Here is a 60,948-nt window from a genome sequence, read left to right as displayed (position 1 = left end):
GGGGCTGAAGACGTAAAGTTGAACACAGCACAATAACTTCCATCGGGAAAGTTATTGAGGTTTTGGAAATACATAACTTGACTACACTTCTTAGAATTCGCGTTGCGATGGTTTCACTTTCTCCCACTGCTAAACACAACAGGGCGACAGCCTGCCATCGGCCCCGCCCACAGCCTCAGCGTCCCGCCCTTGGCCCCGCCTTCAACGGCGGCGCCCCGCCCCCGGCCCCGCCCGCCGCCGCGCGGAGCCCCAGGGGCGGGGCCCGCAGCGTCCACTCAGGCTGCCCCACGCGCCGCAGCGGCAGTGACGTGAGAGTGGCGCACGGACTATCGCTGCGGCTGCGGGTCTGCCGACAGGCTTCCCCTTCCCCGCTGCCGGAGCTCCGGCGTCGCTGCGCGGTGGCGCGCGGGGGTCCGTAGCGCGGGTCCTGGCAGCGCGCCATCTACACCGAGCGCCATGGCCGCGGCCGGCGGGCCAGGAGCGGCCGGACGCTGCCCTCTCCTCAGCCTCCTTTTGCTTCTGCTGATCGCAGGCCCTGCCCTGGGCTGGCACGACCCTGGTGAGTGCTGTCGCCACCCGCCCCTTCCTGCCGCCTTCAGCCAGCGCTGAGAGGCCCGGCCGGCGACCGTTTGCGTGCGCCGCCCCTTGAGCCCTTCTGCCCTAATTCCTTAATTCCACCTTCTCCACTCCTCTGCACCTTGCCTGGCCCCTTTGCTCTTCCCAGACGTCCTAAGGGACCAGTGGGGACTGTTGGGGAGTCGGCGGGGCGGGACGACTCTGTGTTCTTAACATCCCCTGTCTCCCTTCCCTGGACTCCCAGAATTTGTCCACTTTCTCCTTTCTCGGGCTACAGCCTTCATCCCTGAGTCTGGCTGGAAAGCTCGACCCTCACCTGCGCATCTTGCTTTGTTGTCATGACCGTCTGATGCCATCGTCGCTGCCTGTTGTCATGGCTGCCTGTTGCTATGGCTGGCAGAGGCCGTGGCTCCGGCAGTTCTGAGTCACAGTGGACAGGGCTGCACACCTTGCAGGCAGGTTAGCAGAATCACAGACTGTGCTGTTTATGTGAGCAGAACTCGTGCTTCTTATTCTGACCATTACAGTGAAGTACATTGCGTTACGCCAGCTTTCCCGTTGTTTTTCTACACTAGAATTTAAAAAGTATTTTCATCTTATTTTTTGTGTCTATGGTGGTACATAATAAGTGATTTCTAGGGAAAAGTTTCTTTTATATCACTATGTTATTAGAATTGTCTAAAGAACTTTTATGGAATCAATAATATTACATGTAACTAGTATGTAAGTATATGTATATATACACATAATGAATGATGGCATGCTGTTAAATTGGAATTATGTGAAAAATGACTTTTAAACAAAACATAATTTTTGGTTTGGGGAGTAAAAATGTTAAGGCATGGAAAGTGTACCAATATTGCATTTGTGATTTGGTGATAGAAAATGCCTATGTTTTTGGACTTAAACAACAGATTTATTTCTGTAATTTCCTATGTTATTCCTAAATGCTGAAATGAGAGAGAAGGTGCTGTTTGCAAGTACTTGACTTTGAGTAATCCATTTGGTGTGGGTGTTTTATATTAATAAATACAAAGCCAAGTTGGATTTATATGTCTGTACATCTTCCTTATGTATTCCTAGAAAGTTGTATTTAAATAGGAGATTTTGGTTAGAATTATAATTTAAAAACTGGAATGAGGGGCCAGCCTGGTGGCGTAGCGGTTAAGTTCCCGAGTTTTGCTCTGCTGCCTGGGGTTCGCTGGTTTGGATCCTGGGCGCGGACCAACTCACCACTCATCAAGCCATGCTGGGGCGCCGTTGCACATGGAGCAACTAGAAGGGTCTGCAACTATGACATACAGCTATCTACTGGGGCTTTGGGGAGGAAAAAAAGGGGAAAAAGGAGGAAGATTGGCAACAGATATTAGCTCAGGGCCAGTCTTCCTCAAAAAAAAAATGTGTGCTGTTTAAAAAAAAAACTGGAATGAAACATTAATTAGTTGAACCCTCAATCAATTCTTAAATAAAAAAAGGAAGTTTGCAGATGAAGAGTCAGGGGAATAAAAAAAATTAAAAAAAAAGGAAGCAAATTTAAATTAATGGTGAACTGCTTCCTGGTAGCTCTTAGTCTACCTACTCTATAAAACTACTGTTCTGGAACAAAAAGCACCAAAATGTTTTGCAGAGTAAACATTTTTTTTAAAAAAAGCAATCAGTTTTTATGAATTCTACTTACCTTAAATTTACTTTGAGGAACTGTGTTATAAAGGTATTTTATTAGGTGAATTTTGTCAGGTCCTTTAGTGAAGCAATAATCACTCCTTAATTTGTCTTTTTTTTTTGACTTTGGATGCACTTACTTTGTCTTTAGAGCAACTTTAACATAGAGCAATAATTTGTCTGGAAAAAACAATAGTGCCAATTCTAAAGGGATTACCTAAGACTTTTCAAAACTCTCTATTGAATTAGTCGTATATTTAAGTCACTCTTTTGGGTCTTGGAAATATAGCAAGAGTGTCTTGCCCCCAAGGAGTTGACGTCTGTTTAGAGGAATAGACAGAGAACAAATAAACGTGTAAAGAGCATGTCTTATTGTGAAAAGTGATATGGACAATGATAAGACAGGCTAAGCAGGACAGAGTGTGCAGGCAGAAGCAGGAACTTTCAGAACATTGGTTAGGAAAGAAGTCACTATTAAGGTGACATTTGCTGAGAAACCTGAAGGGAGAGGAGCAGTCAATGACCTGCTAAGACTTGTATTTTAACAAGCTATAGGAGGTAGCGGGGAAGCTGGGAGGCCAGTGAAGAGGCTGCTTGTACAGTAGGTTCCAAGAGTGGTGCTGCTTGGGTAAGGGGAGAAGCAGTGGAGTTGGTGAGAGTGGTTGGTGTCTCTTCTCACCTGTTTTGAAGGTGGAGCTGACATGATATTCTGATGGATTAGATGTAGGGATGAGAGAAGGAGAGAAGACAAAGATGACTTAAAGGTTTTTGATTTGAGGGGCTAGAAGTGTAGAGTTACCAGTGGACGTGGAAGATTGTGGGAGAATCAGGTCTGGGGGAGTTTGGTTTTGTTCATCTTAGTTTGAGACCTGCAAGTGGATTTTGATTGGTGAGTGTGGACTTCAGGGAACTCCGTGTGTCCCTTGACTGGTATAAATGGGTATGAGCATTCTGTTCTTAGACCTTGACTTAGTTCAGGCTGCTATAACAAGATACCATAGACTAGCCGGCTTAAACAAGCATTTATTTTTCACATTCTGGAAGCTGGGAAGTCCAAGATTAAGGTGCCGGCATATTCGGTGTCTGGTGAGGACCTTCTTCCTGGTTTGCAAATAGCTGCCTTCTCATTTTGTCTTCACATGGCAGAGAGAGAGAGAGAGAGGGCTCTTGTCTCTACCTCTTCTTATGAGGCCACTAAATCCATCATGGCACCTCCATCGTCATGACCTTGTCTAAAAGTAATCACCTCCCAAAGGCCCCTCCTCTCAGTACCATCACATTGGGGATTAGGGCTTCAACATATGAATTTTGAGGGACACAAAACACAGCAGCTGTTTAGGACTGATAGGAAGGAAAGATGCTGTAGGGTTATGGTAAAAATACCCCATGTGTATATAGCTCTTTAAACATTCTCAGTAATATTTATCATACTTGATCACCTATTATGTGTCAAGTACTCTGCTAGATAATTTTAGTAAATCATATCTAAGCTTCATAACCACTTTTAAGGTTGATATTATTGTCTTAATTTTACAGGTGAGGAAACTTCTACACAGATAAATTAAATGACTTGGCCAAAGTCATATAGCAAGTTGGTGATGGAAATTTAGTTCAGTGTTCTTTGCATTATCTCAACCTTGCCACAATAAATTCAAGTTATTGTTATTCCTGTTATTTAGTTTAATAATACTTTCTTATTTTCTAAACCCTTGAACATTTTCATTGTTATAGTTTTTTATGTATGAGGAGGTAGGTTTAATATAGCATATTTTATTTTAATATAGTTCTTGGAAATTTTAGATCTTTAGCCCATGTGAAATTAAGTTTTTATATAGCTTTTGGTGGATTTCTTCCAGCTGTATAGTCAATGATGCCAGTGTCATTTATTAAAGAAGGCATCCTTTTTCTACAAAATTAAAAAGCCCACTTTATCTTATATTGAATTCCCACATATATCTGGATTTATTTCTAGACTTTCTTTTGTTTCACAGTTCCCTTGTCTATTTCTGTTCCAATTCCATACTATTTTGATTACAGTAATTTTACAGTAAGCTTTATTATCTGGTAAAGCAATGCATTCTTTTTAAAAAAAATTTTGGCTATTTATAGACATTAATTTTTCCGTAGGACCTTTAACATAATTTCTTTCCAGTTACAAAAAAAAGCCCAATTGGGTTCCTGGTTGGAAGTGCATTAAATTTATTTAGATCTTATTTTATATATATATATTTTTATGTAGATCACATATTGATCTTTAGTTTATTTCTAGAGATTTTATGTATGTAGTCACTAATTTGAATAGGCTTTCCATTTTCGTTTCTGATTGGATATTACAGGTATAGAAAAAGCTGTTGACTTTTGGTAATTGATAAAATATCTAGCTGTTTTATCAAATTCTCTCACTTAGTATAACAAAGTTGTCTTTTGGCAAGTTCTCTGGGATTTTTTAGGTCCAGAGACTCTAAAGAAAACGTTATTTCCTCTATTCCTTGTACTAAGTGTGACAGACACTATTGGATGATTATTCAGAAGGCATTCTCTACTTTCTTCTCCTTGTCTACCTCCGTGTAAGTACTGGAACAGCAAAATACTCATTTTGTTACCTGACCAAATGTGAGCCTCTTCTTGGCGAGTTAAATCAAACTGCACCTCAGAGAGCAGAAATTTTATTTGCAGCATGCAGCAAAGAAAGTAGAGACCATAGGGAATAATTTCACAAAGCTATGGCTCCCTGAGCATGGGGAGGTGGGTAACTTTATTTGGGGTAGGAAATGAATATTCAGAGGGAAAGTTTTCATCATCACAAGGTGGGCATAAGCTTGCACATGCTTGGTTTGAAATCATGCTTTTACATAGATTGCATGATCTAAAAATGGCTACTTTTACCCTCCTAGAAGAGGAGAATTGAGGATGTTAATGAGGGCGGGTTACTTTAGTACAACTCTCTGTGTGTCTGTGCAGGTGTCATTCTTGGGGTTGGGGTCTGGACTGGTCTGGCCTGATTCAGAGCAGGTGGGTCCAGGGCGGTTGTCGCTTAGAGCTTCTTCCTTGGAACATAGTTGAAACCACATAAGCTCAAAATCCTAAAGAAAGGAACATCTGTACCTTTTAACAAGACAAGAGAATTAGATCAAACACAAAAAAAGGTTAGAGTTTAGGCAATACAAAAGAAGCAGGTTAGGGTCCATGGCTGGTGACAATTTTACTAGAATCCCTTGATGTTAAGTCATTCTAGTCAGTCTACTGGAGGAATTCTGGGAAAGATATTTTAAATTTCGATGAAAATTATGAATCTTTTAATATTCTTTGTTTCATTTCAACTCTCTTTTTAAAAAAACACTGAAACATTTTAATGTAAATCACAGGCATCATGACAGGCCGCTACTAAATCCTTCAGTATTCACCTTTTTTTTTTAAAAAAAAAAAGAAGTTTTCCCCATGTGGTAAAAATAACATTACGCCTAATAAAATTAATTCTAATTTCTTAATATCAGCTAATTACCCATTACATATTCAGATATCACAGTTGTCCCTAATATGTCTAAGCTAGTTTGTTCAAACCAGGACCCAATCCTGGACCATGCATCACATCTGGTTATATTTTCCCTTAAGTCTTTTTAAATGTAGAACAGTTCCTTTTTTTCATGCTACTGCTTTGCTAAAGGGATTGGGCCAGTTGTCCTTTAGAATATCCTACCTTCTGTATATTCTGTTTTCTCATGGTGTTGTTTTAGCTTGTTTTTTTCTTCCTTATATTTCTAGTTAACTGGATGTTACATCCAAAGGATTGATTAGATTCATATTAAGTACTTTCCATCATAGGAGATGCTGTAATATCAACTTGTTCTACCATTAGCTATGCTAAGATTGACCAGTGGATTAAAATGGCCAAATCTCTTCCTTGTGAATTTACATTTTTCTGGTTTGTGACTAGAAAGCAATCTGTGTAATGTTGCTTGGCACCATACCAATATACATTCACTTAATGAATTTAAACCTAATTAACCCTTGCCTGAGTCAGTTTCTTTAGCGGTTGTAAAATTAAAATGATGATTTTTCTAATTCTGTTGTTTATTCTAAATTTATAAGCTGGCATTCCTCTGTAAAGTTGAGATTTCCCTTATCAACTAAGGCTATTTCAGATTACAGTTCCTGCTGGAAAGTCAGGATATTTAATTTTTAATCTTTAATTACCAATTTTCAAAGTAAGGAGGTAATTGGGTAGCCACTTTAACTAGTGACAAGTGAGTTTTTGGTGTTCTCTGAGTATTATTATGGATTCTTGGATTTTCATAGATTGAGCATGATTTGATCAACCACAGTCATTATCTTGCTGGTCAGTCTTTTGCTTTTCAGACCTTCCACATCCTAGGATCATAGTATATTCTTTTGTGCTTTCTTCCAGTATTTTTAATTTGTTGTATGTTTTATGGTAAGTTTTTAACCATCAGGGATTAATTTTTGTACATGGTGTGAGATAGGGATCTAACTCCCCCTGCCTGTCCATGGATAGTCTGTTGTCCCAATATTACTTTTTGACTGATTTGTTCTTTTTTCTCTCTATTGAAATGCCACTCTAGTCATATACTAAATTTTCATACACCCATGAGTCTCTGTTTCTGGGTACTTGTTTCATTGATCAATTTTTCTAATCCTGTGCCAATACTATACTGTTCATACTACTATAGATTTAATTATATGTTTTGATATCTGTAGCCCAAATTTTCTTTCTCTGTTGTTACTGGTTTTTTCAAATGGTCTCAGTTTTTCTACCTTCTCACATTTAAGTTTTGGGCTCAATTGTCAGGATTCAAAGAAGTATTCCAGTGGTATTTTGATCAGGATTTCATTGATTTTATAGATTAATTTGGAGAAAATTGGCCATTAACTATGTGGGGTTCCCATCTATGTATATCATACAAGTTTCCATTTATGAATTTCACATTTTATGTGTTGAAGTAGTTTGTAGTCTTCTACATAGCAGTTTTATGCATTGCTTATCTATTTTACAAAGAACTATCCCTTTTTTTTTAGTTTTTCTACTTTTTTAAATTCTAAGATTTTTATCTCTATTCCCTCTTATTTTGTTTTGATTTTTTTCCTAATTTCTTAGCATGAAAACCTAGTTCATTTATGTCCAACTTAAAAACAGTAAAAACATCTAGTCTGTAAATATTCCTCTGTGCCCTATAGATTTTTTTTTTTAAAACTTATATCAGAACCTGAAGTTTGCAGAAATATTGTAATTGGACTGAATCACTTAAAAATTTTAAAACCTGAATGGCTTTAGTTGGTGTTTGAATTCTCCATTTACCACAAGCCCTACCACTTCCTGCACTTAGCCACCTTTGTCTGGTGACTGTTCATATATTTTAGATATTAGACCGGCTCTTGGAGGCATTTGAGTTTGCAAACCCAATTCTAAATTTGTTTTGATATCCATTTGATACAAAGGTTATATTTCTTATTTTCCAATTAATTTATTTTCAGTCATCATTTTGGTGAGGAAGATTGTCCCTGAGCTAACATCTGTTGCCAATCTTCCTCTTTTTGCTTGAGGAAGATTGTCCTTGAGCTGACAACTGTGCCAGTCTTTCTCTGTTTTGTATGTGGGACACTGCCACAGCATGGCCTCATGAGCAGTGTGTAGGTTTGCACTTGGGCTCCAAACCCGCAAACCCTGGGCTGCCAAAGCGGAGTGCGTGAACTTAACCACTACGCCACGAGGCTGGCCCCTCAGTCATCTTTTTATTATTATTTTATATATTATTACATTATTTTATGTAATTATGTTTCTAATTTTATTGCATTTTGATGAGAGAATGTGGTAAGTTTCAGCTAATCCAAATTTATTGAGTTCTTTTTTGGTAAATAAGTATAAATAAGATCTGTATCTGCTGATATGAGAGAATGTCCATGATATATAATTAAGTGAAGAAGCCATGTGAGGAGTAATGTGCACTGTATGATTCGATTTTTATTAAAATAAACTAACAAAAATCAAGCCTGTATATGTATCTGTTTGGTAAGTAAGAAATAGGTATTAACCAGGCTGTTAATTTTATTTATCACAGAAATGTGAAATTGGAGGAAGAGTGGGTTTTACTTTTCAAAAGGAAAAGGTATTTTAGATTAAAAAAATTGTGAAACATATATTTAAAGATGAATAAATAAAACATATATGTAGAGTTTAAAGAAGTATAATAATGTGAACACCAATGTACTCCTACCCAGTTAAGAGAAAGAAAGAAAAATTCTCTATATTCCTTTCTAAACACATTCCTTTTCCCAGAGGTAATTACTTTCCTGACTTTTGAATGAATAATTTTCTTACTTTAGTTTTTCTACCCACGTATGTGGTAAAACTCGAAAAGTTTTTGGAAAACTAATGAGCTGTTTTTCTAGCAGGGTAAAGAAAGGCTCTCGCTTCGTATTTCCTGAGATTTTAGAGCCCCATCTGAAGAAGTCACTGGGGAAGGACATGGAGATGTAGGGCTCACCATAATTAGGACATCTGTCGAGGGTTCTTGTGGTCTAGGTACCGAACATCTGGCAGAAATATGGTCAGAGGGAGTAGCTTGCTCTGTCTTTTGCTTCTATGCTTACCGTGGTCTATCTGTAGCACCCAGGAATAGGTTAAAGCCAGAATGTTTCTGTGCGGTGACATTTGTCTCCTCAGCTGATCCAAAGTAGCAAGACGTGAAGTTAAGAGGAGGGACTTCATCAACTCCAGGTCAAGGCAAACCAAATACAGAGAAGAACCAAAGCCAGGTTCACCTGGGCATTCTGTCCTCAGGTTTAAAAGAGATGGTACAGTAACAGCAGGGATCTTTTGCTGGCAGCCTTCCTGTCTGTCTTTTGAGCAGTACGTACTCTTCCGGTGTGGACTTGTTGCCCTCTGGCTGTCATCCTGCTACCTTCATTCATCATTCTCCTTGGGGTTCCCTTTGTCCCTCTGTATACCATTACTTTTTCTTTTCTTCTCTGGTTTTCATGTCTTTCTCTTTGTTTATTTGTTTTTTCTGTTGGTGGTGAATATCTTCCAGTATTTTATTGAGAATGGATACCTGGAAGGTAAATATTTTGAAACCTTTCAGATGACTGAAAATTTCTACCCTCCTGCCTGAGTGACAATCTAGAATTCTATACCTAGCCATTTTTTTTTCCTTTAGAGTTTTTGCAGAGGTTTCTCTATTTTCTTCTTCTTTTTGAGATATCGGAAGCTTTTCTAATTCTTTTTCTTTTGTATGTGACCTGGTTTTCCTTTTTTCTTCTGGCAATTTTTGCCTACAGTGTTCTAAGATTTCACAATGATATGCCTTTCTGTGGGTCTCCTTTGAGGCCTGGGTATTTCTTGGGTCTTTCAGTATGACAATTCACATCCTTCAGTTGTGGGAACTTTTCGTGAATTCTATCACTGAGTTAGTCCCATCTGATTTCTTTGCTTTTTCTTTCTGGAATCATTGTTGGATTTTTGGACTTCCTGAACTGGTCCTGTAACTTTTTTTCCCCCCTCCTATTTTCCATCTTTTTGCTCTACTTTCTAGGAGATTTTCTTACTGTTAACTTTGAACATTTCTGTTGAGTTTTTCATCTCAGCTGCCCTGTTTTTAATTTCCAGGAGCTCTTGTTTTGTTCTCTGTGTTACTTTTAAAAATGATTCTTTTATGAATACAATGTTTTCCTTTATCTCTCTGAGGGTATCATAACTTAAATTTTTTTTTTTTTAAGTTTTCTTCTCCGTGTACGGTCTCTTTTTCCTCCAAATTGTTTTTGTTGTGTCCTGGTTGCTATATTCCATGTTAGGGGCTTTCCTAATATTTTTAGTAATCCTTGGCTGTCTGCTCATGGTTAAGGGTATGAACCAAAAAGGTGATTGGAAGCCATCAGTGTGTGGTTGGTGCTTTTGGATTTTGAACTTTACTGCAGGGTGACCTGGTGACTGTAGGGTTACTTGGGTGGTTCTTTTTTGGAGGACACTCTTGATGTCCGTATGTTTAAGCATTTCTTACTGGTTAGGTTACAAAAGGAATAGACTTCTAGTCTCTCATTCAGAGGGCAAGGGAATGGTTGCTAGCATTTTGTGAACCATGCAGGGAAAGAGGTCTATGCTTTCAGCATTCAGAGTGCATACAGTTACTTGGGCTCCCTGTTATGTTTTTATACGCATGGCCTCTAATGTGCCAGATACCCCCCAGTGCAGAGCCCCTCAGTTTTACCCTTGTCAGAGAGTAAGTCTCCAGACATTTTCCTGGATGGAGGAGGGGCAGTTGCAGCAGCATAGAGCTGAAGAGAGGATCTGGGGGTGTAGCTTCTTCTCAAGTAGCTTTCACCTTGTAGTGCTTATTTTAGGCATCTCCAATTCAAGAGCTGCCATTTCCTTTTCCTCCTATTGTATATGTCAGGCCGGTTCTCAGTTTTTCCCCCTGCTGGTCTGGCATTTGACTTTTACTTAGGTCTAGTCACTGACTACTGGTCCATCTGCTTTCACCTTCCAAAGTTGTTGCCGTCTCCTTTTCTGCTTTACTAGATCTTGTTCGTTCACATCATGAAAACAATCCATTTATTGTACTTTTAGTGAAATTTGCGAGGCAGCAAATTCTGCTAATTTGACTGGTTGAATATAGGGAATTGGATGCTATACTGTCAGTAAAACCTGGAGCCCCCATGGCTGTGCTTGCCAGCCAAAGGACAGAGCACTTAAATCTAAGTTTAAGGTCTGCTCTCCAGACCTTGCTTGAGTCCCTGTGGTTGGCAGAACTGAAATCACTTTTGGGAACTGTAGCTGCAAGAGGTTTTGGGGTTCTTTTAGCTTTGCAAGAAGGCATATGAGTTTGAGGGTGAGATGGATGTTGGGTGAACCAGTCTAGAGCATGTTCGATCAGAACCCAAGGGTGATAAGTAGGAAGACTGTTCATTTTCCAGTAATACTTTATATATATCTATTAAGTCCATCTGGTCTAGGTTTTCCTTTAATTCCACTATTTCTTTGTTGACTTTCTGTCTGAATGATCTATCCATTGATGTAAGTGGGGAGTTGAGGTTCCCTACTATTATTGTGTTGCTGTTAATTTCTCCCTTCAGGTCTGTTAATAGTTGCTTTCTGTACTTTGGGGCTCCTGCGTTAGGTGCATATATATTCATAAGTGTTACGTCCTCTTGGTGGAATGTCCCTTTTATCATTATGTACTGTCCCTCTTTGTCTCTCATTGCCTTTTTTTACCTTGAAGTCTGCTTTGTCTGATGTAAGTATGGCAACACCTGCTTTGCTTTCTTTCTTTTTCTTTTGGTGAGGAAAATTGGTCCTAAGCTAACATCTATTGCCAATCTTCTTTTTGCTTGAGGAAGATTGTTGCTGAGCTAACATCTCTGCCCGTCTTCCTCTACTTTGTATGTGGGATGTCACCACAGCATGGCTTGCTGAGTGGTGTGTAGGTCCGTGCTCAGAATCCAAACACATGTACCCTGGGCTGCTGAAGCGGAGTGTGCGAACTTAACCACTTTGCCTCTGGGCCAGCCCCAACACCTGCTTTCTTTTGTTTGCCATTTACTTGGAATATCGTCTTCCATCCGTTCACTGTGAGTCTGTGTTTGTCTTTAGAGCTGAGATGTGTTTCCTGGAGGCAGAATTTGTTGGGTCTTGTTTTTTATTCCATCCAGCCACTCTGTGTCTTTTTGATTGCAGAATTCAATCCATTTACATTTAGAGTGATTATTGATATATAAGGGCTTACTACTGCCATTTTATCTCTTGTTTTCTGGTTCTGTATTTCCCTTGTTTCTCATCTCATGTATTTCTGACTGCCATTTCAATTTGGTGATTTTCTATGTTGGTTTTCTCAGTTTTCTCTTTATTTATAATTTGTGTCTCTGTTCTGATTTTTTGTTTAGTGGTTACTATGAGGTTTGTATAAAAGATCTTGTAGATGAGGTAGTCCATTTTCTGATAGCCTCTTGTCTCCTTAGCCTAAGCAGGTTTCATCCCTTTCCTCTTCCCCATCTGAGTTGTTGTTGTCACAACTTACTCTGTTTTGTGTTGTGAGTTTGTGATTAAAATGAAATGTTTATAGTTATTTTTGATACTTTCCTTCCCTTTATCTTTAATGTTATAATTGTTTGCTAACCTGTTCTGATAGAGAGCTGCAATTTTCTGATTTTGTCTATCTCCTTGCTCAAGGTTTTGTAAACCTTTTTTTTTGTTTCAGGTATGAGGGCCTTCTTGATCATTTCTTGTAGGGAGGAGTCTTGTGGCGATGAACTCCTTCAGCCATTGTTTATCTGGGAAAATTTTTATTTCTCCATCATATCTGAAGGATAGTTTCGCTGGATAGAGTATTCTTGGCTGGAAGTTTTTGTCTTTCAGTATTTTGCATATATCATTCCACTCTCTCCTAGCCTGTAAGATTTCTGCTGAGAAATCCACTGAAAGCCTGATAGGGGTTCCATTGTAGGTTATTTTCTTCTGCTTTGCTGCCTTTAATATTTTTTCTTTGTCATTGACTTTTGCCAATTTTACTACTGTATGCCTTGAAGGTCTTCTTTTGTTGTTGTTGAGGAAGATTCGCCCTGAGCTAACATCTGTTGCCAATTTTCCTCTTTTGCTTGAGGAAGATTAGCCCTGAGCTAACAGCTATGCCAGTCTTCCTCTATTTTGTGTGTGGGTCACCACCACAGCATGGCTCATGAGTGGTGTAGGTCCGTGCGCAGGGTCTGAATCCATGAACCCAGGCTGCTGAAGTGGAGCACGCCAAACTCAACCACTAGGCCACGGGGCTGGTCCCTGAGTCTTTTTGCATTGATAGAATTAGCAGTTCTCTTAGCTTCATTTACTTGTAATTCCAGCTCCTTCCCCAGGTTTGGGAAGTTCTCAACTATTATTTCTTTGAACAAGTGCTCTCCTCCTTTCTACCTCTTTTCTCTCTCTGGAATACTTATAATCCTTATGTTGCATTTCCTGAGTAGGATATTTCTTGGAGACTTTCTTCATTTCTTTTTAGTCTTAGTTCTCTCTCCTCCTCTACCTGAAGCATTTCTATATTTCTGTCCTCTAAATTACTAATTCTGTCCTCCATAATGTCAGCTCTGTTTTTTAAGGATTCTAGATAGTTTTTTGTCTCATTCATTGTGTTTTTCATCTCCAGCATTTCTGTTTGGTTTTTTTTAAGAGTTTCAGTCTCGTTTGTGAAGAATTCCGTCTCATTAATTTTATTCCTTGGTTCATTGAACTGTCTTTCTGTGTTTTCTTGTAACTCCTTGAGTTTCTTTCTGGTAACTATTTTGAATTCTCTGTCATTTGTAAATTTCTGTGACTTAAGGCTTGGTCTTAAGACTTGTCATTTTCCTTCTGCTCTGGAGCATTAATATATTTCTTCATGGTGTTTGATGGAGTAACCCTTTTCTGGTGCATAGTGGTAGTATCTGGTTGCAGATTCCATCTGCCACTGAGGGGGGCAGGAGCTGTGTTTTCTGAACCCACATCTGATGGAAGTTGTACTCGTCTGTTGGAAGCTGTTCCGACAGGGCCCATCTGCATTTGCCCGCTGACTCCTGCTGCTTCACACACACAGGAGTAGGCCCTCTGGCATGGATCTGCTACCCTGGCTGACTGGCTAAGGTGGTGCGCCTGGCGAGAGGTAGGGAGGAGTGCTTTATTTCGTGTGCACGATCCTGCTCTGCACTCACTGGTGGCCCACCTTGCCTGCTCAGCTTGGTGGGGCCGCCTCAGTGTGGAGCATTCCCGTGGTCTGGAAAGCAACTCCAAAAGCAAAAGCGTTCCCACTGAGGCTTGCCTGTCCCCCTGTCTCCTCTCAGAGTCACGCATCAGCCACTGCATGAGGTCCCACATCCTAGATTGCTGGTGCTGGGGGTGGGGAGGAGATCCGCTTACCTCCTTCCACTGCTTCCTGGGGATCCAGTACCCCCACCTTCAGACATAATGGCTGCGTGGATCTCTCAGAAGTCCTGTTGTGCTATATGGATATCCTCTGTTGGTTAATGAATGTCCTTTTCCTTGTGTTTTAGTGGGGAGAGACTAAGGGAACAGCTCACTCCACCATGATGCTGACGTCACTCCCCAATAACACTTTAAAATTCATTTATGTACATGAATGCTAGACATTATTTCATTGTTTTGACTTATTTTTTTTTTTTTTTTTTTTTTTTTTTTTGTGAGGAGATCAGCCCTGAGCTAACATCCGCCAATCCTCCTCTTTTTTTGCTGAGGAAGACGGCCCTGGGCTAACATCGGTGCCCATCTTCCTCCACTTTATATGGGACGCCACCACAGCATGGCTCACCAAGCAGTGCGTCGGTGCGCGCCCGGGATCCGAACCAGCGAACCCCGGGCCGCCGCAGCGGAGCGCGCGCACTTAACCGCTTGCGCCACCGGGCCGGCCCCTGTTTTGACTTATTTTTAAACCTCTTTGTCAATGTGATTTTCAGTTTGTGAGGTAGTTTAAATATATATATATTTTTTTTTTGTGAGGAAGATCAGCCCTGAGCTAACATCCATGCCAGTCCTCCTCTTTTTTTGCTGAGGAAGACTGGCTCTGGGCTAACATCGGTGCCCATCTTCCTCCACTTTATATGGGATGCCGCCACAGCATGGCCTGACAAATGGTGCGTCGGTGTGCGCCTGGGATCTGAACCCCGGGCCACCAGCAGTGGAGCGTGCATTTAACCACTACTCAAGGGGCTGGCCCCAGTTTAAATATTTTTAATTTTTAAAATTGTGAAATATTTTAAATATTTAAACATACAGAAGTGCACAGTGAACAGTAATGCATTCACCACCCAATTTTATTAAATCTTCACATTTTATCATATTTGCAGCAAACTATCCTCTCCCTCCCCCAAAGTAAAAACATTAGTGATAGAGCTAAAGTCTCTTTTCTCTCTCTCCTCAGAGATGCTTATTTGAATTTGGTGTTTAATCATTCCTGTGCATGTTTTCATACTATCATTGTATGTATCTATGTATATGCATATATGTATAGCCATTAACAATATGTTACTGTTTTGCTGGTTTTCACCGTTTATGTAAAGCTATCATACTAAACATTCTGCAGCTTGCGTTTTGCTTAAAATGTTTTTACTATGTCTGGTCTGATACATGAGTTCTAGTTCACTCATTTTAACTGCTGTAGAATATTCCACTGTACAAATAGGCCAAAATTTTATTAATCCATTTGCCTGTTGACAGACATTTCAGTCATTATGTGTGCTTCAGGAAACATTCGTGTATATTTTTTGCCATTTTAATTAACCATAAGTGTTACCATATAATAGTACAATCTTTCAGGTTAATAAAGTTTTTATTCTGATTTTGTAAAAATTATGTAGAACTTGTGATATAGAAGCAGTTTGGGAGGCATCCAGCCTGAAATGGAGGGAAACTTTAAAGGTGTGACCATCTGAATTTTGTGCAAAAGGCCTGGGCATTGTTGGGGTGGCTTTGGGAAACTATTTCATCTTCTCTTTCTTACTCATCTCCTCAAAAGACAAGAAAAACATATTTGAAAGTATTTCCTGTGCCAGGAGTTTTATTAGGATGAATCTTTCTATGTTTGACAAGATATTTACTATCTGTTCATCTGTGTTCTTGCTGTTTCAGACAGAATATTGTTGCGGGATGTAAAAGCTCTTACCCTCCACTATGACCGCTATACCACCTCCCGAAGGCTGGATCCAATCCCACAGTTGAAATGTGTTGGAGGCACAGCTGGATGTGATTCTTATACCCCAAAAGTCATACAGTGTCAGAACAAAGGCTGGGATGGTTATGATGTACAGGTAATATTCATTATGTTGATGGCAGTCTAAATGGAATTTTTATTCAATAAAGTGTTTATGGGGTCAATCATCAGTATTTTTTGGAAGCATATATATAAAATCTCGGGTTAACCTAAAATATATAAATGTAAATTCTCTGGAAGAACATCCTCCAAAAGAAATGAACTGATTTAAAAGCCTAGAAATATTCACTGTAATTTTTGTACCATAAATTTCTTCCAAGAAGTTAGTAAGTTATCATAACTTTTTATATACTTGGGGGTTGGGATAGAGGATCTCTTCTGGTTGTCATTTTCATGTCATTCCTCAAAGAATACCAACCTACCCTTAAGAAATAAAGTTAAGATGATCAGGAATCATAGATTGTAAATAGTGTGAGTACATGTATCCCTATTGTGCTTCAAACACTTGATTTTAAAATTGCTGTAGAACTGAGGGTGATGACTTCTGAATGAAAGCATTTCAGTGGGCTTTATTTGTTGTCTTTTGGACCCTGGCATTTTATACTTAGGGCAGAATGCTTCCTTGAAGTTTAATATGCTTTAGAAATGGAATAGAGTTTATTAAATAAATTCAGTTTAAATCACTATTAATATATTTCTACTTTGTATTCTGCCTGCTTTCAGAAAGGATTTGAGATGTCTGGTCATTAGGCAAGAATGTTGTGTTGATGATTTCCCCTTCCATCAGAATGATATTCTTGTTTAATACAACCTGTATGCATGCTCTATGCAGTTCAGAGAGAGAGTTCATGTTTACTGGATGATACTTATTTCACAACATTTTTCCCCAGTATTGTTAATTGAATCACAGACTCATCAGATTAGAGCAAAAGTCCCACTTTCATTTTACTTTTAAGTTACTTTTACAGTTTTGATAGAAAAAAAGACACTAATGGTGAAGTCATTCATTAAAGGTATATTAAATTTGTAGTATACAAAAATGGTAAGATGGAGTCCCACCCTCAAGAAACTCTCTTCCTAGTAGAAGAGATAAGACAAGCACTCAGATTATGTGTAGATGCCAGCAAAGTGTTGTAAAGTCATGTCCAGTTGGAGAGATTGGGGAAGACTTAAAGGAGAAGATATGTGCTGTGTTAGGATGGCAGGATAAGATTTTTAGAGCTGAAGAGATAGAGAAGAGAGTAGCATGAGCCAAGAACTGTAGAGGATATCATACATTGACTTATGTTTAGTAGCAGGAGAGAGCCTCTTTCAGTTCCAAGAGTTTAAATATAGTAATTAGAAGCCACTTTTAGTATACACTATTAAGGAAATGACAATTAACATGAACTACCAATAGAGATTTAGCTTGTTTTATTTACCTAAATCAGCAAGCTTATAAATCTTCCTCCAAATAAAATTATTTAAAAAATAAAATAGAGTAGCAACAACAATGAAATAAAAAAATTTGTGTATTATCCAAATTAAAAAATTTGAGGGGACCGGCCCGGTGGCGCAAGCGTTTGGGTGTGTGCACTCAGCTGCGTCGGCCTGGGGTTCACCGGTTTGGATCCTGGGCATGCACCGACGCACCGCTTATTAGGCCATGCTGTGGCGGTGTCCCATGTGAAGTGGAGGAAGATGGGCATGGATGTTAGCCCAGGGCCAGTCTTCCTCAGCAAAAAAAAAAAAAAAAAAAAGTGGAGGATTGGCAGATGTTAGCTCAGGGCCGATCTTCACACACACACACACACAAATTGGGGGCTTCAGAGAGCACCATCAAGAAAGTGAAATGACATCCCACACAATAGGAGAAAACTTTTGAAATCATATACCTCATAGGGGACTTGGATTTAGAATATATAAAGAACTGTTACAATTCAGTAAGAGGACAAATAACCAAATTTAAAAATGGGAAAAACATCTGACTAGACATGACTCCAAAGAGGATATGCAAATGACCAATAAACACATGAAAAAACGTTCAGCATCATTAGCCATTAAGGAAATACAGGTCAAACCACAAGATATCAGTCCACACCCAATAGGATGGCTATAATCAAAAAGATAATAACAAATGTTGGTGAGGTTGTGGAGAAGCTCTCATACACTACTGTTAGGCATGTAAAATGGTGCAGCCACTTTGGAAAACTGTCTGGCAGTTCCTCAGAAGGTTAAATATAGAGTTACTATATGCCACAGTCATTCCATTCCTTGGTATATACCCAAGAGAAATGAAAACATATGTCCACACAAAAACTTGTATATAAATGTTTATTTATATTATATTATATTTATTTATATTATTCATAATAGCCCCAAAGTAGAAACAATCCAAATGTCCCTTATTTATGAATGAATGAACAAAATATGGTATATCCATACAATGGAATATTATTCAGCCATAAAAAGGAATGAAGTACTAATACATGTTACAACATGTGTGAACCTTGAAAGCATTGTGCTAAATGAAAGAAGCCAGTCACACAGGACCACATATTGTGTGCTTCTATTTATATGAAGTGTCCAGAATAGGGGAATCCATAGAGACAGACTGGTAGCTGCCTAGGGCTGGGAGATTTAGGGGGAAATAGGGAGTGACTGCTAATGGATGCGAGATTTCTTTTTGGGGTAATGAAAATATTCTAACATTGATTGTGATGATGGTTGCACAACTGTAAATAAACTAAAAACCATTGAAATGGGTGAATGTATGGTATGTGAATTATATCTCAATAAAGCTGTTATAAAAAAATAAAATAATGTATCTGAAGTTTGAGAGAGGAAGATAATTTGTCCAAAACTTACAGAAAGGTAGTAGAACCAATCAAATCTATTTTAGCTTGAGTCTCTTTAAATGTTGTTAAAGAAGCATATTACCATTCAGCTCAAAATATAGTTATAAAAGTTAAACTAAATTTGAGTTTTTTTAAGGTGGAAATTTTTGAAGCTAGTGTGGATTCTTTTTGCATTTTTTTAGTGGTTAAGATTTGGTGTTCTTACCTCTGAGGCCTGAGTTTGTTTCCTGGTAAGGGAACCACCCCACCCATTTGTTAATTGTTATGCTGTGGTGGCTGCATGATGCTGTGATGCTGAAAGCTATGCCACTGGTATTTCAAATACCAGCTGGGTCACCTATGGTGGACACCTTTCAGTGGAACTTCCAGACTAAGAGAGACTAGGTTAGGACCCTGGCAAGTTAGTCCATGGTTTTATAAAATTTGTGTAGACAGTTTTTATCAGAAGGTGATATACTATCTCTGATGCTATATGTAGCTACCAGATCTTCATATATGATGCTGATTTTTGAGCCTTAACATTGAAAAAACCCTCTGTTTTTAAAGACAGCATCTTGAACAGAGGTGGCAAAAAGTTGACATTTAAAAAATTTGCTTAAAATTTATAAGTTATAGAATACTTAATATGTACAAAAGAATTCCTTGCATGTATATATGGAATAAGGAATAGTAGTAAAACAAACACTCGTGTACCCACCACCTAGGTAGAACAGCAACATCACCAGTGTCTTTGAAGCTCCTGATTTGCCTTCCCCTCAACACAGAAACACTCATTGTCCTGAATTTTGTTTGTCATTCTCTTACTTCATTTTGCAGTTTCATGACAGCTATATAGTCCAAATAATAGATTATTAAAGGAAAAAAAATCTTCTGGTTCTAATAACCTATTTCTACTTTTCTTCACAGTGGGAATGTAAGACCGATTTAGATATTGCATACAAATTTGGAAAAACTGTGGTGAGCTGTGAAGGCTATGAATCCTCTGAAGACCAGTATGTGCTAAGAGGTTCCTGTGGCTTGGAGTATCACTTAGATTACACAGAACTTGGCCTGAAGAAATTGAGAGAATCTGGAAAAAACCATGGCTTTAACTCTTTCTCTAATTATTATAATAAGTTGTACTCCCCAGATTCCTGTGGCATCAGTGGATTGATTACCATCGTGGTGCTGCTTGCTATTGCCTTTGGAGTTTATAAGTTGTTCCTTAGTGATGGTCAAGATTCTCCTCCACCATATTCTGAGTATCCTCCATATTCCCATCGTTATCAGAGATTCACCAACTCAGCAGGACCCCCTCCCGCAGGCTTTAAGTCTGAGTTCACAGGTATGTTTCCCAAGGCAATGGCAATAAGTAGGGTAGATGGTGAGGTGGTGAATCCTGTGTTGGTTTCTGAAATAGAAAATAGTTACATTGGGAAACCAAAGCAGATTTGTCTTCTGATTTTTTTTTTTTTTTTTGCTTTCAACTTCTTTTACCTCTTCTGTTCTGTTTCTCTATAAAGATAATTGTGGTTACTGTTTTAAAGATACATCATTAAACTGTAAATCCTCTTAATCAGAAAAACTTGATCAGATTTAGTAATAAGTATTTACCTTGAACTCTATCTCACACCATAAACAAAAATTTATTAAGTATTAAAGATCTCAACATAAAAGGTAAAACAATTAAGCTTCCAGAAGAAAACATAGGAAAATATGTCATGAACATGGGATAGGCAAAAATTTCTTAGAACACAAAAAGTACCAGCCATAAAAGAAACGATGGATAAATTAGACTTTATTTAAATTAAGAATGTCTAGTCATCAAAAGACAACATTAAGAGAGTGAAAAGTCAAGCCACTGACTGGGAGAAAATATTTGTAAAACATATTTCCAATAAAGGACGTGTATCTAGAATATATAAAGAACTCCCACAAATCCGAGCAAAGACAGACAACCCAATTTTAAAAGTGGACAGGGGACTTGAACAGCCATTTTATAATAAAAGAAGATATCCAGGTGTCCAATAAAGATATGAAAAGGTGTTCAGCATCATTAGTCTTCAGGAAAAGGCAGATTAAAATCACACTGAGGGGGCCGGCCCCGTGGCTTAGCGGTTAAGTGCACGTGCTCCATTACTGGCAGCCCGTGTTCGGATCCAGGGCGTGCACCGACGCACCGCTTGTCCGGCCATGCTGAGGCGGCGTCCCACATACAACAACTAGAAGGATGTGCAACTATGACATACAAACTATCTGCTGGGGCTTTGGGGAGAAAAAGGGGAAAAAAAAGGAGGAGGGTTGGCAATAGATGTTAGCTCAGGGCCGGTCTTCCTCAGCAAAAAAAAAAAAAAAAGGATTGGCATGGATGTTAGCTCAGGGCTGATCTTCCTCACAAAAAAAAAATCACACTGAGTTCATTATTAACCACCATGTAACCACCATAATGGCTAATATTAAAAAGACAGAGTACCAAGTAATGGCAAGGATGTAGTTAACTGGAACTTGCTGGTAGGAGTTAAAATACTTGGAAATAATAATAAAATAATAAAATAATAAAAAAAAATAATTAAAATAATAAAATCCTTGGAAAACTGTCAATATCTCCTAAAACTAAACATTCACCTATCCCAAGACCCAGCAATTCCATTCCTAAATATGTACCTCAGAGAAGTGCATGCATGTATGTACAAAAAGACATGCACAAGAATGTTCATAGCCATTTTATTCACAACAGCCCCAAACTGGAAATACAATGTCCATAAACATTAGAAAGAGACTAATCGTGATTGTTTTCACACAATGGAATACTATACATCAGTTTAAGAAAACAAAAACTGATATGTGCAGTAGTAGGGGTTGATTCTCATAGACATAATGATGTACCAGACATAAAAAAGTACCTACTGTATGATTCTATTTATAAAAAGTTCAGGAATGGGTAAAACTAAAGTATGGTGGAGTCAGAATAATGCTTATCTCTGATGTGGGTGAGTATCTGTTGGGAATTGTCATGAGGTAGCCTTCTGGGATGCTAGAAACATTTTATTGGTGTGGGTAGTGGTTACATGCATGGGTACATATGTCCAAATTTATTATGTACACATGAGATTAGCATACTTTCCATTATGTATATTGTATATTTAAAAAAAAACTTCCTCTGAGCAGAAGATACTTTTTGGTCCCTTTAAGACCTGACTTCCCAACTGGTACAAATAACTGGCTGCCTCCACTTGGGTTCCTCCATTAGACCCTCATGTACAGCTGTCACCTGGAGCTTTTAGAGATGTTCACAATGCAGAAAGGAAGTAACTCTGACAAGTAGGGTCATCTTCTAGAAGCTGATCTTGAGCAGGGCAAATGTGACCTTATGGGAAGAAACCATCCTCCCCTGTCCTAAAATATATCCCTCCTTTTCCATGTCTGTGGGAAAGGCACTCCTTAGTTATAAACCAGTATTTAATGAATACAGTTTTTGAATACAACTTGTTTATAAGTTGAGGCTTGAGTATTATTAATAAGTAGTAGAGGTGAAATAATTGAAATGTCATGTTGTCTGTGGTTTTATAGGCTATGTTTTGTTTAAGTGAGGATATGTAATAAACCATTTTTATTTCTAGGACCGCATGGGGCAGCTTCTGGTTTTGGCAGTGCTTTCACAGGGCAACAAGGATATGGAAGTTCAGGACCAGGGTTCTGGACTGGCTTGGGGACTGGAGGAATATTAGGATATTTGTTTGGCAGCAATAGGTAGGTTTTGCATTTATCTCACTTGCTCTTTAATTCAACTTTTCAGTACAGGCTTCTTTGTTTTGCTTACAGTTTCACTGGATTTGGCTTTGTTAAGGAAAATAAATTATGATGACATTACCTCGTTAAGTTAGGTTCTCCGGGGATGAGGAAGGTACACTATATGTGCTTTGATCAATATTATATATGTTATTTTCTTTCGTATGTCATTGTTACAGATATGAGATTGGAAAAATACTGTTGACTTGACCTCAAAGTCAAAGGCAAGAAGGCAGGAAAGAACATGACATTTGGGGAACAGTTAGTCTGGTTTGGAAGGAGAGTGATAGAAGCAAGGCTGGAAAGAGCTTGGGACCAGATTTTGTAATGTCTTCAGTATCAATGGTAGTTTAACAAACTTAAAATCTAAACGATTTTGAGTGTGAATTCAGAAAGAAAGAGCCTTTATTCCCTGTCATTTTCTTCCCTCACAGCAGTGCCCATAACAATGGCAGAAATATAAAACAGTTTTTCATGTTAATTCTAATATACCAGAACATTGAGGAAAAAATACTTGATAAAGATTTTTTTCTGATTGTTTAGGAATAGGAAGGTATTTAAAAATCATAGTCACAGGAAGATGCCTAACGCACTGTTATGTCTTGATAGAGCAACAACACCCTTCTCAGACTCGTGGTACTACCCATCCCATCCTCCCTCATACTCCAGCACGTGGAATAGCCGTGCTTACTCGCCACTTCGCGGAGGCTCAGAGGGCTATTCAGCATATTCAAGCTCAGAGACAAGAACCAGAACAGCATCAGGTAAGAGCAACACTGTGGAAGTTCCTGTTACATAGCAGTAAGTACAGAAATGGTTTGGGAACTTGAGATGATTAACTATATATTTAACAATCATGGTTTTACTTGGTATCCCACCAGAAATATTAATTGCATAATTAACTGATATTATAATTCAGATTTATTCTTTCCTCTCACTTCTATTCTTTAAAAATTAGACAGAGATTTGGTTTAGACTCACGTCTACCACTAACCAAGGTTTTAACTGAAACCTTCCTGGACGTTGGTTTCCACATGTGATCTCTAGGGATCCTTTAAGCTCTAAAACAGAATTTTCTAGGTAGAAGTTTGAACTTCTTAAATTCAGTAAAACTCAATAAAAAATATATTGAGCCATACTTTAAATAATTGTCAAAAATATGATTGTAATGTTTATTGCTATTTGTTATAAGAAAATTTTGTAAAAATAAAAGATATAAAAAACAAATGACTATTTGGAGTTAAACATACAGCTAATTAGCAGAGAGCGGGAGGTGGTGGCTGATGAGCAGTAATAGATTGCTGTGGATTAGATTTGTCGTCTTCAGCAGGCGGAACTTATAGAAGAATGATTTATTCTTGAAATTGATAGAAAAATATATTAAAATATGTTTTGAAATTTAAGAGTGGAATTCTCATAGTGCTGGTGTGAATATAAATTGATACAATCGCTTTGAAAAACTGTTTGGCATTACCTACTGAAATTGAATGCAAGCATACTCCAGCCCCAGCATTGTCACTCTCAGGCATATAGCAACAGAAATGCATACACGTGCACACTGAAAGATAAGTACAAGAATGCTCATAGCATCCTTATTCATAATAGCCTCCAACTGTAGAAACCCATATCTGTCAGCAGTAAAATGGGTGAATAAATTGAGTTCTGTTCCTGCAGTGGAATACTGTGCAACAGTGAGAATGAATCAACAGTTGTATGCAGTAATGTGGGTAGATCTGTCAAATGTAAAGAAAGAAGCCAGACACAAAAGAATATATACAATATGATTCCAACATTCATATTTTATAAATATACATGTTTGAAAACAAGCAAAACTAACCTGTGGTGTTACATGTTAAGAAAGGGATTACTTTTGGGGAGCAAAAGGGAGGTAGTGATTGGGAGGATATAGAAAAATATAACTACATAGGACTCAACATGACTAAAGAAAACTCATTCTTCGTGAAAACAAAAATTATAAAAAAACGCCATAAGTATCAACTAGGACTTATATGAAGAAAATCATAAAATGTTACCAAATAACCTAAAGAAAAACCTGAAAAAATTGACTTTCCAGATGGGAAGACTTGTCATCTTGTAACCTGTCAGCATGTGTGTGTGTGCGTGTCTGCGTGTACACGCATCTGTGTGTTTCTGTGTATGTGTGTGTAGTAACTAAGTAACGTTTACCATTGAAAGACCGTAACCCTCCCCACATTACTTCTCTTCACTGCTGGAGTTGTGAGAGGTAGCAGGGCGTGGCTTAGGCTCCATTGGCGTTGTTGCTTTTTGGCTTAGGCCTTGAGTATTGCCTGTGCCACGTTGGCCCCGCCATAGAACACATCTTTGGTTTCCTGACTAAAAGTTATTTGCAGCAAGTGTGTGTGAGTGTAGTGGACTTGATGACGATTAGATGATTCGGAGGGCTGTTGTGGGGAGGTGATGCACTGTGTCCTGCAGAGCCCTGGTCCACCTGGTGGCTCATTTTCTCTTTTCCTCATGTGTCTCTTACTCATTTGCTAATCATAAACATGTGTTACTGTTGTAATTTTATAAGCAATTCTAATGCATTTAAAAAAACTAATATAAGTTTTACTTTTCTCGTTCTAGGATATGGTGGTACCAGAAGACGATAAGAAAGTGAAAAGTTGAAGTCAAACGTTGGATGCAAAATTTCTGATTTTTCATCACTTTCTCTTAAAAAAAAAGTGCTACCTGCTAACAACTGGGGAAAGGGCATATTCAAAAGTTCTGTGGTGTGTTGTCCTGTATAGCTTTTTGTATTCTGTTATTTGAGGCTGAGAGTTGATATTTGACAAAATGCTTATGTAGAGAATTGTATGTTAGTGTAACATGCAGATGTATATTATAGTTTTTGAAAGTGTGGAATGCTGAAAATGTATTGTTTGATTTCTAAAACCTGTGATGCCATAAGAAGCGTTAAGAATGAAGGCTTTATACCAATAGGAACTGAGTACAGAACATTTTCATCTTAGATGGTTTTAGTTGAGTCATTACCTCATAGAAACAATAATAATCTATTTGTTCTTTATTACTTGGTGTTTGCTGTCTTCAAACATTTAAACCGAGCTTTGGACTACTAATTATACTAATGTCTGGGTTTTGATCACTTTTGAGCTCAGGAGCTTTGAGTCCTTCAGTGGGTGGTGGGGTTCTAGTAAGTGAGAATTACCTTTGTTAGGAAAAGGTAGAAAGTCAGTATCTGGAAGACTGTTGTGAATGATTGTGTGCTGACAAAAATGCTTGAAACCTCCATATTTATTTCTCGAGGTGAAGTTCGAATGCTTCAACAAAGGTTTTTTAACAGCAAAAGCATGCAGTTCTCTGTGGAATCTCAAATATTGTTGTAGCAGTCTGTTTCAATCTTACATTAAAATGACAGAAAAAATAAAAACAAACGGGTTTTATTCTTGTTCTTTCTAACAGTCCTGACGCTAATTGGTGTTACTTTTTTACCCTTTTTCCCAATGGAAAAGGGGTTCATAAAATTCTGTCTCCCTCAACAATAATTTCGCGTGGTAGTCTTGCCTTAGCTACCAGTCATTTGGTAAATATTTTCAAAAACGTAATTTAGAAATGGTATAGAAGAAGGCCTCTGCTAAAAAATTGCTTTTTTTAAAAAAAAAAATTAACTCTCCAAGCTCCTGACCCCTCAAAGATGGCACAGTCTCTCTTAGTTAAGCTCTGTGACCTGAGAGTCTCATTTTTACCTTTTAGAAACCATTTGAAAACAAACAGACCCTTGTTTAGACTTTAAAATGTGAGTTAGGGAGTAGTTGAAAGGGTATTGTGTATAGATCTATCCTTTCTTTATCAGTAAAACTTGGTAGAAATTTTAATTTATGTTAAAGAGGAAACAATTTTTTTTCAGGAATATTGCACTAAATCCTTACCCCATTTTCCTTAGTAGAAGGAGATGGAATGAAAGATAATGCAGTTTATTTATTGTCTTTTTCCCCATTTGCCTATTGTTTTGGGTTTTAGTTTATTTATTTATTTATTTTTGCTACAGGCGTTGATAATCTTGCATTGAGTGTGTTTTACTTGGAGAGAAAAGTAAAAAAAATTAATTGAAAACTGCTGTAGATTGGGCCAGTGATAGTGATCTGCATATTAAATTTGCTGTTCTTACAATGCTTTGTTCAGATTTCTATTTTTTGAGCACGTTATTACAGGTCATTGGGATCTTAAAATAATGAGTGAATGTAGCATTGACTAAATTGCTGGCTTTCAGATTGCTCTCAGGAGCCCTAGGGGTATTGTTTGAAGCTCTTTCAGAGGCTGCCTGGAAGGAAGCCAGGGAAAGAAGCTGAGGCTGTAGGGCTCAAGATCCTCCCCCGACCCCCACTGACTAGAGTGTTCCTCTTTTTTTTTTTTTTGAGGGAAATTTTAAGAGATTTATTGTAATTTTTTTATTGATGTTTTAATGGTTTTTAACATTGTGAAATTTTGGGTTGTACATTTTTGTTTGTCCATCACCACATATACGTCTCCCTTCACCCCTTGTGCCCACCCCCCACCCCCACTGCCCCTGGTAACCACAGTACAGTTTTTTCTGTCCATGTGTTGGTTTATATTCCACATATGAGTGAGATCATACAGTGTTTGTCTTTCTAGCTTATTTCACTTAACATAATACGCTCTAGGCCCATCCATGTTGTTGCAAATGGGACGATTTTGTCTTTCTTTATGGCTGAGTAGTATTCCATTGTATATATATACCACATCTTAATCCAATCATCAGTCGAGGGACACTTAGGTTGCTTCCACTTTTTGGCTATGGTGAATAATGCTGCAATGAACATAGGGGTGCATAAGCCTCTTTGGATTGTTGATTTCAGGTTTGTTGGATAGATTCCCAGTAGTGGGATGGCTGAGTCATAGGGCATCTCTATTTTTAATTCTTTGAGGAATCTCCATACCGTTTTCCATAGAGGCTGCACCAGTTTGCATTCCCACCAGCTGTGTATGAGGGTTCCTGTTTCTCCATATCCTCTCCAACACTGGTTGTTTTTTGTCTTAGTGATTATAGCCATTCTAACGGGCGTGAGGTGCTATCTTAGTGTTGTTTTGATTTGCATTTCCCTGATGATTAGTGATGTTGAACATCTTTTCATGTGCCTATTGGCCATCTGTATATCTTCTTTGGAGAAGTGTCTGTTCATTTCCTGTGCCCATTTTTTGATGGGGTTGTTTGTTTTTTTTGTTGTTCAGTTGTGTGAGTTCTTTATATATTATGGAGATCAACCCCTTGTCAGATGTATGTTTTGCCAATATTCTCTCCCAGCTGGTGGGTTGTCTGTTCATCTTGATTCTGGTTTCGTTTGTCTTGTAGAAGCTCTTTAATCTAATAAAGTCCCACTTATTTATTTTTTCTTTAGTTTCCCTAGTCTGGGTAGGCATGTCATCCGAAAAGATTCCTTTATGAGCAATGTCAAACAGTGTGTTGCCTATATTTTCTTCTATGAGTTTTGTAGTTTCAGGTCTCACCTTCAGGTCTTTGATCCATTTTGAGTCAATTTTTGTGAATGGCGATAGCAGATGGTCCACTTTCATTCTTTTGCATGTGGCTGTCCAGTTTTCCCAACACCATTTATTGAAGAGACTTTCCTTTCTCCATTGTATGTTCTTAGCACCTTTGTCGAAAATTAGCTGTCCGTATATGTGTGGTTTTATTTCTGGGCTTTCAGTTCTGTTCCATTGATCTGTGTCTGTTTTTGTACCAGTACCATGCTGTTTTGATTACTATTGCTTTGTAGTATGTTTTGAAGTCAGGGATTGTGATGCCTCCTGCTATGTTCTTTTTTCTTAGGATTGCTTTAGCTATTCGGGGTCTTTTGTTGCCCCATATAAATTTTAGTATTCTTTTTTCTATTTCTGTGAAGAATGTCATTGGGATTCTGATTGGGATTGCATTGAATCTGTAGATTGCTTTAGGTAATATAGACATTTTAACTATGTTTATTCTTCCAATCCACGTGCATGGGATATCTTTCCATTTCTTTATGTCATCATGGATTTCTTTCAATAATGTCTTGTAGTTCTCATTGTATAGGTCCTTCACCTCCTTGGTAAGATTTATTCCTAGGTATTTTATTCTTTTTGATGCAATTGTAAATGGTATTATCTTTTTGAGCTCTCTTTCTGTTAGTTCATTATTAGCATATAGAAATGCAACTGATTTTTGTAGATTGATTTTGTACCCTGCAATAGAGTGTTCCTCTTTTATCAGTTGTATGTTTACATTTCCTTGTTATTTCAGAGGTATCACTTCCAAAGTCTAAGACTCAGAGAATAAAAGACAGTACAACTGGGTCCCCTTGTGCAGTTGATGGCCCGTGATAGGAGTTGGTGCCCCGGGAGAGTGGGTACTTCGTTTGGGAGCTTGGTGTGCCTGGTTGAGAGGGCGTAAAAAGGAGAAAGAAGAGAAATGAAAGGGAGCTAAAGATAAGCTTTACAGTTTTACTCACGTGAGGGTTCAGCAGAACTTTTTTGATGGCTGGCATTTTAACCAGTTAGGCGTGTTTCTATAATTTTGTGGATGCTTCCCTCTGAAGCTCCGTGATCTCTTCCATTCTGACTCCTATCCTCCAAGACTGGCTTAAGTTTATCTGTTGTTCTTCCGTTAACACATTGAACACACTTTTACGGTTGTCCTTAGTACATTGCATTGTAATTATCTTTTACATGTAGGTCTTTCTTACTACTCTGAGCTCCTTAGGGAAAAGGGTCAAATATGACTTCTTTCTGCCCCTTTCAACTAGTGCATGATCATGTGACTAAATTCTGTCAATCAAATGCTTCCTCCAGGTCTTTGGAGGCAGTGGCATGGAGACCGCAAGACAGTTAAGAGATTATTCCCAGCAGTGATAGAGTAGGCAAAGATTTAGCAGAGGTGTTGGTGAGTGTTTGGTGGTAGTTCCTAGGGAAACGTTTTGACTGTATGGTTGCTGTGGTGTGTCTTGGTTGTGGGTGTGCTGCCTGGATGCCCGTGGCTGAAAACCTGCCTCTTCCTAAGTCTGGTTTTCCATACTTCCCATCAATTCTGTGAGCTATTTGATACATATATTGGTGAATTCCTTTTCTGCCTGATTTAGTAGAGTCATTTTCTGTTGTTTGCTACTAAGAATTTCATATGCATGGTGAAACTCCTAAGATTCTTTAATAGCAAGCAACAGATACTGACTGTTTAAACAGATAATGTTTAATTGTAATAAAACATTATGGTTGACTCCCAGTATCTGTTCCTCCCTATTGATTTGGTCTCTAAACCAGTGGTTCTCAAACTTGAAGGAGCACCAGAATCACTGGAGGGCTTTGAATACAGATTGCTTGGCACTACCCCAGAGTTTCTGGTTTAGTAGGTGTAATGGTCAGTTTTTATGTGTCAACTTTGCTAGGTTATAGACCTGTTATTCAGTCAAACACTGCTCTAGGTGTTGCTGTGAAGATGTTTTGTACAATCAGTTGACTTTAAGTAAAGGTGGTGATCCTTGATGAGCCGGGTGGGCCTGATGCAATCAGTTGAACTGGCCTTGGGAGCAGAACTAAGATTTCCCAGAAGAAGAAATTTTGCCTGTGGATGGCAGCTTCAGCTCAAGAGTTAGCACCTGCCCTTCCTGATAGGTTTTGGACTTGCTTAGCTAGCCTCCACAATCGTGTAAGCCAGTTCCTTCCAATAAATCATGTAAGCAGTTCCTCCAAATATATCTGCTACTGGTTCAGTTTCTCTGGTTGACCCCTGAGTGATACGAGGGTACCACTTCTTGGTACCAGAAGTGATTTCAGAGAAACAGAGTCTTAAGGGTGAGTGTTTTGAATTGGTTCTGGATTTTCTGTAATATATTCTCTAATCTGATTAAATTGAGAGGCACTATTGACTTGATTTCCAGTGGTGAAGAGGATGCTGGTAGTCCGTAGGGGAATGTGGTGATGGAGATCCACAAAGTAATCACAGTTGGACACTCCTAGTCAAATACCTATAAAAGGCAAGATTCTGGATAACGATGTACAGTCATGTGCTGCATAATGACACTTCAGTCAAGGACTGCATATACAATGGTGGTCTCGTAAAATTAGTGCCATGTAGCCTAGGTGTGTGGTAGCTATACCATCTAGGTTTGTGTAAGTACACACTATGATGTTTGCACAATGACGAAATCATCTAACAACGTATTTCTCAGAATGTATCCCTGTTGTTAGGTGACATGTGACTGTATTTGATACCTTATAACATTTTAGTCAAACAAGGAGTGTAATGGGACCGGCTGGTTGCTCCTAATTGGGCTGGGCAAAGTGGAGAAAGAAAAGGATGAGCTCAGGGCTTTGAATTCCCAACTGAAGCTTCACATAAATGGCCTGAAATCTTTTTATATCTTCCCAATAAATCTGGGGACATTGACTCCCTAAATTTTGCTGAGTCTTCCTTGCCAGTAGAAGCAGCCCTTCCACCCCTCTCTGAGAAGGTTAACCCTACTTTGCCTGAAAGACCTGTAATGGTCTCTCCAGAAATGTTCCTTGCAAGACATTAGTGATTCTCCTTAGGACTTGTCCTCACCACCCCACTTTGCTTCTAGACCTGTAAGTACACTCAAGTCCCATCAGGCACTAAAAGGTGAGGTACAAAGTGTGATCCATGAGGAGTGCACTGCACACCAAAAGAGCTGCTTGATTTTTCCAATCTATACAGACAGAAATCTGGGGAATATGTGTGGGAATGGATCTTAAGAGTAGGATAGTGGTGGAAAGAATATAAAGTTGAATCAGGTTAAATTTATTGATATGGGCCAACTAAGAGATTCTGGATTCAATGTTTGAGGGATTAGAAAGGGCTCTAACAGTTCAGTTGGTTGGCTGAACATGGACTCAAAGGCAGCCAACACTGAAGTCAGGATGCCACAAGTGCCTTGGTATATTGTGGAGGAAGGGATGAAGGGCTGTAGATGAAGGGCTTAAAGGGATTGGAATGTTAGAGTGGATTTATCATGTAAGACCAACTCACCCACCCTGGGAGAGTCCAGAGGACACGCCTTTCACCATGACTGTGAGAAATAAATTTGTGAGGGTTTCCCCAGCATTCTTGAGCTCTGTGGTTGCTCTTTGTAGGTCAGAAAGTACAATGGGAACTGCTACCACCAGACTGAGATCCCTCAATGCAATGAGGTTAATGTGATCCCAGCGTAGCAGGGACCAAATGGCGATACTTAATTGCCAAAGACAGCATGGCGTGGTTACTGTAATAGAGTCAAAGCAACAATGAGGGTTACCTATCTCATAGACACCTATAGTGTTGGCTAACTGATTGTGGTATACCTAGAAAAGAAAAGAAATGGACAGTCTACTAAATTCTTACTTGATCTGTCTAGAAGAGTTCCAGATTGAGTGAGCAGAAGTTTAACCCTGCTACACTGCCAAAATTTTATATTATTACTCTTTATACAAGCCTTTCCCCAAGGACCTATGGCTATTTACTGGGGAGACTATGCATTGGGGAAAGGGAAATAATCAGATACTTTGGGGATTACTGGACACTGTCTCTGAACTGACATTAATTCCAGAAGGTCCGAAATGCTACTGTGGTCCACCAGGCAGAGTAGGTGCTTATGGTGGTCAGGTGATTAATGGAGTTTTAGCTCAGATTCATCTTACAGTGAGTCTAGTGGGTCCCCGAATGCATCCTGAGATTATTTTCCCAGTTCTGGAATGCATAATTGGAATAGACATACTCAGTAACTGGCAGAATCCCCACATTGGTTCCCTGACCTGTGGAGTGAGGGCTGTTATGGTAAGAAAGACCAAGTGGAAGCTACTAGAACTGCCTCTACCTACAAAAATGGTAAATCAACAGTGGCTGCACTGTGGACACTGGATTAAACGGTCTGAGAGTGTGTGTGGGGACCCCAATTGGAAGGAAAAATATCTAAGTTAGAAATAATAGCTGCTAGGAATAGAGTGGGAGTGAGGAAATGAAATGAAATGGAAGGACACAAATCTCCAAGAAAAATGTATGTAACACATGTTGTGAGTTGAATTGTGTCCCCCCCAAATTTCATATATTGAAGTCCTAACCCTGAGTACTTCAGAATGTGACTTTATTTGGAAATAGGGTCGTTGCAGATGTAATTAGTTAGATTAAGATGAGGTTATACTGGAGTAGGGTGAACCTCTAATCCAGTATGACTCATGTCATTATAAAAAGGGGAAATCTGGACACAGAGACGCACACACAGGGAGAACACTGTGAGAAGACTGGAGTTATGCTGCCATAAGCCAAGGACACCAAAGATTGCCAGCAAACCACCAGAAGCTAGGAGAGAGGCCTGGAACTGATTCTTCTCTAGCGCCTTCATGGGGAGCATGTCCCTGCCAACACCTTGGTCTCAGGCTTGTATCCTCTAGAACTGTGAGACAAATTCCTGTTGTTTAAAAAAAAAAAAAATAAACCAAAGCAATACCACATTTCTGGAGGGTTTGGAGAGGTTAGTGCCACCGTCAAGGATGTGAAGGATGCAGGGATGGTGATTCCCACCACAATCCCATTCAGCTTGCCTATTTGGCCTGTGCAGAAAACACGTGGATCTTGGAGAATAGTAGTGGATTATCATAAATTTAATCAGGTGGTGACTGCAAAAGCAACTGCTGTTCCAGATGTGGTTTCATTGCTTGAGTACCTGATATGCAGCACTTGACCTGGCAAATGCTTCTCCTTGGTGCCTGTTAGTAATGACCAGCAGAAGCAATTTGCTTTCAGCTGGCAAGGCCAGCAATACACTTTCACTGTCCTACCTCGGAGGGATATTAACTCTCTAGCCCCATATCAAACTTGTCTGCAAGGACCTTGATCACTTTTTCCTCCCACAAGACATCCTGTTAGTCCATGACACTGATGATACTATGCTGACTGGACCTGGTTAAGGAAGAAGTAGTTACTACTCTAGATGTATGTCAGAGAGCGGGAAATAAATCTGACAAAAATTCAGGGGCCTCAGTGAAATTTCTAGGGGTCCAGTGGTGTGGAGCATGTCCAGACATCCCTTCTAAGGTGAAGGGTAAGTTGTTGCATCTGTCCCCTCCTACAACCAAAAAAGAGGCACCATTCTTAGTGGGCCTTTGGATTTTGGGGGCAACAAATTCCTCATTTGAGTGTGTTACTCCGGCCCATTTACTGGCCTGAAAGCTGCTGGTTTTGACTGGGGCCCAGAACAAGAGAAGGTCTTGCAGCAGGCCCAGGCTGTCACGCAAGCTCAAACATCACCTCACTAAGGCCTCTTGCCATTCTGTTGATCACCATTTCCAGACACCATTTCCTATCCCCCTTCTTATTTTTTTCTTGTTTAATTTTGATCTCTCTCGTTTGATGGTCGGCTTTATGAGGCAGGGATTTTTTTTTCCCTATTTTGTTCATAGTTATAGCTCCAGCGCCTAGAATAGTAGATAAGGTCCTAGGAGAAAATAGATGACACCTTCAAATTAGAATAATATGAGTTCCATGGTCATAAAGGCACAAAGATTTTACAAAGGTGTGGGCAGATGTAGGGAAACCACAAGAGTTGGTCTAATAGAACAAGGTGAGTAATGATAGGGCTGTTGTACCCACAGGCCTGAAGGACCTGGGTAAGGAATACTAAGAGGCATGGTCCCCCTTGTCATCACTGAGTAGCAGCAACCCAATTTTTCCTTGGTAATTAGGATGAATTACTGCAGTCAGTACAGTGACCCTTTTCTTTGCCTGTTTGTTCAGTAGCATGAGGAGCCTAAATTGGCCAGAGGATGCTTTCAGGTTTCCAATTCATCATGACAGTATTTCCTGGCAGAAACATTTCTTCCTTGGCCAATAGAGCTTCCAATCCACTGTATTAGCACCATCTTCTGCGCCTTCTCAGATTTTCCCTACTGCCCTCTTCTTTCACTTGGTTGGTGTCCCATCCACATCAGGCCACTCCTCCACTTTGAGATTTGAATGAAACATCATACTTCTAGGCATGGGATATGGCTTCCTGAATGGCTGCCGGGGGGCCAGACCATGGAACTCAGAAGTTCAGAGAATTAGCTCAATGGAATGTGCAATGACCAATGGGAAACAAATTCTCCCTCCTTTCAGGAAATACTACAAGATAAGTCTTCATCTTGCAACTCTTAGGGAAGTCCTGTGAAAGTGAATTTGTGTGCACACAGGTCACCTGCTGTGTCTCTAGCTCATTGTGAAGCAATAGTCAGTGCCATTATGCATTACATGGCATTTTATCACATCTTCACTCATCTCACTTGTCTTTTTTTCTTACCCTTGTGTCTCTAGCCATGCTCCTCTCTAAGTGACAGAAATTTAATCTTTGCCTTGGGTTCTGCCTTCTAGAGGACTTCTGCTAAGACAAATGGTTTTGAAAGTTGTTCAGGAGCATTTCCCTTCACTAAGGTACTAAGGAAGGTACTGATGAAAGGGATATTGGCATTTTTACAAGTTCAATGATGGTTGCCTTCTGCAGGCTAAGGTTAACAGTAGGAGATGCTCTCATGGAAATGGGCTTCCTGGTATCAATAGGGATGATGGGTTTCTAAAGTGACAGGTTGTAGCTCTTAATTGTCAGAGGCAAAGTGGGTGTAATCCTATTAGGGAACAAAGCAGGAGGCCTGGATTGCAAATGCATCTGCTTGATTTTCTGACACCACTTAAAGGACAGTGGTGAAGAGAAATCCCCTGAGTGAGTGAAATTTATCTGAAATGATAAATGGCAAGGGAGATGTATCTACACTTTTTCGTAGACTTTCGTAGTGGCTTATGGTTTGTCTGGATGATCAGCAACTTTGAAAAATAAAATTGGAAAACTGTTGACAAGGAGATCTGGGGAAGAAACAGTTCTGGAAAATGCAATTTTTTGTCTGATGTAAATGCTCACAAAAGGGCAACCTGAGCAGTGGAGGCTGTTACAAGATGACATTTTCTAGGGCTATTATTCATCCTCTTTCTTCAGCAAGCCCCATTCTTGCTCGGATGGTTCATGAACAAAGTGGCTGTGGAGGTTGTGAAGGTTATGCATAGACTCAGCAACAGAATCTGAGGTTATGCATGGACTCAGCAACAGAGGCTTTCACTCCTGAAATTGATCTGGCTACAGCTACTGCTCAGTGCCCAGTCTCCAGTAGCAGAGATCACTGAGCTCTGGATATGGTACCATTCTCCAGGGGGGCCAGCCAGCCACCTGGTGGCATCTTGATTATATTAGACCACTGCTATCATGGTTTGTTGTCATTAGAATAGACATTTATTCCAGGTTTGGATTTGCCTGTCCCACTTGAAATGCTTCTTGAAAAAACCATGATATGTGGGCTTACAGAATTCCTGATTAAGCATCACAGTATTCCGCATTGCCTTGTTTGTGATGAAGAAACTCATTTCATAGTGAATGAAGTGCAACAATGAGCCATGCCCACATGTTTTATAGGGGCCTCTGTCCTTCCGTGGACCCAGGAGCAGCAAATCTTCATGGTTTTGTTAGCTATGTTGCCTTTAGGAAGATGTCTCTTATATTTTGTTCAGTATTACTGGTTCCCTGTGTGATAGGATTGGTCCGTATCATCTAGTCCTCAATTACTTGCAAGTGGAATTCCCCTACTATACGTATTTGAAGACAGCTCTATCTTTTGCCCAAAGTAAACACCCAAAACATCTTCAATCATTTCTTACTTTAGTTTTTAGGTCCCCTACCATCTGGTCATCATTCTAGGTTTGACAATATTTATCTTTTTCTCCCTAGCACAATCTTTTTTAGTTTCCTTACAATACGAGAGGAGAAAAGGTACTTTTTTTCCTCCTTACACTGAAACATTCAAGATTATGAATATATAAGTTAAATTATTTAAATTAAGTTATATTTAGTTAATTTAAATTATATAGTTAAACCAATTTGCAATTATACATATTTTAATAATTTTAAGTTATAATCATAATATACCTATTCCATAATTAAAAATAAAAGTAATACAAGTTCTTTGTAAAACATCAAATAGTTAGAAGGATGTAAAGAGAAAAACAAGGAAGTCTGTATCTGCCCTACTCTCTATGCAGCCCTTCTTCTGCCCTCCTCAACATGACCTCTCTATCTAGAACTAATCTCTTAACAATTTTTGGTTGTTCTAGAAATAATACATGATATCCAGAATTTTTTTCCATGAAGAATAGATCTATTTTATTCTTTTAATGGCTGCATAGTATTCCATCATATTATATAGCATAATTTAATCTGCCCATTCCTTTATTGATAAATGTTTGCCATGTTCCAAAAAATTTTCTATTTTCAACAATGCAAAAATGAGCATCCAAAGATATCTTTAATACATGTGTTTATGTCATGCTACAAAGACAGGATGGACCCCCATCCAAACAATAGAGTCACTCTTTATTGTAGTTTAGATCTTTAACATATACGTGTTTAGATTTGTAGGCTGTATTTCTAGAGTGATAGATCCATGCTTAACTGTGGCATCCAGACTGAAATTAGGATGTGGATGTAAGAGGAGCTGCCATTTAGACATCGCCTTCCATCTTTCCACGTGGGTGGATAGAGTGAGTGACTCTGAAGCAGATCTTCTTTGTTCTGAGAAGACTCTCTTTGTGGTTCTTATTAAGTAAACAAATACAGGGTAAAAGTAGGCATCCGTTCCTCTTGGGGAAGCGTATAACAGGACTCTTAAAAACGGTTTGATGAAGGCCAGTTCTTTTAATATCTTTTGATACGTAGAGATCAAAGGTTGCTTAAGAGGAAGTAAGTAATCTTCTTGGAGACCAAGGTGGCTATTGGAAGAGAATGTATCAATGTCTTACACTTCTCTTTTGGAGTGCCTCGTGAGTAGTACCTCTTGAAGATACAGCTCTTATTGAGGGAGGGCAGGATGAGTTTAGACTGGGGATTCTGGCTTATTACCAGATTCTAGATGGTCTTAGGGGAAATCTGGTTCTGAGTTAACTTGTGGCTGTGTCTGGAACTGGAATTGCCCCAGATCTCACAACAGGGCTTAATGAGAATGGCTGAATATACAGGTCTAACCAGAGATCTATAACCTGGGAAGTCTAAGAGTAGGACACCACTGTGGCCTGTAGACAAATAGGGACTGAAAAGAACAGTGGAAAAGAATACATCAAGACCAGTTTTCAGAATGTGGCAACAGCAATGGTAGCTGAAAATTTGGTCTGCTGGTAGATGGATCAGATTCTCCAGATTGCTCTCCAGAAGACATTGAAGAAATATGCCCAGCTACTCTGGACTATGTCCCTGGGTTTCTTGAACAAGTGGGTGTGAGAAGAGAGGTCCCTTGGGAGGTATTATACCTCTTGCTAATCTAAAATATTGGGGTTCTGGACAAGTTTAATCAGGAAAAATAAGAGATGCGACCATATTTGTTCCTCAGGCTGGTTAAATAAATCATGCAGGTTATACCAGTACAAAGTTCAGCGGATATATTCTTTCCCTGACATGCATGAACATTTTATTATTGTAATCTTTTGGCAGCTACACCTCTCTACTACTTCATATTGAGCTTATGAAGATGATAAAAGAAAATGCCACTCTGTTTCATGCAAACTACAGTCAGGAAGTTTGCCACCATTTGTACAACTGACTAAAAAAAAAAATCCAAAAAACTAAATTCAGGAATTCCCAGTTATACTCATTAACCTTCATCATTTTTCTTTTATGGATGACAAGAATAGACCTGTGTTGTTGGTATCACTACAAACGCTGCTAATTCTCATCCCTACAATAGTCATGGTACCTTAAGCCGGGGGTTTCAGGATTCTTGCTTTCCTGAAAATTATGGATAACTTTGAAGAGCAACGCCACATTTTATTTTCCCTGAAATAAAATGGCTCACGGTATGTCCTAATCAAAAACTGTTATAAAGTAACCTGTCATGGCATAAAGAGAACCCCAAATTTCAAAATGTATATTTCTCAGCCACATGGATTGCCACTTTCTGGCTTTTTCTAAATTCATTTTTTCTTTCATCACTAGAGGGCAATAATGCTCCACTATACAATGTTGCGGGCAGTGAAGTCTCTCTTTTTTTTTACTTTTAATATTTAGCGAGTTGTTTATGCTGTTGTAGAACTACTAGATAGATTGTTTATTTTCTGTCAGACTGTTACCAGATATAAGGTTGAGTTGTTTTCCACACAAGATGTCTCTGACAAACTATTAGAACCAATGTGGTCTGCAGTCACTGGTCTCACATTTTCAGTCATACAGGACTGAATTCTTTTCTACACATAAAAATATGCCCAGATTCTGATGATGTCTTGTCTTTTCCACTATTGCCACTCAGGTTCAAGCCTCCATTGTCTGTCACCTCAGTGAGGTCTCCTCTGACTACTTGCATCACTTTAGGATAGGCTAGGTTATTCTGCAGTAACAAACAATCCCTAAATCTCGCTAGCTTAATCAACAAGTAGCTCACACCAAATGTCTTACACAGGTTGGCAGGGGCTTCTGCTCATCACAGTTCCTCAGGGATTCTGGCTGATTGAAGCTTCCCTTTGGCATGTTCTTCTGCATCTGTTGCAGCAGAGGGAATGGCATGTGGGGAATCATGCATATTCTGAAAGCTTCTGTCCAGAAATGATGCTTGTCATTTCTGCTCTTCGTTGGCCAAAGCAAGTCACATGGCTATGCCTAACATTAATATGTAGGGAAGTACAATCCCAGCATGGGCCTGGAAATGGAAAACCAGGATATTTGGTGATCAACAGTAATGAGATCAAACTACTCTGTTTAAAATTTCCAACTCTCTATTTCTGCCCTAGGTCTTTGCATCTTCCTAACTCTGTTGCATTTTCCCCATAGCACTTATTATCTTCTAACTTATTATATAATTTACTTCATTATTATTTTTTCTGCCTCCTCTCACTAGAATATAAGCCCCACAAGGACGGGGGCTTTTGTTTATATTGATCTATATTATATCCACATTGCTCAGAACAGTGTCTGTCTTATAGTAGGCATTCAATGAGTACACATTGAATGAATGAATAAACATTGATCATACACCAGTTTTGTTCTCCTCATACAATAACCCACCATGTATCCTTTGGCTAGAAGAGAGGGACGATGGCATGAATTAGAGAAATTACTTTCTATGGTTATTCAAATCCATAGTAGTTAGAAAAGTCTTTGCAAGTAGGATGTCTTACTGGGAGAATGAATTCTTCTTTTGAACGTGGGAGCTCCTAACGCATCATGACAATAAACAGATTGATAATATTATTTACTGGATTATCTTTACAATTGGATTCACAAATATAGTGGTAAAGAAATAATCACTTATTTTACATATATGCTGTTAGAGTCCCTGCAGAAGCAGATGGACTCCCACTCAAAGTTTGGTTTGGATGTCGAGACTGATGACACTTCACATACACAAGATGGTATAAAAAAGTTTATTACTTACATAATTGAGGTCTCCTGGGACAGCAGGGCAGGCCTCTCAAGCAGGTTTGAAACGGGTTTTAATCATGATTAGGGGGTGGAGCTGGAGTGAGAGCTCCTACGCAGGGGCAGGGGCTTGTGTGGTTTGAATTTCCTGCTGGTGCCAGAGGAAGGGGCACTCAGACTTTCTCATTAGCTTGTCCAGGTGTGGGGCACAAGAGGAAGAGGGAGGGGTGACATGTAAAAGCTGTCAGCAGTCAGACATCAAAAAATGGGGTCAGACTCCTCATTCCATAGGCATTCTTATTATTAGTTCAGTATTGCTTAACTTGATCTTTGTAAAGTGATTCACAATTCATTCGTTGATGGACTTCATGGAAATGAAAAGATCTACTCTAACTTTCCGTGGAGAAAATGCCAGCGCTGGTGGGAAACAGACAAAGACAATCTCTTGGATGGCTTCCATCTTTAAGTGTTGTGATGCTTAGTTTTATGTGTCAACTTAACTGGGCCATGGGATACCCAGATATTTGGTCAGACATTATTCTGTGAGGGTGTTTTTGATGAGATTAACATTTAAATCAGTAGACTCAGTAAAGCAGATTGCCCTCCCTAGTGTGGGTAGGTCTCATCCAATCCGTTGAAGGCCTGAACAGAACAAAGAGGCTGACCTTCCCCCAAATAAGAGAGAACTCCTTCTCCCTGACTGTCTTTGAACTGAAACATCAGCTCTCTCTGGGTCTCGAGCCTGCCAGTCTTTTGACTGGAACTACACCATCAGTTCTCATGGGCTTCCAGCTTGCCAACTCACCCTGCAGATCTTGGGGCATGTCAGCCTCCATTCCAAAACTATCTTCCAGAAATAATAATGTGAAACTTGAAAAATAAATTGTTTTCTCTCCTTGCTTTCCTCTCCTGCTTCACCCTGTAAGCTTGGGCATAGGAGGGAAGAATAGTCAAGGGGTGGAGACATTTGATGGTTACCTTGGTTTCAAAGAAGTCGCAGAAAACTTTTTTCTTAGGAAGAAAAAATATGGAGTATGTGTGTGCTCACATTAAGACCAGAGTCCATTGGAACAAGTGTTAGGATCTTAAATGGCCAGATTTCCTTAGATTAATGACTACCTTTTCAAGAGCATCAGAAACACCTATTGACTAAAATTTTGAGTTCCAGTAGGACAAGCTGTTTATTTTTTATTTTTTTTTAAACAGTTTTATTTATTTATTTATTTTTTTGTGAGGAAGATCAGCCCTGAGCTAACACCCATGCTAATCCTCCTCTTTTTGCTGAGGAAGACCGGCTCTGAGCTAACATCTATTGCCAATCCTCCTCCTTTTGTTCCCCAAAGCCCCAGCAGATAGTTATATGTCATAGCTGCACATCCTTCTAGTTGCTGTATATGGGACGCGGCCTCAGCATGGCCGGAGAAGCAGTGCGTCAGTGCGCGCCCGGGATCTGAACCCAGGCCGCCAGTAGCAGAGCGCGCGCACTTAACCGCTAAGCCATGGGGCCGGCCTGGGACAAGCTGTTTAAAAATAGGACACCTCTTTTTCTTTCACTTAAAAAATATTTGAGCATCATATAAAGTATGAATTCCAACCTCCATTTTTAAAAGTAGCTTTCATTAGTATTTTGAAAAAATTTTCATGTATATTCCCTATCCTATGCTAGTTTGGGGCCGTCTGATAATTCCCTACCTACAGTGGCCAGCTCACTATGTACAGCCTCTTGTGGTCCACAGTCATGGGACCTCTCTCCTGTCTTTACTACCTTCCATTCCTGTTTTCCTCACTTCTCCTCTTCTCTTCCTGCCTGGGTCCACTCTTTCTCTCTCTTCTCCTGTCATACTATGATACGGTAGGCCCCAGGGGAGTTTAGATGACTGGGGTTGGGAGGGTAGCACAGGAGGTAGTGAGATGGGGAGGAAAGATGGAATAGTAAACTTTCCTGGCCACACTTCTCCTTTCCCCATTTCCAGCCACCACTGGTAACTACTGGCTTCAGCCGTGGGAGTGGCATCCTCTTTCAATCCCTCAGTCTTTCTCAGAGTCCCTAAGTTGCCCTACCCCATGCCTCCCTTTGAGGTCGTGATTTGCTCTCAAAACTGCAGTTGTGGGAGAGAGTGAGAGATGAAATGGCAGACGCTATCCACCAGGCATCACCAGTACTCACAAACCATGCCCCAGGCCAGAAATAGGACTGGTTCCCTGGTCTAGTCTGATCAGGTGGTCAGATGTCCAAAGTCAACGCCTTATTATTTTCAAGGGTCAATGTCTAGGGTTTTTTTTTTTTCTTTCTTGACATGAGGAAGAGAAAGAGGTGGACTTATACTGACAGATCTGAGGATCATGATGGCTGTGCATACTCCATAGCCAATCTTAACTATTAAAAAAATATCTGGGTTACTCTTTTAGAATTATGTCTCAACTGTGACTTTCCTTTCTCAGATATATTGTAGAGGGAGCAGGGTTGAGAATCTCTGCCCCAGGTTCTACTATATGCACCTTACTTAGGTACATCTAGTCTGATTTCCTCTCCATCCCAGTTGCTCGGATGTTTCCTTGCTAGTGACATCACTCATGACAGAAATTTTGTGAAGGGGGAACAAATGGGGAACATCTGAACTCCTAGCTCTCTCTTCTGTATCAGGTATCTGTAGAGACAAAAACAGGGAATTCAGCCTCAGTGCTCAAATTTAGGTTTTCTTGTGAATAATTATTAATTTTAAAATTTATTACAAACTATATCAAGTATGAGAAAAGTATGGAGAATAGTATATCAAATATCCTTTCTATACTATACAGCATATATATGTACTGTAGGGGATCAGAATTGGCCACCCCGAAATGTATCTCTTTGCCTTGATTATTTTTAAGAACAAAAAATTCTCTGAAAGAAACTTTGACCTTTCCCCTAAGTGCCTAAAAGAATATAAGATAGAAGGCTTGTTCTAGGAAGGAGCTCATACCATAAGATAACCATAAGATTGCCTAGAGAACCCAACAAACACTTGTTTAACAAACACTTGCATTTCGATGTCCATGTAAATTGCCTTCTTCCCGTTTGAAGCCCCAAACCACTATCCCCAACATCCTCCTTTGTCTTGAGCTAAAAATGGTATTTAAGGTGGTGGCTTTGGCCATTCTGTGAGTTACTCAGCTTTCCTGAGTTCCTCCCATGTATACATGTTTTTAAACTTGTTTGATTTTCTCCTGTTATTCTGTCTCATGTCAATTAAATTCTTAGACCAGCCAGAGGGACCCAGAGGGTAGAGGAATTGTTTTCCTTCCCTACAGTATATTAATAGTATATCAAGTATCTACTATCCAGGTTTATCAAACCTTAAATTTTGTTATATCAATTTTAGATCTCTCTCCCTCTATTATATATATTACAATATCTATTATAACTGTTATATCATCTATTTATATATAATATCTTTTTGTATAATATCTATGTATAATAGATATCTGTATATAATAGATAATTTAATATCTAAAAAGACATAATATGTATGATGTAATAGGTAATGTACTATTTATATTATATATATAGTAGATAGTCTGTACATACATGTACATTAGATCAAGCTTGTTAGTTATATTTTCATTTTTCAAATCTTCTATAGCTCTATTATTTTTTTCTATTTGATTTATTAATTACTGAGGAAATTTTGTTAAAATCTCCCTTTGACAGTGGATTTAAAAATTTTTCCTTGTAATTTTACATATTTTTACTTTGTATACTGAGACTGTTATTAGGCTAGTATAAGTTTAGAATTGTTATATGTTCTTGGTGGTATATTTTTTACGATATGACTCATTTTTTTTCCTAATGATTCTTTTGGACTTAAAATATTATTTAAAATATTAATGTAGCTGTATCAGCATTTTTGATAATATGGACCAGTTATATGTTTTACATCTTTAGTTTCAACCTTTTTGCATTCCAAGTGTGTCTCTAGTAAGCAGCTTATACCTGCAGTTTTAGAAACTCAATCCTCTATTAATCGATGAATTTCATCAATTTATATTTTTGCTATTGCTTACACTTTTGGATTTTTTTTCCTGTTATCCTCTTTTGTGCTTTCTATTTATCATGCTTTCTCTTTGCTCCTTTTTCTGTTTGTCCTGTTTCTCTTATGTGTTTTTTTTTAACTTCACATTTTTCTTCTTAGTTAAGTAGAAGTCATGCATTCAATTTCTATTACATTTGACTTGTATCTCAATGTAAGAAAGTCTGAAATTTATCATGATAACCAACCTCCTCCAGAATTATACATATAAAAAAACCTTTAATCATAAATCACTCCCAATAATATGTTATACTTAGCTAATATTCTAGTTCCACAATGTTCTGTTCTCTCTGCAAATTTGTCATTTTTTTATTATTGTTTTATATGGTGCATTAGTTAGTGAGAGTTGTCCAGAGAAACAGAACCAGTAGGAGATCGATCGATCTATCTATATCTATCTCTCTATCTCTCTCTCTATCTATCTATCTATCTATCTATGTATCTACCTAATCTTGTACTATTGCATATATTTGGGGGATACAAATTTCTCACAGTTTCCATTTTTGGAGGCTTAAGGGTTTTTTTCCTGTTTGAAAAATTAAGGAGTTGAGGAATTGGCTCACACAATTATGGATGTTGAGAAGTTCCATGATCTGCTATCTGACAACTGGAGACTCAGGAAAGCCAGTGGTATAATTTAGTCCCAGTATGAAGACCTGAGAACCAGGGGAGCAGATTGTTTAATTGCAGATTGAGGGCCAGAGAAGATAAGATGTCCCAACTCAAGCAGGCAGGCAGGAAGCAAAAAAGGAGCAAATGCCTCCTTCCTCTGCCTTTTGTTCTATTTAGGCTCTCACGGATTGGTTGATGCCCACCCACACTGGGGAAGGGCATCTGCTTTACCGAGTTCATCGATTCAAATGCTAATCTTATCCAGAAACACCCTCACAGACATGCCCAGAAATCATGTACAATCTGGACACCTTCTGTCCAGTCAAGTTGACACAAAAAATAAACCATCATGTATGGTCAATGCTTGTTTAGATTTCCCACATTTGACCACATTTTGCATCTTACTCGTTTCCTCTGGTTCCTTTTCCTTTCTGAATTACATCCTTTACAGTTCTTTTCAGTCAAAGTTTGACAGAGGTCAACTCTCTCATTCTTTGTTTGCCTTAAAATGTCTTTAGTTTGCCTTCACTCCTTAGTGATAGTTTAGCTTCTCTATCTGCATAGAATTCTTGATGATAATCATTTTCTTTTTCACTTTGAAGATATCCTATTGTTTTGTTTCTACTGTTGTTGGGAAGTCAGCTCTTTGTCTTTCCTTTGTAGGTAGTCTCTTCTTTCTCTTGGCGTTTAAAATATTTTCTTTGTCTTGGTATTTTGCAGTTTACTCTAATGTGATGAGGTATGGATTTATTTCTATATTTTCTGCTTGGTCCCTTTTGTGGTTCAGAATCTGAGCATTCATGTCTTTCATTATTTCTAGAAAATTCTCAGCATGTCTCTTTGAATATTACCTTTCTCACATCTCTCTATTTCGTCTGGAATTCCTGTTAGGCATATGTTTATTTTTTCAGTCTATCCTTTGTGTCTCTTAATCTGTCTTTAATATTTTCCATGTATATCTCTATTACATCCAGGTTAACTACCACATCAGCTCACTCATATAATGCTCTGGTTTTCATTTCTGGCCCTTGGGAATTTCTATTACTTTCTTGTGAGCTTACCTATGCATTCAGACGGATATTTCAACTATTCCTCTGTGTTAATGGTGGGAGGTGTTTTAGAATATTGAGTCTGCCCTATTAATAAAACTATAAATCTTCCATGTCCCATTTAATCTATCAAGAGTCTTTGTCTATATCACATCATCACAGTGTAATTTACATACATAGCACACACTTACAGACATGCATATTGCATGAACACATATGTACACATGCAAGTGCTCTCTCTCTCTGTCTTCTGTTTTCTAGTCTCTTATTTATTTATTTATTTTTGTGAGGAAGATCAGCCCTGAGCTAACATCCATGCTAATCCTCCTCTTTTTGCTAAAGAAGACTGGCTCTGAGCTAACATCTATTGCCAATCCTCCTCCTTTTTTTCCTCCAAAGTCCCAGTAGATAGTTGTATGTCATAGTTGCACATCCTTCTAGTTGCTGTAAGTGGGACATGGCCTCAGCATGGCCAGAGAAGCGGTGCCTTGGTGCATGCCCGGGATCTGAACCTGGGCCACCAGTAGCGGAGCACGCACACTTAACTGCTAAGCCACAGGGCCGGCCCTATTTTCTAGTCTCTTAACCCTATGGAAAGCTTAGTAGATTCTAAATTATAAGCAATACAGCATAACTGAGCTTATCAAAAGCTGAAAATCCTGAACTTAAGAAGTCTATTGCATACAAGAGACTTACTATTAGTACCTATGTATAACTTTATCCTTTATAGGGCCTAAGTGAAAAAGTAGAAATCGAATGGCTAGAAAAGTATGCAGAAGCAGAGGGAGTTTTTTTTTTTACTTTATTTTCCCATTTATCCTCAATAGAAACTTTGTAGGAAGTACAGCGCAGTGGTTAATACCTGTGCAGTCAGACAAGCCTGTGTTTGCATCTAGCCTTTGTCAGTCTGTGACACTGAACAACTTGACCAATTTATGCTTCAGTTTTCACATCTGTGAAATGAGAGTGTTAAATGTTGTGAGAGTTAAATGAGCGAGTATATATATATCAGCATAGTGCTTGACATATAGAAAGATCTCAATAATATGTTAACTATTGCAATTATTATTATTATAATTATTTATTTTTATGCTTGAAAAAACTCAACCTCCTTCAAAAAAACCTCTGAGGGTTTGTGCATTTGGTTGAACTGTATGAAAGCGCCATGATTGTAGGTCAAAAATCATCAAAGATTGGCAATTTCATGAGGTTCGATCTAATACTTGCTTCAGAGTCTGAATCCTATTTTGAAGTTGTTAGAGAAAGAAACATCAGAAGTGTGAGATTTGGATAATAGAAACACATATGAGGGCTCAGTCTCTGAGGACAGAAAGAAAAGTCCCCAGGTGTTGAATCTGTGCCCATTTGAATTCCCCATTGGCTGGGCATTTCCTCAATTTGATTATAATTTAGTTACTCAATTTTAACTTTGCCTAATTTAGATAAAGTTTTACCAGAACATTGCAGAAAAGTTATATATTTCAGTGTATTGAACTGGCCTATGTATTTGAAATAAAAAATCCCATTTTGGAAGTTATCATTAAGAATAGGAGCTGGCCAACTTGTCAGTTAGTTGGCCGGGCACCTCATTAGTCAGCTTTTAAGGTGGCCTGCTGAGTGATTAGGAGAAAGAATCAAGAGTGAATTTACATACTTCTAGATCTGATCTTCTTGTTAACCCTGGATAGCTGATTAATAACTGTGGAGAAAATAAAGGTCCTGCTGGGTGGCCCACAGGGACCAATACATAATTAGAAGGCACATCTCTTGCCAAACTGAGAGCTGCTGCTGTAGGGTTGATGAATAACCTTCTGACACTGGGAGTTGGAATTTAGCCGAATTCCTGTCACTTTCTCCTGTAATTTGTGCGATTCAGTGACAAGAAAAGCGGCTCAGCAGAGCTAAACCCTCCCACACCCGAGCCACTCAAGTGTTCTCTGATTCCTTTTGAATTCACTCCTCTTTTAGAGATCAGTGATTAGGTAAACTCTCCAACTCAGTTTTTATGATTAAGGTAAATTAGAAAATTAGTGACAATTAAATCTGCTATCGGAGAGGCTTGAGATATATGGCCTGTCAAGACATAGTTATTACATTCTGTAGCACTTAATATGGTCTCCTCAAGACTCTGGCTCATATAGGTTCTTGGCTGGCAGAATTTAATTTCTATTCCTACCCCAAAATTACCAAATGGTGGCTGAATGTTGACTCCAACAACAAAGAGGTCATTACCTCATCTCCAAGCCTGTCAGAAGTTTTAGATGACAATGGATCATACCCTATTCTTAAATTCTTCTTTAAAAAAATTATATAAGTAATCTGTGGTAACTTCTGTAATACAGATAAACAAAAGGAAAAATAAAACCCAACCAGATCACCCATAGTCACTCAGAAATAGCCATATTAACACCTTGGGTTTCCTGAGTGGAAAGAAAATTCAGTCTAGAGCAGATACAAAGAAATATGTGTTTCAGTAAGGGAAAGGCACTTCCTCTATGTAATGGAAGGAAAAAGAACAAAGTAGTTGCAAATGAAGGATGGGTGGTGAAAGATGAGGGTCTTGGCATGGTGGGCTCTATATTTTTCATGAAGTGTGAGGAATAGTCATCAGCTGAGGGTACAAGGAAAGGAGGAAGTCAGAGTTTTAGTGGAGAGGAGAGGTATAAAATAATAATGGAAAATGGGAGAAGGGCTTGGTAGAGAAGATTAGGCAGATTTATGGCAGGGTTGAGTGTAAATTTGAGGTTGGTCACTATGAATTTGACTTGTTACCGTTCTGTCTAGTTGGGTGTTTTTCTCCAGCGATAACTAATGTTTCAGGTTGAGGCCCAGAGGGGGTAGGTGATATTGGATCCGTGCAGACCTAGGGTTCTGATTTGAAAGGAGAAGGTCAAGAAGTTGAAGGTACTTGCAAGAGAGCAAATGCACTGTTAGACCCTAGAATTGAAGCTGGAGTAGGATGGTGTGCTGGATAAAATGAAAGGAGAAGTGTCAATGTGCTGGGGACGTTGATGAGGTCAAAGAACTCTTGTACTGGGTGGGAGGAATTTGAGAAAGTGATGTGAAAGGAAAGAGGTTATGGTAGAAGATAGGGAGTTTTGAATTTGATTTTGAATTTTTCTTTCCTTCCTTCCTTCCTTCCTTCCTTCCTTCCTTCCTTCCTTCCTTCCTTCCTTCCTTCCTTCCTTCATTTCCTTTCTCTTTCTTTCTTTCCTCCCTCCCTCTTTCCCTCCCTTCCTTCCTTCTTTTTTTCCTTCCTTCCTTCTTTGCTTCTTTTCTTTTTTTTCTTTCTGAGAAGCTCAATGGAAGAGGAGCAATCTTCAGATGGGGTGATTGGAAAGGCTCAACTGAAGTGAGATTTGAGTTGGCCTTGGAAAGATTTTTATGGGTAAAGAGACTGAAAGTTATGTGGAACTGTAATTTTGGTGAACGAATTGCACAAAGTAGAAATTCACAATTGTCTTCCCTTGCAACAAATAGCTTTCCCTAGTCACTACTGATGCTGCTTTAGAGATGAACTAGTATGTTGTCAGGCAGGGTTTCAGGGGTGTGTGTGTGTGTGTGTGTGTGTGTGTGTGTGAACAGGCTCTCAACATTTTAATTCAATGACTTTATTTTGTCCTTTTATCAGGTGTTCTGCCTTTAGGGTACTGAGTCATGCTAGGCAAATCTAGAAGAGAATGATTGATAAATTACAAAATTCCTACTAGTTAAGTTTCAAGACAAGAAAGTTCCTGTGGGCTGATTGGCGCATTCTTCCCAGTAGGAGTCTCTTTATCTTTCTTCTCTCTCACTGTCTCTCTCTATCTACATAGGTATCCATCATCTGTGCATTTATTTATGTTTTGCACTATTTATTGAGAACTTACTATGTTCTAGGGCCCATGATATGGTTTTTACTTTCGTTAGCTCATTTACTCCTCAGAACAACTCTGTGAGGCAGGCATTATTATTATCCTCATTTTTTTACATAGGAAACTGAGACTCAGAGAAATTAAGTTTTTTGCTCTCGTTCACCTAGCTGGTGGAGTCGGGTGCCATGTGCAGTCTATGGACCGACCATAGCTTGAGTAACTTAATTCTATGGTATACAATAGTCCCCATTACCCGCAGTTTCACTTTCCGCGGTTTTGGTTACCTGTGGTCAAACATGGTCAAAAATATTAAATGGAACATTCCAGAGAAAAAGAGTTTTCAACTGTATACTGTTCTGAGTAGCGTGATGACATCTCCCGTCCTCCCACTCCATCCTGCCCTGGATGTGAATCACCCCTTTGTCCGGCATTTCCATGCTGTGTACACTACCCACCCGTGAGTCACTTAGTAGCCTTCTGGATTACGAGATAGACTGTCATGGTATCGCAGGGCTTGTGTTCAAGCAACCCTTATTTTACTTAATAATGGCCCCAAAGTGCAAGAGTAGTGATGCTGGCAATTCAGATATGCCAGAGAGAAGTCGTAGAGTGCTTCTTTTAAGTGAAAACGTGAAAGTTCTCGACTTAATAAGGAAAGAGAAAAAACTGTATGCTGAGGTTGCTAAGGTCTATGGTAACTTTTATTACAGTATATTGTTATAATTGCTGTGTTTTGTCATTAGTTATTGCTGTTAATCTCTTGCACTGCTTAATTTATAAATTAAACTTTATCATAGATATGTATGTATAGGAAAAAACCATAGCATGTACAGGGTTTGGTACTATCCATGGTTTCGGCATCCACTGGGGGTCTTGGAATGTGTCCCCCATAGATAAAGGGGACTACTGCACACATACACATTTTTAAAATTGAGATAAAATTCACACAACATAAATTCACCATTTTAACCACTTTAAAGTGTACAATTTAGTAGCTTTTGGTGAATTCACAAGGTTGTGTAACATCACCACTATCTAATTCTGAATATTTTCATCACTCCAAAAAGAAACTTCATGGGGCTGGCCCCGTGGCTTAGCGGTTAAGTGCGTGCGCTCTGCTGCTGGTGGCCGGGGTTCAGATTCCGGGCACGCACCGATGCACCGCTTCTCCAGCCATGCTGAGGCCGCATCCCACATACAGCAACTAGAAGGATGTGCAACTATGACATACAACTATCTACTGGGGCTTTGGGGGAAAAGTAAATAAATAAAATAAAAAAAAAAAAAAAAAAAAAGAAACTTCATACCCATTACAGAGTCACTTCCCATTTTCCCTTTCTATCAGCCTCCGGCAACCACTAAATGGCTTTCTGTCTCTGTGGACTTTCCTAATCTGGACAGTCTATATAAATGGAATCATACAATATGAGGCCTTTCATGTAGGACTTCTTTCATGAGTTTTCAAGGGTCATCAAGTTGTACTGTGTATCAGTACTTCACACCTTTCTATGGCTAAATAATATTCCATGGTACCGATATACCACATTTTGTTTATCCATTAATTAGTTAATTTTTCAGTTGTTTCTACCTTTTGGCTATTACGAATAATGCTATCATGAACACTTGTGTGCAGTTTTTATTTCAACATACATTTTCAGTTCTCTAAGGTATATACCTACGAGTGGAATTGCTGGGTTGTGTGGTAGTTCTATGTTCAACTTTTTGAAAAGCTATGTTTTCCACAGTGGCTACACCATTTTACATTTCCACCAGCAATGTATGAGGGTTCCAATTTCTTTACATTATTGCTGAAACTTGTAATTTCTCTCTCTCTCTCTTTTTTTATTACAGCCATCTTAGTAGAGGTGAAGTAGTATTTCATTGTGGTTCTGATTTGCATTTCCCTAATGACTAATGAATTTGAATTTTTCATTTCATTATTGAACTTTGTTTTTTAATGCAATCCAGAATTTCTATTTGGTTTCTTTTTACAATTTTTCTCTGTTTCTTTAGCGGTTAACCAGTGGTTCTACAGAGATGTCTTTAAATGCCTGGACAGAACAAAAGTCTCCCACTCTTTGGAGACGGTCTCTGTGTGTGTTGGGGCACGCCTTCAACGCTCAGCCAGGTCATTTACGACTCCACTTTAGCCTTCATTTCCTGCCCGTGCAGAGCCAGAACATCCGCCAGAGGTGAGAACTTAGAGCTTTCTCAGGTCTTTTCTGAGCATATGTGCAGCCCTGGGCATGTGTGTGGACTTCTAGATTCCTGGGAATATGGGGGAGCTTTTCAAAGCCCTTCTTCTCCAAAGCAGTTCATACCTCAGCCTTTCCTCCCAAGCTTTTGTTTGTCTATCGTTTACTCCAACTTTCATCCCTTGCCCCAGGTGGCATCAGCTAATACATTTTCCTTTAAACGTTTTTAACAAATGGTCCCCGCCCCAACATTCTCCCCTCTAGGCAGCTGCATCAACCCTGGGAAAGTTCTGAAATAAAGGCAAGCCCTCTGAACTAGTCCTTAAGGGAACCACCAGCCAGGTCAAAACAACCAACCATAATCTTTAAGAATAAGGTCCATTCTGCTCCCTCCAGTATTAGGCACCTGTACTGGGAATGTAGGTGGTTGCCTTCAGGGCCACTGCCATGCTGGAGAGTGGAGAATGGGGCGAGGGTAAGTTAAAAATGCCACAAAGCTCTCTTCCTGAGATTCAGCTGTTTTTCCTCGATTAAACAACCCCTGGTTACTATAAGCTGATTAGATGCTAACATTCTGAAAAACTTGTTTCTGACAAATTTTGCCAGTTTATTCACTGGTTTTATGGAGAGATGGACTTTTAATTTCCCTACCCCACCATTTTCACTGACATCACTCAGTAACTGAATCCTACGGTATATTGCCTCATTCGTGAAACTAAATTAATACCAGATGTTTACTTGATTTGCAAAGTCAGAGTGAGGATTTGGATGATTTGGGCAACTCTGTCACTGAATTGTGAGAGCTTGGTCATTTCTTTATTATACAGATCCTCAGTCTAGGAAGGAGCCTTTATTCCTTGAAAATAAGATGGACACATTCTTAATGTTTCACCCCTTTTCTAGTTTTTTTGCAGGCTATAACTCAACGAATGATAAATGCCCATCATTAGCATGTGATAAATACTTCAGTTATCTTTATATGATGCCCTTCCATGGGCCAAGAAAGAAATATATTTGCAATCAAAAGATTGGGGGTATTTCGGTTGATAACTAATGTCACCAATTGTATGTTAATGTTTGTTAGCTTAATTTTTAGAATATGATGTTTTCTGATTTTGTTTTAAATTTCGTGTGCTGGTAGTTTCAACTCAGTTTCTTTCTTCTTTTTTCCTTTTAGCATTTTATTTTGGAAAAATTCCAATATATTATAAAACAATATATTTAAAAATAATATAATCCCCCAACGTCAATAGTTATCTACTCTGGCCAATGTTGCTTCATCTGTGACCACCCTCAAGGTAATGTAGGCATCATATTATTTCATCTGGAAATATTTCAGTGGATGTCACTAAAAGACAAGGACTCATTTGAGAAAACAAAACCCCCAACATGGAACAGTGGTCTTTCAAAGTGCAGAGGTACTTGGGAAGGATAATAGTTAATTCCCCCACTCATGAGTGAGAATGAAGGGAGCGCCTGATGTGGTGAAAAGAGAACAGATGGAATCCAGCTTTGCACCTTCCCAGATCTGTGAGCTAGCTCTAATATTTAATTAACCTCTTTGAGCCTCAGTTCCCTCCTTTTTCAAAGGGGATAACAATGCTTCCCTTAGAGTGAGGGGTGTAAAGAAAGAGATGTACACAGCACTAGCACCGTGTTGGGCACATGGTAAGTACTCAGTAGGTGTAACTATAATGTGAGTGGTTTTCAGCTGACTTTTCTTTGAGTGAGGAAAGCTCTAATAGACATAAAATCTCGGAGGAAGCCAGGAGAAGAAGGGGAACCTGAAGTAGCAAACTAGACGAAGAGAGGGAACAGGTGAGAAGAAGGCATATGAAAGGAAACTTGGATTAGTGAAATTTTGTGTAGGTGCCCTCTAAGTCCAGTGAGGATGTTTCCAGGATCCTCCCTTTGTTGTTTTATCATAGTGACCATGTCTATTGTCTTGCCTGCATCCTCCTAGGGCAGATATCCATTAATAGCTAGGTACTTCTGCTTGGAGCCAGAGCTGGTCTCACCACTGAGGCCCACGTTTCATTTCCCAGTCAGGGAAACACACCACCGTCTGTCATTTGTCATACTGTGGCAGCTGCGTGTTGCTGAAAGTTATGCCACTGGGATTTCAAATACCAGCAGGATCACCCATGGTGGACAGGTTTCAGTGGAATCTTCCAGACTAGACAGACTAGGAAGAAGGACCTGGCCACCCACTTCCCCAAAAACTGGCCATGAGAACCCTAAGAACAGCAGTGGAGCATTGTCTGATATGGCGCCAGAAGGTGAGAGCATGGTGCAAAAAGACCGAGAAAGGTTCCTCTCTGCTGTACACAGGGTCACTAGAAATTGGAATAGACTCAAGGGTACTAAAAACAAAGTTCTGCTCAGCTGTGATCCTTCCACGGTCTTTTGAAAATCTTTTTCAGACTGCTTCCTCCAAAGATCAAGATGGATTTTGACTTAAGCCACTTAGACTTGGGGTGTGTATATGCTTTATGTGGATAAGTTTGTGATTTCTATTCTTGGATCTTTACCTCAATTCCCAAATCAAGCAGGAAAATTGGGCCTTTAAGGCTGGGATCCTAGTATTATTCAGCAAGATAAGCTCTTCCTTTCTGCATGCCTGAGAAGCTGATCAGAACTTCAGTCCTCTCTGTCTCACCCTGCTTGTTAAAGATGGCAGAACAGCAACACAGAGAGAATAAATGATTCACCTCAGTCTTTCATGAGGAGAGTTGGGATGAAATCTCCCAGCCTCTGAATTCACTGAATTGGCACAAAGATCCATTTCCGCCTCTGTGCATTCTTTGGCAGTGGGATGTATAGAGCTGTGCCAGCTGGGATATATCCCATCTTCCCCCCTTAGCTCCCCTTGGCAGTTGGACAGAAATTCCTTGTACGTATACGACAATTTAGCTCTGGTAGTGATTTTACTGGCTGCGTGTTTATCCTGGAATTTAGTTTGCAAACCAGATATGAATGATATGCATATGATTATCCACATTGATTGATGGATTGACCCATTCATTTAACAAACATTCATCAAGTGTCTATGTGCCAGGTGTTAAGCAACGTACTGGTATGAAAACATCACCTTAATTTGAACTGTAGTAGAGCTGGAAGGCAGTAGATTTTTTGTTTGTCTGTTTGCTGGAATTGTCTAGAAGATTGTGTGGATTCAACAGTGCAGACCTGTCTGAACTTGGACTATCTGGATGATTATATCTATATCCATCATAGGCCTCATTACTGCTACCTGTTGGCTGCTTTCCAACATGTAGCTACCAAGATGCCTTCCTGGGACAGACCATAGTAAATAAATGAGATGCTGTTACTGTTGATCAAGAGTTCTTGAGAAGTGGTTTTACATGTAGATACTGGAACTCTCAGATACAACAGATGGAAAGATGTCATCATAGACTGTCTGAGTCTATAAGTAGGGCAAAGGATGAATCACTGATCTCATCACTGGAATTTACTTTTTACCTTTCTTAAGTTTAGTTCTGCCAAAATTTCCTTTTCATCAACTATGGCTTCTGTTCTAATAAGACGCTCTTGCAGTCCTTCGATGACAATAAGTCTCTGCATTGTGAGAAGGTCTTATAGTCAGGCTTTCTTTGCTGATTCATGTGAGAAAAGCTTCAACATTGATGTTCTTTGAAATATCAATGGTAGAGATTTCTAGCACTAAGTGATCTCCAGTTTTCTTCCCCTTTCTGCACACATGAGAAGAATACCTTTCCTTTCCGTTTGCAGTAAGCAGGGCCATGTGACTATCTCCGGCCAGTGGGCTGTGAGTAAAAACAATATGTGTCACTTCTGAGCCGAAGCATTTATCTATTGGTGTGAAACAGTCCATTGCTAAGATGTGTGTCTAGGAGCAGACTTGCTGGGTTGTGTTGTGATGTACATCTTCAACTTATACAGTGTCCAATATTGCTCTCCACGGTGGTTGGCAATAATTTACACTTTGACCAAGGTGATATGAGACGGCCCATTTCTCCACATCATTAAGTTGTAAGTAATTAAAAAAATTTTGCAATCCAATGGTTATAAAATGGTCTATTTTGGGGGGGTATAAATTTGATGCTTACAAGTGAAATTGACAATCCTTTCATAGGTTTACTGGCCACTTGGGATTCATTTTCTGTGAACTGTCTGTTCGTTTCTGTAGGGATCATATTTCAGTTCTCACTGCTCTAAGTATTCTCTCTACATCTTGGTAACTGTCCACATTCAGAATCCTGTTTTCACAAGAATGATGTCAGAAAACTTGCATTCCCAGGCTTTCTTGCAGCTAGAGTGCAGCATATAACCTAGATTCTTCCAATCGGATGGGTCTATCTAAGACTTAATTTAGAAGTGAGACATGTGAGCGGTATCCTTAGGGTAACAGTAGCTGCTGTAGCAGATAAATCTCACATTCTCAGCACTGAAACACAACATACGTTTACTTCTCACTCATATCAAAGTCTGATGTGGGAGTTCTTGGTAGAGCAGCCTTCCATGTGGTCTCTCAGGGACTCAGGCAGTGGAAGAGACAAGAGAGGACCACTTGTAGGAGGTTTTTACAGGCTTTTCCTGGAAGTGGTGTACTTCTCTTCTACCTGCATTCTATTGGCCAGAACTCAGTCACATGCCACACCTAACACTAAGGGAAGCTGGGAAATATAATCTTGTCACGGGTTTTGGTGAATGCATAGTAGTTCTGCTATATGGTAGAATTGATCTTTTGGCTAGCATGGTGGCAGATGGCTGGTTCCTTGGGGAGAGAGACGGTCGAACTTTTTAATATTCAGTCTCAAGAGGCAAAGGGACTGAGCAGTGTGGCAAAGGAAGTTCACCAGAGGCCTCCACAATGTAGTTGGGTGTTGTTCCCGCCCATGTAGCTTCAGTGTCTGGCCTTCTAGCCGTCCTGGTAATCCTGCTGGCTGTCTAACAGCCTTGAGCAAGTTCCTTTTCTGCTTAGATTAGCCTGAGTGGATTTCACAGGTTGTAGCTAGGAATCTTGAGTGTTTTAGTTTCTTTTTGTCTTTTTGTATTTACCTTTAAGATTGGGCCTCAGAGAGTGTCTCTACAGATATAAGTAATGGTGTTTACTTCTCTGCATAATAGCCTGTGTGCCCTACTTGTGTTAAGAACAAACCTATGCCCACATGTGTACAAAAGCATGTCTACAGCACATCCATCCCTCAAGTTTCAGGCCCAAAGATACCTTTTCCTAAATGAAACTAAACTCAATCAGAACACACCTAAACGAAATCAGAACAAGGTAAATATTCATAATTCGTCTACAGTTGAGGTAGGACAGTCTCATCTAATCTTTGACCAAGGAGAAGTTTATTTGGAGTCTTATAATTGCCACTAATGATAAGGTGTAGTGTTGAGAATATAATTCTAACTCTAGGATTGGTGCTGCGACCTCTGTTTCCCTCCCTGTTGGAAGTCCTTCAGGCTGGGCAGTAAAGTTATGACAAATAGCTGGGAATACGGCTGTGTGATCGTGGAGATCAACCAGGTGGAGAATCAAGATTGACTAAGAGATCATGATTGATCCTTTAGAGATTCCCGGGTTGAGAGAGAGGGAAGAGTTGAAAAGTTTTAGGGTGCAGTACAAATCTCTTGATAATTGAGGCTCTTCAAAACCAGTTTCCCAATTTTGGGAACTGGGTTCGTATTGGACTTAAATCATATCCGAGGGTGACCAATTTTAATAATGCCATCATCCAATTCTTTAAGCTTAGGCAAGTCCCTGAAATTTGCTTTGTCTCAATTTCATCCTATGTGAAGATAAAGGGTCTCTTCCAGTCACCACTTCTGGGATTTGATTTCACTAGCAGTTTTTCACTGACTTTTATTATTATTCTTGGTTGCTTTCAATATTCTCCACCAGATGGCTCTAATCTCTCGATGTATACCCTTGCCCACAGCCTCCTTTTGAGGCAGGCTTGCTTTTGTGAGTTACTCCCCTTGGCACACTCAACTTCCACTCTTCTCCAAGTCTTTAGACAAAACCACTTCGTATGTTTGAAAGCATCTTCTTCCTGTCTTCCATAGCACATTACTCTCCTTGTTTAAACCATAGATCAGAATTCAAATAATCCAATAATTTATTAATTTTTGATGATACCAAGCTACTCTTTACTGTAATCTCTGTGGTGGGTTGTGGCCAGGCCTCTTGCCCCACACCTGAAGCTGGCCCATTGGTGCCGTTAGAATGAAATGCAGACAAATGTACCTCTGTGCAGTAGGAGTTTCCCCTTGTGGTTAAGGAGGTTCCTATGCAAGTCAATGAACTGAGATTCTGGGCTCTTCTGTCTCAGTGGATTCCTAACTCTACTTGACCTGATGAAACCACTAAATTCTGGGGGCTTCCTTGTGAGGAATTAAAAAGGCAACAAGGAATATTCTACTCATCTGTATCTTTATTCTTGTGTATGTTCACTGCTCGTTGGATAGTTGGGTAGCAAACAGAAGCAAAAGCAACCTTAAGCCAAGTCTGAATCATCATTCTGAAAATCACTGAATTCAGATCAGTTTTGTGGTGTGGTCCAGCTTAGCCCCTAATTAACTTTATTCCCTTAAAATAATCCTGACATTATAGACATATCTGTATGTATATATGTAATAAGTGATTAAAAAATGAACTTAAGTTTTCTTCTGCTGTGGACTCAGCTTGAAAGAATGAAAGACATTTTCCCATTTTCCATCCCTGAGTTATGCTGTTTTTGGAGATTTAGGTCCATTAGGGGTGGGATTTGTTGGCCAAAGAATGTAGGATAGTATAAGAGAAGGAGGAGGTTGGATACCTGGCATATTAAGTTATTCATTCAATGGCTATTTGTCACTGATGTGTGCCAGGCACTTTTTTAGGCATTGGATATATATCAGCAAATAGGATTGGCAAGGATTCTACTCTTGTGGAATATATGTTCTTCTGAATAACACAGAAAACCAACAGGTAGTCAACAGATCCAATGGTTTTGGGTAGTGGTCAGTGCTATAAAGATGATATGACAGGGTTGTGGGACACAGAGTGCCAGGAGGTGCTATTTGAGCTGAGGACTGGAAGGTTGAGGAGACAATGGCTCGGTCCTCCAGACTAGGAAGAGGATTGTGAGTTTCATAAACAGTGAAGAGCTGAGCTCACTTGAACTCAATGTCTCAGAGATGGAAAGACGTCCAAAGGCAGTGGCTGCTGGGCTGTCTGAGTACCGGTTATTAAGGGACTTTCCTTATGATTGAACTTGGCACGGAGGAGGGACTAAAAGTGCCTGCTATTGAACACATGTAGCATACATCCTGAACTAGGAGCAAAGCAGTGTATACTATCTTGGGGTGATGATCAGGACTCTCCTTTTTTTTTGATCATATAAACTCCATGGGTTCTTATGCTGATGGGAAGGGGAAAGAACCCTCTGAAATGACAGACACTAGACCTCTCCAGCCACCTCAGGAAAGTTAGGTCTCATTAGATTTAATTTAACTAAAAAAAACCAAAACGAGGCATTTTTTGTGTGTATGTGTGTGAGGAAGATTAGCCCTGAGCTAACATCTGATGCCAATCCTCCTCTTTTTGCTGAGGAAGACTGGCCCTGGGCTAACATCCATGCCCATCTTCCTCCACTTTGTATGGGACGCCACCACAGCGTGGCTTGACAAGTGGTGCATCGGTGCGCGCCCGAGATCGGGGCCAGCGAACCCCGGGCCGCCAAAGCGGAGGGCGTGCACTTAACCGCTACACCACCGGCCGGCCCACGAGGCATTTCTTATATCCTCAATGTCATGGAACTGCATGAACCAGCCTCACATATATTACCTATAGTTGCCCTCCTTGTTTTTCCTATAGAATGTAGGCACTTGATGTCATGAACAGAAAGTCCCAGTGATTTGAAATCTAGCATTCAGTAGCTATTTCAACAAAAAATCTTTTTTTTTTTTTTAACCAAACAGACCAGTATGAATATGGAGAAAGCTGTGTGAAAATGGGGCATCATTTAGCCCATCCAGGGTGGGACAAGCAAGTGGTTAGATCTGGAGACCTGTCTTTCAGAGGGGCCCAGAATCCTCCTTGTGGTTGTTGCCATTGCTCGAGTGATGATCTTCCTCCTTGAGGCCTCCATGATCTGGGCCTTTCCCTGTACTTTGTGGCCATGTGACCCGGCAAGAGCTGCAGGCTGTGAAGGGTAGGCAGAGGCTTCTGTGATCTAGAAAACACAGGCCCCTGGTCCTTGTGGGGTGAGTGACAGATCCTGGACGATTATGCTGAAGGGGCTGGATCCCGCTCCAGGAAGCAAGGTCCTGTGAGGCGCTGGCTCAGGAAGGGCCTGAAGGTGCCAAGAAACCTGCAAGGAAAGTGACGTCGCATCTGCTGTGAGCCACGGTGCATCTGCCAGAGTCCGCGCTTGCCACCTGTTTCTGTGCGCTCGGCTGCCTGGGGCAGGGGCTGGGGGCCTGAGGAAGCAAATGCAAATGTGGCTTCCGAGGCGCCCATGTTGCCAGGAGCCAGTCCACCGAGCCGTGTTCTCTCTCTTTCTGTCCAACATCCTGGCTTCAACGGAAGGTGCTGTGTCAAAATAGTGGATGCTGTGCCGGTTCCTTGACGGCGCGCCAGCGTTTTGAGTGGGCAGGTGTTGTGAGCTCTTGGAGCTAGTTGCTAAGGTTTGAACCCAGACCAGGAAAAGGTGGGAGCAGAGCAGGGCCGAGTGGGAGAGGGAGAGCAGCTGCAGGGGGAGAGGTGAGTCAGCCGGAAAGAGCCTCCTCCTTCCTCGTCTGCCCACACCCCTGGCACTGGAACCCCGAGGCCAGCCCAATGTCCCCATCCTGCCCCTGCCAGTGCTCACTGCCCAGACCCACTCCAGGTGTGTTGGGCAGCTGAGAAGCTCTTCTGCTCAGGCAAACCCAGCCGGGCCAGACCTGTGAGATGTAGCTGGATTACTCCCTAACCGCCCTCTTTTCTGTGAGCTCCTCCTTCCTTACAGCCTGTTTAAAGAAAACTTGAAACCAAAGCCTGAGGTGCTCCCTTGCTTGGGGGTGTGCCTTCCCTTTGCCCTTTGGCTCTGGGCTCTGTGTAGGGAGATAGTGACCCCATGAGCACGCCTTTCCTACCTGGCGCCCCTTGTCTCCTTGGGAAGTCATTCATACTCACCAGAAGTCATTTAGCCCCATTCCCGCTAGTGAACAAGTTTTATTGGGC

The 60,948-nt window shown here is 39.7% G+C and overlaps 1 protein-coding gene across 1 annotated transcript; it reads left to right on the top strand.

Moving 5' to 3' along the window:
* The first annotated feature begins 336 nt into the window (after positions 1-336).
* SARAF (store-operated calcium entry associated regulatory factor) lies at positions 337-26,689 on the top strand. Its single transcript, XM_058525143.1, has 6 exons — positions 337-559; positions 15,851-16,029; positions 19,676-20,093; positions 22,369-22,498; positions 23,147-23,301; positions 25,145-26,689. The coding sequence occupies exons 1-6, from the start codon at positions 457-459 to the stop codon at positions 25,168-25,170; spliced, it is 1,011 nt and encodes a 336-aa protein (XP_058381126.1). The 5' UTR covers positions 337-456; the 3' UTR covers positions 25,171-26,689.
* Positions 26,690-60,948: the final 34,259 nt, after the last annotated feature.

This window comes from Diceros bicornis, chromosome 29 (genome assembly GCF_020826845.1).
Source record: "Diceros bicornis minor isolate mBicDic1 chromosome 29, mDicBic1.mat.cur, whole genome shotgun sequence".
NCBI lineage: Eukaryota > Metazoa > Chordata > Mammalia > Perissodactyla > Rhinocerotidae > Diceros > Diceros bicornis.
This window is presented reverse-complemented; position numbering and strand designations above follow the sequence as displayed.

What these genes read in the sequence shown, in the direction of transcription:
- SARAF (XM_058525143.1), top strand. Translation starts at nt 457, where the DNA reads ATGGCCGCGGCCGGCGGGCCAGGAGCGGCCGGACGCTGCCCTCTCCTC. An exon ending in CCTGGGCTGGCACGACCCTG is followed by an intron (nt 560 to 15,850) that starts GTGAGTGCTGTC and finishes TTGCTGTTTCAG; the next exon opens with ACAGAATATTGTTGCGGGAT. An exon ending in TATTTGTTTGGCAGCAATAG is followed by an intron (nt 22,499 to 23,146) that starts GTAGGTTTTGCA and finishes ATGTCTTGATAG; the next exon opens with AGCAACAACACCCTTCTCAG.